The sequence below is a fragment of the Chionomys nivalis genome, chromosome 9 (assembly GCF_950005125.1).
Source record: "Chionomys nivalis chromosome 9, mChiNiv1.1, whole genome shotgun sequence".
In the NCBI taxonomy this organism is placed as follows: domain Eukaryota; kingdom Metazoa; phylum Chordata; class Mammalia; order Rodentia; family Cricetidae; genus Chionomys; species Chionomys nivalis.
Genome location: NC_080094.1, coordinates 52,103,888 through 52,174,166, shown reverse-complemented (window position 1 = coordinate 52,174,166; position 70,279 = coordinate 52,103,888). Strand labels below are relative to the sequence as shown.

The following is a 70,279-nucleotide window of genomic DNA, read 5'->3' as shown; positions in this document are numbered from 1 at the left end:
AGGAAGCAAGACAAGAATTCCTCACTGATAAAAGGTACCAAGTTACATGGCTAAACATAGATAAGAATTACGGGTTGATTTAAGGTATAAGAGCTAGTTAATATTAAGCCTGAGTTAATAGGCCAACCTGTTTATAATTAATATAAGCCTCTTTGGAACTAAACGGCTATGGAACAGGGTGGGTCAGAAATTTCTGTCTACATGTGTTCCCATCTCCGCCTATTCTGATTAACCCAATGCTAATCACTTAGATCATTCTGTTTTCCTCTTTTCTGTTTCTTTCCACTCATGCTCACAGTAACTAATATTATCAACATAGAGAGTATTATCAGTCTTCCTTTATTTCATAAAATGATTGGTGCTAAAGGCTGACTGATTTCTAATTTACTATTAATTCAATTCCACAGTGACTATTGTTATAGATAACATTCTACTCTCAGGGAAGTATTGAGGGTAGATCCCTGTGCCCCAAACAATCAACTATCAGAAGAAAATGACACCCCAGTCTTATTAAAACCTAGTTCCCCTAGGCATTACAAACACTTCCACTGAGAGAAGAAAGGTCATTGGAATTTTCAAAAGTTAAGAAAATCCAATCAATGTGCAAATTCCAATTAAAAAACATAAGTCACATGAAAAACAAGACAGCATATCACCCAAAGTTGCAAAACGACAGTAATGGCCCCAGTGAAAATGGTTTAAATGAAGTTCCAGGCAAAGAATTCTAAAGAATGATTATGAATATGTTCAAAGAAATAAAAGAGGACACAAGCTCTTGGATGAACTCCCAAGAGAACAAAACAACTGAATTAAATAAGGAAGTCAATATGGGATGTGAAAATGGAACAATAAAAAAACAGCAATACTCAATAAAAACCAAAAGGAACTGCTAAAGTCTAGGGGAAGAGATGCCCACCAAGGTATCGGAGATGTGCAGGACACCAAACAGACAGGGCCACAGAAGAAGCTCCCCACGTCCTATAATAGTTAAAACACCAAAGGCACACAATGAAGAAAACATTGAAAACTACAAGAGAGAAACACTCCATTGTATAAAAAGGCATGCCCATCAGAATAGCAGCTGATTTCTGAACAGGAATGTCAAAAGCTGGAGGAATTTTAAGGTGTGAGAGACAGGTACCAACACAGTCTGCTTTCCCTAACAAAATATCTCATAACTGAAGGAGAATTAAAATCTTTTCACGACCAAAAGAAACTACAGAAATCTGTAGCCACTAAACCAGGTATACAGAGGATATTAAAAGGATTTTCTCTTTTTAGACTGGAGAGAAAAATGACACACTCAAAAGCTCTGAGAATAAAAGATGCTGGCACAGTGGCTAGACAAATAAGGATCAAGTAAACACCAAACCCTGCAAGCTCAACAAAATGGCATCCCTCTCCATTCCTTAACTGGTTTACAATTTTTCCAACCTCCCTTAATCAGCTCCTCAGTTATACCCTCCATTATTTGCCTTTTCCTCGTTGTGGGGAGCAGATGAAATCCTAACTGAATGTGTATTGTCGAGATGAGCGAGGCTCTGTCAAGGACCCCAATGCCTCAGGCCCATGAGAATAGCAAAACCTTCCCCAGGTCAGGCACAGGGAAGCGGCCAAGCCTTCCACCGATCCATGTGAATGTTGACAGAGTGTGAGGAGAACATCAGCCCGCCCCTGCTTCCTCATCACACATGTTTAGAGCCTGAGATTGCTCCTCTACAGAGACCTCTCCCCAAGATGAGCCAGCCTCCCCCCACTTGGTACTATACATAAAACAAACACATTGGGTTGCTAGGTTTGGTAGTAGGTGCCCTCCATCAAAGCGAACACAGTTCACCTGATCCCAGCCTTTCTGTATGTGTGCCTATCATTTCTGAAGTATCTATCATTTGTTTTTCTTTATCCTCTCATCTACCCCATCGGTTTTCCAGGATCCTGTAGTGCAGGATGTGACACTTAGTGATCCCTACGTTTTTGAATGGCAAAGACATTGTCTTTGTATCCTCAGAAACCAAGGTGGTTGCCAGGGTGATAGTGAGTACTTATCCATTTGTCAAATGGACTGATAAAGGGATTCCTACCAGCTAGTTGGGATAGAGTTATTCATAGTCCTGTTTTCTAGAGAAAAAAAAACTATTTCCAGTACAAAACTACCGACCCTTGTTTACATACCACTCACTGACTAGTCCAGTGGTGGACAATGCTCCTACAGATATGCCTGTTTATATCTTCAGCAGAATTAGCTGAGGATGCAGCTCAGTGGTAGAGTGATTGTCTAGCAGGCGAGAGGCCCTGGGTTGAAAGTTCCCACAGAATTCCTAGATCTGCAAAAAAGCCCAAAATCTATAAATATTAACCTGAGGGTTGCACTCCTAAACTGAGAGCAAGGACAGACACAGAGAAGGCAGGTCTGAGGCGTAAAGCTGACCAGTGACTGGAGGCCTCTCCTCCTTGCTCCTGTGTTTTTCTTTTAGTCTTCAAAAAGAAGCTGTAGGGGATTGCAGGCTGGGGTAAGCAAAGGCCCTAGAGGAGGGTAGAAGGCTGGTTTGCCAGATTTCTTAATAGTCAGATGAAGTTCAGGTGTCCTGTCCTATACAGGAAGGCATCATTCACACAATAAAGATTGATTGCATATGTTTAATGAAATGGTGTTTTTAAATTTTAGCTGTGTGTGTGTTGCATGTGTGTATGGGCACGCCCGTATGTAATGCAGAGGCCAGAGGACAATGTTAGGTGTTCTGCTATTGTCCTATTTGCCGTTTCCTTGAGGCAGAGTTTTTCACTCACCTGGCAACCAACAAGCCCGTCCTGTCTCTGTCCCCACAATTCTGGGGCTGCAGCCATGTATGGTTGTGCCTTGTTCAATTTTTTCTAAAAATTGTCACGAGATTTGAACTGAGGTTCTCACCCTTGCACAGCAAGCGCCCTTCTTCACGCTGAGCTCATTGCCCAGGAGGGGACGTGAAACAAATCCAACCAAACTCAAGACTCCTTTACTTCAGTGCAATTTTTAAGAATCCAGTGGTGCAGGCCAGGCAGAGATATTTCTTCTAAGGTGAATGGTGAGTTTAATGTGCCTAGCCCCTCTCACCAACGAGAAAGAAACACAATGCCTACTGGGCTTATCTGGATTTTGAAGGCAGCACATTTTCACGTGGGTGTGTTACTCCAGCAATACACCAAGTGTCTCAGAAAGCTGCTGGGTTTGAGTAAGAGATTTTTTCATAGGTCCAGGCTGCTGTGCAGGATGCTAGGCCAATTGCACCATATTACTTATCAGGCTCTGGGAATTTGGGGGCAAAGTCCTTCTGTTATCTGCAGATAGCTATTCTCCCTTTGATAAACAATGCTCAGCCTGGTATTACACCTTACTTAGTGGAACTAAGTCAAACTGAGCATTTGACAACAAACCCATAAAATTATTATGTGGCACGAGCTATCAATCATGAGCTGGGTATTGCTCAATCCACCAAACCATAGTGATGGACCTGCAGAGCAGCAATGCCGTCTATATGTGATAGCGTTCAAGCGGGTTCTGGGGGCACAACTGAGCTACATGAAGAGGTTCCTACTACGTTATAATGCATTCAGCCCCAAGCGTGCACCTTAGGCCTTGTGGGATATGCTCTGTGATTGACTGACTGAGAAAGGAAAGACTAAGACCCAGTTTATGAAGGCTCTGAATGGCATTCAGGTTCTACCCAGAAGTGGATACATGTAACATTGCTGTGCCATTCTGGAGAGAATGTGAAGGCCACTGGGGAAGGGAAATCACAGTAGGCAGAATTTTTTGGGGGGGGGGTACACATTGTCACGATCATGCATTTTGTTTGGTATCAAAAAGACCAGATGTCTTTCTATACCGGTGCATGGACTATAGCTAGAGATTTGCGTGAATGGCCCGGACTTGGAAGTATGATTGGAAAACTGATGTGAAAAACATTTGGGGAAGGGCTATGCAGGGGTACTACTCCAAACAGGCAAGGATATGAAGCTAGTTTTGTGTTATATAAAAGCTCACTGAAAGGTGACTTCAGAAGAGGAGGAGTTTAACAATCAAGTGGATTGAATGACCTACTCTGTAGACAGTCAGTTTCTTTCCTTGGCCATCCTCGCCCAAGTGGCCGTGGTGTCAGAGATGGCTATGTATTGGCTAAATAATGAGGAGTTTTTTTTCACCAAGGCTGGCCTTGCTGTGGTGCTTGATGAGTGCCAAATTTGCCAGCAGCCGAGATTAACAAGGAGCCTTTGATATGGTGTCCTTCCTGGGGATGACCAGCCAGCGATCTGGGGATGACCAGCCAGTGATCTGGGGATGACCAGCTAGTGATCTGGGGATGACCAGTCAGCGATCTGGGGATGACCAGTCAATGATCTGGGGATGACCAGCCAGCGATCTGGGGATGACCAGCCAGCGATCTGGGGATGACCAGCCAGTGATCTGGGGATGACCAGCCAGCGATCTGGGGATGACCAGCCAGCGATCTGGGGATGACCAGCCAGCGATCTGGGGATGACCAGCTAGTGATCTGGGGATGACCAGCCAGAGATATGGGGATGACCAGCTAGTGATCTGGGGATGACCAGCCAGAGATATGGGGATGACCAGCTAGTGATCTGGGGATGACCAGCTAGTGATCTGGGGATGACCAGTCAGCGATCTGGGGATGACCAGCCAATGATCTGGGAATGACCAGCCAGAGATCTGGGGATGACCAGCTAGTGATCTGGAGATGACCAGCCAGTGATCTGGTGGCAGGTTAACAATCTACAAATTCAATGTAATCCCCATAAATACAACACAATTCTTTGCAGAAATTGAAAAATTAATCTTAAATTTCTTATGGAAGCACAAAAATCTAGGCTAGCTAAAACATTCTTGAACAATATGAGAAGTGCTGGAGGTACCACCATTCCTTATTTGAAGCTGTATTATAGAGCTATAGTGATAAAAACAGCATGGCATTAACATAAAAACAAATGCATTGATCGGTGGACTAGAAGGGAAATTCTGAACATCTCTGCCTGCCTCACACCACTGAACTCCTTGAAGTTTCATCAAGATAGAAAAATCCTTGAAGTTTAGTTAAATTTCTTTCCCATCATCTGATGCAAATATGCTTTACCAACAAGTCCAAAGTGATCGGTACTTCTTGTTCTCTTGGTCTAATAGGCCTAATGTCCTCAATACAATGGACCAGTGTGATTACTCGTGGAAGAGACAGGTACCAAGATTATTGCAAACTAAGTTATAACAATGAGACCAGAGGATTAATGAACTCTTGAAGTAGAAAAGAAAAGGTGTGGTGCTGGCCTTGCTAGCGGAAAGAAAATTGCCTCTGGTGGTTTTTGTGGGTCGGTATCAAGAAAAAAAAAAAACCACTTGGTCAGTCAATATTTGCATAAAAAGTGCCAGAAGATGTGTTAGCCTACTGAAGAAAGGAGGCCACATCTGGTCCAGCAGTTGCAATTGGAGTCACTGAGTAATTAAGTTTTGATTATCAATTCTCATTCTACATGATTCAGCCCTCCTGCACAGGACAAGTAGGAGACATGGTGGGAACTATCACCCCTGCATCTTTCAAGTCCTTGGCGGTGGTACAAATTTCTGTCACCATACAGGCTTTGCATCTTGGTTTTATTCACTATTTTCCCTGACAGGGGCAGCGCTCTTTGCCTGTATTTGGACTTTCCAACCACAGATAAGGTTATCAGTGTGGGGATTATCTGTCCCAATTGGGCATTCTGGGGTGCACTTAGGATAAGTTTATGGACTTACTGGGCCCACTGTGAGTCAGACTTTGGCTGAAGTCTATAAATGACCTGACTTCCACAAGCCTCTTTGACTTTGGGCACAATGCTTGCTGGGATCTTCGGAAATCAACATCAACAATTCAGAGGCAGCGTCTTGTGAACTAGAGAAGGTCTGATGACTTCCTTTTTTCTTTTTCTTTTTTTTTTTTAAGATTTATTTATTATGTATACAACATTCTGCCTCAATGTACTCCCACACGCCAGAGGAGGGCGCCAGATCTCAGTACAGATGGTTGTGAGCCACCATGTGGTTGCTGGGAATTGAACTCAGGACCTCTGGAAGAACAGCCAGTGCTCTTAACCTCTGAGCCATCTCTCCAGCCCCCGACTTCCTTTTTTCTAAGGTAAAGTTACCGTTGTAAAAATCTCTAGGTCCCTTAGGGAAAGAGAAAGAGTCGGAGGGAAACTTTCAAATATTGTAGGAGTTTCTACCTCAAGGGGTCCTGGTCTCCCATTCATTTGAGGGGGTGTCTTTAAACTGACTTGAGACAGGAAATGAATTGAGGGGACCTTGATTCTCTATTTTAGTAATTCAAAGTAACCTTTCTTTCTGTTGTCTGGAGTCCCTTCACTTGTAGAGACCAAGCAAACCCTTGGGAGATACCTTATTTCATTTCTGGGAACACAAAGATTAATTTAGCCAGTGCTAAAGTTTACTGTGCTGTCGATTATGGTAAGTACATCCAGTCTTTGGTAAACTGCCACGTGAACCTTGCTACTCCCTGGTCAGTGGAGATAGGAGGTAGAGTCAGAAGTGCTTGGCTAGTGAATCATAAGAGTAACTCTGGGACCTACCAACCAAGGACTCCCATCAATATAATCTTTAGATCATGCAAACCTTCTCCAACAAACAAGAAAAATATCTAATCACAATCTGGAAATAATACTCACTAAAGAATTTGCATATGACTCGTGCCCACAAAAGCCAGAGGATGTCAGATCTCCTGGAACTGGAATTACAGATGGTGTGAGCCACCTTGTGGGTGCTGAGAAAGAGATCCTGGGTCCTCTGGAAGACAGCCAGCGCTCTTGACCACTGAACCATCTCTCCAGCCCTCTTCCTCTTCCTTATATCTAGGGTGTTACTGGAAGGTGCTGCCTACATTAAATGCCAGATCTTCCTGCTTTAAATAATCTGGCCGAGAAAATCCCTCACAGGCGTGCCTAGCTTCTTACCTTTAAAAACTGTTGATTCCAGATCCAGTCAAGTTGAAAACCAAGATTAACCGTCAGACGCCCACCCCTTGACAACTTGACATCCAGTCATGTGTCTTTGTGTCATGACTGATTTCCAAAGGAAAACAGTGACAATGCCCTAATTCTGCCTATCAAATATAACTGTCCCTCATAAGACTACAAGCACATCATTCCTTCTCCTCCACAACAGGCGACAAACTCACTTAGGGAACGTTTGGTCTCTTAGTGCCCCATACCCTGGGTATGATGATATGCATTTGCAACACTAAACCACTGATATTATCTCAATGTTGCACTAAATGGTAAAGAAATAGGGGGCTGTAGAGATAGCTCAGCGGGTAAGAGCATTTGCTGCTCTTGAAGAGGAACTGGGTTCTGTCTTCAGCACCCACATCCACAATCACCTGTAACACCCACAGCTTCAGCGGATCCAACACACACACAGAGAGACACACACACAAATACACATAAGTAGGAATTTTAAAATAAGGTAATTTCTTTAAATGATAAATAGAGGAGGGCTGGAAAAAAATGATTTAATGGGTAAAGGCACTTGCCACCAAGAAAGATGACCTGAGTTCAAACACTAGGACCCATATGGGATTCCTTCAACTTGTGCTCTGTGATACGAGGACACACGAGAGACAGACAGACAGACAGACAGACACACACACACAAGAATGAATACAATGTGATAAAGTCTAAACAGAAAAGAAATAGAGGAAAGAAAATACAAATATAAGAGTACAGATGCGCAAACATGCCCTTTTAAATGGGACAGAGGCGCTCATGAAAATTCCAATCATTTCTGAAAGTGGCCACGTGGTCAGCTGGTGTGTGTAACTACCTCCCTCTGCCATCAGTTCCATAGTCCCTCTGTCCTCAGCAAGCACTGCAACCATAACCTAGCCAGTTGTTGCTTTTTACCTGGAGGAGTGATTGTTGCTTTTTACCTGGAGGAGTGATCTATACCTTAAGGTCTCAAAGATCTGGGCCATTTATCATGCTGTCTTTCTGGGTTGTAGCTTCCCGCCGACTTTAATCACAGACCTGCTAAAGGCCCTTCTGCGCTGCAGACGTAATCTTCCCTGCCTCCGCCATCGAGAAGGAATCCAATTATCCCTTATCAGTCTGGGCCAGTCACTCCTCCTAACACTGTTGTTACTTTCTTAGCCCACTGACTCAAGACCATCGGGAACCCAAAGTGGCTAAGTACGAGCCTTAACTTTCAGTTCACTGGGTGTCTACTGTTTCTCTTGGGAGAAGCATGCCCCCTTTTGGAGCTAAGACTTCTAGGCCAGCAGAGCATAAGCTCTCAGGAACAAGAAACAAAATCTGGCTGATGGCTCACTGGGGATAATGATGAGATGTACCGTTCCCATTTCCACATCTTGATCCCTGGATCTTTGAATCCTGGCAAAAGAAGAATCAGTAACATACCCTGGACACGGATTCAAAACATAAATGGTCTCTGAAGAACCCTTCATATAGATGTGTGTGTGTGCATTTATGTGGGAATAATTATGTAAATCCCAGGAAACTAGAAATGATTCCATGCAAAAGGGGAAAAGGCGCCTTCAGTGGAAGCGGAATGTGTGTGATATGAAAATGGAAAGAGCGTGAAGAGGCATAAGGAGCTGTGACAGGACATGGGAAAAGGACTCAGCCGGAAATAAAGATGCCTGGAAACACCACAAGAAAACACGACGCTTGATAAGCCAACAAAAATAAACTTAATAGTTTGAATGGAGGTAACTTACGTAGGTAGAACATGCTGATCCCAGATGTCAGGAGCTATTTAACAAAAGCCTGTGTCAGGGATGTGATACCTCCTGATGGGTTGTTTCTCAGTGAGTCCCGAGGGAGGGGCACAAAACACACCAGGGCTGCTGTTCGCTCACAGTACTAGATAGTAAGACCAGATTGATGAAGAAGCCCCATTCCTTGACCACAACACACAGAAAAAATCAAGCTAGAATGTGGCTGAAAAATGTCTTCCTTTCTGACTGTCTCTCATAGTACAGAAGGTGCTACACAGAATGCGGGGGCCGGGGGGAGATTGTTATTCACGGTCTTGGTTGTGGACACTGTGTGCAACAATACTGACCAGTCCAATAGCGGTAGGGGAGAGCCAACAGCCTTCTGATAGGATTTGTTGTTAACCGACAGGAAGGAATTCACATTCAAAAGCCTGTGGTTAGGGAAGCTATATTTCCCAATGGGGAAGTCCTGCAGCTCAACAGACACGATGTTCTCATCAAACTGCCATTCTAAGCAGAAGCAGCATTAAAGAACTGTTTGTGTCCGTAAGACGGTAGTTATCAGTTTTGGTCAGTGGATTTTCAGAGGTCAGTGGTGACTGAAGAAATACAGCCGATCAAAGTACTTTGAATAAATGAGACATCGATGTAGCCATGTACAAGACTCAGTGACTATCATAGAAAAGAGGGCAGAAAAAAGCCTAAGAGCTGGAGGAAGGGAGGCAGAGAGGATGCGGAGTGATGACTTCTGGTCATGATATGACTCACGGTCGTCACAAACACTCTTGGACTCAAGACAGTGAGGATTACGTAGACAAGATATGCGTGACATTAGGCTTGTCCGCTCAACACGAGGGAAGGAGCCGGGCGGTGGTGGCGCACGCCTTTAATCCCAGCACTCGGGAGGCAGAGGCAGGCGGATCTCTGTGAGTTCGAGACCAGCCTGGTCTACAAAGGGAGTTCCAGGACAGGCTCCAAAGCTACAGAGAAACCCTGTCTCGAAAAACCAAAAAAAAAAACACGAGGGAAGGAGAGAGACAGGAGTCCCACCCTTGCCTGAAACTTTCTTTACGGCAGCTGGTTGTTGCTAGGGAAAGGAGACACGTTTTCTTCAGGTATAGTCACTGGAAAGGTGCCCATAATCCTGTAAAGAAACCCTCGTGAAATTCACTGGGTCACAGAAGGAAAAACTGAGACCTGGAAGTAGGAGAGCACCTAGTTTGGAAGAGAAAGAGTATTGGTGGGAGAGGAGGGAGGCGGGGGAGGAGAAGAGGCCTGAATATGACCAAAATACATTATGCACATGTATGAAAATGTCATAATGACTTCCATCATTATATGTAATTAGTATAGGCTAGTAAGAACTTATCCCCAGTTCCCCCTGGAAAAGACACAGTTGTATAGTCAGCTAGGTGGCAGCAGCCTGGAATGCTGAGGTTCTCCCGCAGGTTAAATATGCTCGATTCAGTGCCCAGTGTACAGTTTCTCCTGTCACCGGGTTCGCTGGTCCAGGAGGGAGGTGTCGAGATGGAAAGGACACCTCATGTCCAGTGAGCTACCAGCCAAACGTTTGCTTCTTATTCCCTCTAGCTTGGGCTCTGCTGGCCTAGAGATCTTGGTTCCAGAAGAGGGAGTGAGTGCCCAGGAGCCCCAGGAGAAATCCCACTGAGCTGGAAGCTAAGACTTCTGAGTTCCCTACGCCCTGCAGTCAACAGGCTGAAAAGAAGGAACAGTACAACAGGAGGGGCAATTGACCCAGACCAAAGGGAAATGGGACTGTTTCTCCTCCGAGGAGGTAAGGAAGAGCATATCAAATGCAAGAGAGGAGCCTTGGGATTAACATCAATGCGAAGTTACTACATCTCAACCCAGGCGGGAACCAATCAGTCAATCCTGTCAACCCAGACCCTTCAAGAGTGTATGGGTCCCTCCTCCAGGGGAAGAACCAAGACCAGCTGAGGTGCTGGCTGAAGGTGGAGGAACTACAGAATGGGTTGTGGAAGACAGTTATAAACCCCAGGTAAGGAAGGTAGGGGCCTGCTACAGAAATGGGAATTGTTACTGCCATGAGTGTTTCTCTCCTAATTTTGTTAAGAATATGTTTAAATATATAGGCACATATATTAAGCAAACATTTGTGGGTTTTTCTCTTTCTATTCCTTTACCCTGTAATGTAATGACTGAGATAATATCAGTAATTGAATGTAATTAAATTTATATTGCCCTAGTTACACTGTAGGATACTAAAAGACCATGCATTTCTTAAGGCATCTTGCCACTTATTCTGAGAAAAGAATGACACATTTTTAGTGGTACATGAGATAATTATATCATTTTAGGCAGAATTAGGACCTTGTACTCATCTGAAAATGCACAGCTAAAGGAATGGTTTGATTGACCTAACGGTAGTGATATTTTATTTGTGTTTTAACAAATAAAGCTTGCCTGAAGATCAGAGTGCAGAGTTAAGCCACCAGAGGCCAGGGAGTGGCGGCACACACCTTTAATCCCTGGACTCAGGAAACGGTGGCCGAGGGGTCTCTGTTAGTTCAAGGTCATCCTGAGCTACACAAGATTGATCCAGTCTAAAAGAGAAACAGAGCCTACACAAAGGTGGTCCCAGCACTTAAGATCCCATGCCTTTAAAGCCAGTACTGGAGAGGTAGAGACAGCAGTGATAAGTCTGGGTGAATAGAGGAGTATAAGGTGGGAGGAGACAGGAGCTCAGAGCAGTCCCAGGATGTCGTCTGAACATTGGTAGGGTCAAAATGTCTCTCTAGTGACTGGCTACACGGCTTCTCTGATCCTCCAGCCTTCACCTGCCACTATTGGACTTTAGGTGTTATTTATTAAGACCAATTAGAATTTGGGCTACACCCAACTGAGAAGCACACTTCCAAAAAGCCCCTCCCCTAGTGGGCGGCACTTGCGGATGGTAATCGCCTAAAGAGAAGGAAGTCTGAGGGGAGCTGTTTGCTTGCCTGCCTTTCTTCACTTCCTGCGGGAGAGAGCCCTGGTCTCTATGACTGTCGTCCTTCTCCACTGACACCAGGGTCCAGTTTCTCCAGCATCCCATGTGGACTGGAGACCAGTAGCTCTGCAGGACGCTCCAGGCACCAGATTTGGAACTGCCGAATTACCTGGCTTGAGCAGCTCCCAGGTTCTAGCCATTGTCACACTGGACTGGACTGTGCAGACCCACTCAGCACATTGTAAGTTACTCTAGAAAACCTTCTCTTTTATATATACATTCTATCCGTTCTGTTCCTTAGAGAACCCTACTGCATGCAGTCTGCTTATCTCTTCTTTTCCCAGAAATCCTTGGCCCGTGGGGCTTCTTCAGTTGTCATTTTCCTTCTCTTTCCTAGCTCAGTGGGGCCTGCTCCAGGGAAAAGATAAAGAACATTACCAAATGGATCTTGAATTGAGTAACTAAATGGGTTATATTTCAACCCAGGTCCTGGGACCCCGGGAGGCTCACCAATCCCTTCCAGTTCTTCCTGTCCTTAATTGCTCTTCTGTCTTCTTGCCCCTTCTTCCATAACCATTTATAACAAGAAATCAAATTCTACCTTTCATTATTTATTATATTAGTCTGCTCCCAATCTTTCCAGTCCTTATTCTTAATGGAAGCAGCTGACTTTTTAAAAGAATTTTAGTCTTGTGTTTTCTGAGAGGATCTGGCCTTAAAAATTCTCCCTCGCCCCATCTAGACAGAACAAAAAAAAATCATCTGCCAGAAATTAGCCCTGAGTTTGTTTTCCAGCTGAGGCTAGCAGGAGATGGAGAAAGCAGGGGGACGAGGATCTGTTTCCCAGGCCACCGTGGAGAACGGCATCGAGAACCCAGGGCTGGAACTCATGGTAATTCACATTGTGGGCTGCGGTGTGGCTTTAGCGCCTTTCTTGGTCTGTTGCCTCTCTGACAGGGCTGCACGGCTCACCTCACCTTTACCTGTGTTTACAGGAAAGAGGGAATTCTGAGCAAAGCAGAAAGACCCAAGTGACAGAGGAACACAGCCGGAAGGATGGCCCGGGGTAAGGATGTTCCAGAGTCCAGTGTAGTTAGCCACCAAGGACCTGGGGGATGGGGAGGAGAAATGAGCAAAACAGATGAGAGCTATTCATTCTCAGACTGCCTAACTCACAGACAAGACCAGGACCACTGCACGGTCCCACATGAATGTGTTTGTATTGTGAAGAACTAACTGAAGCATCAGTTCACGACAATGACAAGCCCATCAGTGTCAGCCTAGGTGACTTAAAAAAAAACTAGCGACAACAGCAATGGTAACAGTAACACTGGCTAACATTTGTTGAGTATTATTAGGTGTAATTTTGTGTAATTAGTTTAATTTTCATAACAGGAAAGTACTAATTTTAATCCTTTTGTCTAAATTAGAGCATTGAGACTTAGGAACAAGCCTACTCATATCAATTAAAATAAAACAAAGCAAAATAAATCTCTCTGAGGCCAGGACTTGTGGTGCATGCTTTTAATCCCAGTACTTGGGAGGTAGAGGTAGACTGATTTCTCTGAGTTTGTGGCCAAAGTTCTAGACCTGCTAAGGCTGCATAGTGGGACCCTGTCCAAAACAAAACAAAAAGCCCATCTCTATGTGACCAAAAAACTTTTCTGGAATGCTCAGATTTAGGGGAGGAGAAAGAAAGTTACAGAAGCAGAGACAAAAGGCCATTTCTATGGAGGCTGAAGGAAGATGGAGATGTGGGTGGTAAGGGAAAAGCCCAATGTGTGAAGCCACAGTTCGCGGTGCTGTGCGCTCGGGCGCTGAGAAGGGAAGGGTGGCCAAGGATGTTTGACTCTGAACATGGACCTGCTGTCAGAGCTAAAGTCAAAGTTTGGGTAAAATTGCTCAAATGGCAGCTATGTTCTACAAATTTTTATATAAAATATCTATATCAATTTACACATATTTTATATTTCAGTGTGTTCTGTTTTTCTACTTTTTTGATATTTTGAGATAGGGTTTTCTGTTGGCTGACCTGGAACTCACTATGTAGACCTCAAACTCAGAGATCCTCCTGCCTCTACCCTCAGAGTACTGGACTTAAAGGTGTATGCCCCCACACCCAGCTGCTTTTCTACATATAAAAAATTCGCTTTTATTTTACGTTTATAAGTGTTTTGTCTGCCAGTATGTATGCCCATCACATGTGTGCAATGCCCAAGGCAGCCAGAGGAGGGCACTAAATTCCCCGCACCTGTGGATTTAGGATCCAAATCTGTGTCCTCTGGAAGAGCAGCTAGTGCTCTCTTCCCTCAACCTCCTGAGTGTGAGAATAGTCTGGGCAATATGGTAAGATCCACTTTAGTTTGTAGACTTTATAGTCTCTGTTGTATTTACTCAACTCTACCACTTTAGTGAGAAAGAAGCCACAGGTAACAATAAACAAATGGGCATGGACATGTTCTAAGAAAACTAGAGTGATATTTTATATATGTTTTAATAAATAAAGCTTGCCTGAAGACCAGAGCGCGAAGTTAGCCACACTAGTCAGCCATACAGGCCAGGCAGTGGTAACACACACCTTTAATTCCAACAGCCACACTAGTTAGCCACAGAGGCCAAGCAGTGGTGATGCACACCTTTAATCCCAGCACTAGAGAGGAATATAAGGCGGAAGGAGACAGGAGCTCGGGGTCTCAGTCTACAGTCACACCTTATTAAAACATAAATAAAATATAAAGTCTACAAACTAAAATGTTTACTGCTTTGTCCTTCACCAAAAAGTACTCCAACTGCCCATCTCACTTGGTAGGTAAGAAAATATATTTATAACATCCATGTCTAAACTGTGCTCAAAGAGAAAAAAATAATTATTTTCAGAAAGAGGATTTTACTATATTGTCTAGACAATTCTCACACTCAGTAAGACCAGAACTCACCCTCCTGCCTTAGCCTCCGATGAATGGGTTGACAGACATGCACCATTGTACCAGCAAGAGATTCCACTCTTATGCCTGCATAGAATCCCAGCCCACAGGAGGCTGAGGGAAGAGAGCAGTTGTAAATCCAACTCATCCTCTTGTTCCTTAATTATTCACATAGCACCTATAATCTTGCTTGCAAAAGAAATATACTCAAGGGCCCCGCCTGAAGTTGACATGGGGCATAGTCATGAGTTAGAATAGTTTCCCTGGGAAGACTCCACTGCCTATCAGAACAAATGCTACCTCCAACTTGGACAGAGGAGAGTTCTGGGAGGAAGAGGGTAGGTTGGAAAACCCACGATATACATTCTTCTTACCAGTCAGTCAGTCTGTCTGTCTGTATGAGGACATTCTTATTCTGTCGCTCAGGCTGGCCTCATGCTGCCTTTTCCTGACAGGTTTTCCCCAGACTTTCCAGTCCCTACTTGGCTTTCCACGTTGCTAATTAAGGTCTGTTTGTTTTGGAGACTCAGTTTCCTGTGTGGCTACATCATCCAGCTCTTGAGCTCAGAACCAGTTGTGTGTAGAACTTGGACTGTGGAAAAGTGGGAAAGTGGTTCTTTCCATGATGGCTTTGTGGTTAGGAAGACAGGGACAAAGTCTTCTGCCTGGGACTGATTTCTTAGAGTACATCTCCTCTTGTTTTGTAGTAGCTTTGTCCAACTGATATTTAATTGGGTGTAAAATAAGACTTTGACCTTTGAAAGACTCTGGTCCCCTGTGCTAGGCGAGCCTCACGCTTCGTTCACACCATCAGCTGATGTTGAGTTGACTCCTCCATTTCCTTCTCGTCTTTCCTCCTTCACGCCGGACTAGCAAAGACTCAGGCAGGGCCACACTGTCTTCTGTCACTGGAGCTGGATTCTCTGAAGGCTCCCTCAAGCTTCCCACACTAATGGCTAAACGAAGAGTTCCAGGTTCTAGCAGTTACCGAGGCTCCGTCTCTCTCAGCTGGGAGAGTTTCTACATCTTGCAAGTAGGTAACTAAGAAAATTCATGAGTGTCTTTGCCGCTGGATCTGGTGATCACTAAAGCCATGTTTAGCTAGTGTTTCTGACCATGCTCACCTGTTTCTTTTCCACGTATCACTCGGGGATGCAGGCAGTAAGTATGTGAGGAGGTTGTCTTTAGTCAATGCCCAGAAAGTCTCCCGTAACAGACACTTGGAGGCAGAGGCAGAGCATCCATGTTCACTCACCCGTGGTTAAACATCTCAGTTCAATTTCTAGTCATAGCACAGATATTAAGACTCAAACTGGACCATTGTGTAGTGTGAAGAGCTTGGTGATGTTACCGAGATGCTGGGCCAGGCAAGATTCAGAGTGCACAGACACTTGCCCCGTGCTTCTGTGAACTGCTTGATGAATTTAAAAGGTTGAAAAAAAAACCCTTTTCTTGTTTGCTTTGGAGCATTTCTCATTCATAGTCAATCCTCACTGTTTGGTTTGTTCATCTATTTGTTTCTTTTCCGAGGCAGGGTTTGTCCCTGTTGCCCTGGCTGTCCTGGAACTCACTCTGTAGACCAGTCCAGGTTCAAACTCACAGAGATTGCTGCCTCTGCTTGCTGAGTACTGGGATTAAAGGCGTACGCTACCACCTACCAGCTCCTTTGTTTTCTTTTTAGTACCAGAGGCTCAGTTCTAACCTGGTGTTCTAGTATTCCATTGTTCATGGGCTCCGCAGGGGGTTTTAAGCAATTTCTGGAGCAGGCACTGAAATGGTCCCCAAGAAATGGTGAAGAGCTGAGGGCAGAAGCCCTAAGCCTGTGATTTCTGTTTGCTCTTAGACCAGTACATGGACCATCCTATTTCACAGTGCCTTTGTTCAACTGCTATTTAATTGGGCATGGTCTTGAGCCATCTTCACCTTGTGTACTAGGAAACCAGGTGGCATATTTAAACTAGAATAACCACAGAGAGTTACTCATCAAGAGGCTGTTATATGCAAATAAAGCATAATGACACATATGTCTGAAAATACCATAATGAAACCCAATCCTGATAGGAGAAAATTAAGGAAAACAAAACCAAAAGAGTGGCTGGAGAGGTGACGCCGAGGGTAAGAGTGTGCGCTGCTCTTTCGGAGAACCCAAGCTCAGTTCCTAGCACCCACACCCGATGGCTCACGACTCTCTATGACACCAGCTCTTCTGGCCTCTGTGTGCACAACCCCCACCTCCACAAATATACACATAAGAGCAAATAAACAAAAAGAACATGGACTTTTGAAAATGGTATGAAGTGGAGCAGAACCATGGGGAAGGAGAGTACGAGACCTGAGGCTTGAAACAGTGAGCACAGTCTGTTCCTAGACCAGAGGGATACGGTGCGAGAACCTGGTAGGACAGTCAGATCAAAATCCCTCCCTGCTTATGTGTGGACCTCAGCCATTCTGTACCTAGATAATCTATGAGGTCCCATGGGCAGAACCCCACTAGATAAGCCAAAGAGTTTGTTGTCCAGTGATATAGTCCTCACAGACTGAACTTCCAGGCCCCTAGCAGGGTGTGAGGACCTGGAGGAGCAAACCAAAGACCGGGCGCTCGGGGAAGTCTAGGGTTAAAATTAAGGGCATTGCTTGATGTGCCTTGCGAATGATGTTCCTAAGGTAACAGCGCATTCAGGTACTGACATCGTAAACAAACTTCCTGCCCACCGCTTTCTCCACTAACGGACAGTGGCAGAGGTCTTGAGACCCCAGCATCCTCCCAAGGAAGTAGGCTTAGACAAGTCAGGGTTGATGAGGATAGTTTGCCTCCCTCTTTGACTTCCCGGTACCTGAGATGTATCTGAGAATGTACACCCTGATCAGTTAAGCCAGGGTTGGACTCCCTGCAGAAGGTAAGGGGATAGAGGCAGAAACGAAGAAGGAAGGATATAGGGGCAATGAGCATGATAGTTTCAATCTCAAGTTAGATGGGAGAGGCAACAATAACAAAGGAACCCAGAATTGTGTGCACCAAGACCCCAGACCTTTTAGGTAGTGGCTGGTTCCATCCCTGGCTGAGCACCACACCTTAACACCACAGACGCACTGGACACTTTGGGCTGGGCTCGATTTCTTTGTTGAAAGTGGAATTTTTTTTGCTCACATGGCTTCAACATTCTAAGGACCCTTAGGAATGGCAAAGGGAGATGACCCTGGGGTCAGGGAAGGTGCAGTCTTTAGATTCGGAAACCAGGCTACTGAGATTCGAGAGCTACTCCTTACGACCTCTGTGACCTTGGGAAATTTACTCAGCTTCCCCGGCTTTCAGATTGCAAGAATAACCTCAGGGGTCTTAGAGAAACCCTGTTAGGATTTGCAGAGTTCTTTGAGCCCATACACATGGAAAACACGACACAAAGAAATTTTGAATAGTTCTTGCTGGGCATCTTCTCTCAGACCTGCTGATGCAGAGACTCTTGAAGCTGGTTTGTTTTCTCTCCTATCTGCCAATGTACACACAACCACAAAGGCTTTGTGTGGTTTTGGGATGCTATGGTAGAATGACTTCTAAGAAGGACAGGCTGAATATGAAAGCTGAGCAACACCTGTCCCTAGGAAAAACACATGATTAGTGTCCACTTCTGTGGTAGAAAATTACCGAAGATGTAGTAGCTACTCTAGGTTGAGCAGTGCCATTCTGACCTATGTACAGACACAAGTTCTGAGGTGGCCTTTGGGGCCTGGTTGGAACACTATTGAACACACACCAGCTGAGCTCTTAACTCTGCCTTGGGTTATCTGAGGTCTGAGAACCTCACAAACAGGAGGAAGTAATTCTCAAGTTTTAACTTGGTTTCTCATCAGGAGGAAGCTGCAGCCTTTCACCAAGGCGAGACATTTCTTTAAAAGACATGCTGCGCTATTCAAGAAGATCCTGCTCGGTCTCTTGTGTTTAGGTGAGATCATGAGAATTCATGGAAGGGAGAACCACAAACATTTCTAGAACCGTTAACTTGTGTCAAGATTACATATGATATATATATGTATATATATTCATATATATATACACACAGATATATGAATATAGATAGATAGATAGATAGATAGATAGATAGATAGATAGATAGATAGATATTCTCTTTTTTAGCACTTAGGTTTGAATCAGGGTACAAGTCTGTAATCTTTATGAAAGATGCCCGTTATACATAACTTATTTACTGGTTTATAATTAAAATTAGCGCTATACATTATTTTTGAAAGTCAGAAAACCTTGTTTATGGTATGTTGTCAGTGACATGTGGGGCTTTGATTAGAAGCAGCTGGGACAATGAGATCAAAAATTATCCTTGGGGGTGAATCTGGGAGCACCTAGAAAAGCACCATGTAGCTCTTCCTCCTAGAGGCAGCCTCCTTTACATGGCTTTGCTCAAGAGCAAAGGTTCATCATTTGACATTTCAACATAGCTGGGGGATAAAAACCCAAGAGATGTCTGGTTTCCAAAGAGTCTAACAGTGGCTGTTGGCCAAATCTAAGGGAGAGAGTGAGGACAGCAGCTACAATAGAAGGCAGAGAGTCTTCGCCGGGAGCAGAGAGGCTCGGTGTTGTGGCTCCGTGGAAGCTCAGCCTTGCCGCCTCTCACTCTCCACTTTCTCTCTGTAGCGTATGCCGCCTACTTCCTGGCGGCTTGCATCCTGAACTTCCAGAGGGCACTGGCTTTATTCGTCCTCACCTGTCTTGTCATCTTCATCCTGGCTTGCCACTTTCTGAAGAAAAGCTTCGGTAAAAAATTAATGAGCTGTCTGAAGCCCTTGAAAAACAGCAGCCTGAGGCTTTGGGTGAAGTGGTAAGTGTGTCAATCACCTTTCTTTGCTGTTCACGGACATTTCGGAACAATGTGCAGGAGAGATGCTTCTGACTCCCAGTTTCAGAGGCTTAGCCTATACTCTCCTAGCCCCATCCATGTTGGCTGGTGATGGACAGAATGTCATGGTGGGAAGTGAACCGGTGAAGCCAAAGCTGCTCACACCGTGGAGGCCAGGAAGCAAGAGATCGGGAAGGCAAGGGACCTGGGACAAGGTGTAACCTATGAGGACATGTCCCCAATGACCAATTTCCTTCAATTGGGCCCCACCTCCTGCTTCGAGTAGTCCTTTTAATTGTGAATGTATCAATTAATGAACTCCCTGATGAGATGGGAGTCCTCTCGTTGCCTCCTTTCCCCTCTCTTCCTTTCTTTCTCTTTTTTTTCTTTTTGTGGGACAAAGTCTCTAGTCCAAGCTGGTCTCAGAACTCTTTGACTTTGAACCTCCAATCCTCCTGCCTCTACCTCTTGAACGCTAGGATTACAGGCATGCACTAACACACTCAGTTTATGGAGGGCTGGGGATTGAACCCAGGGCCTTGTGCATCCTAGGCAAGCCTTCTACCAACTGAGCATCATTGCCAGCTCATTGAACATTTTAACATTTTGACAGTTCCTTGAGAGGACTCCAGGCTCTCACCTACACAAAGACAAAACATAGAGACCACAGAGCCACGGGCCTTAGAGCCGCAAAGCCCAGTTTCTTACAGCCTTGGGTCAGTATTGCTGGTGCAGATGGGACTCCATCCAGATCAGGGAGGAGTTTCAGTCTGGAATCCCAGGGGCCTGTGACAAAGGGAGAAAGCCTGCACTTGTCTTTAATGGAGGGGTCAGAGCGGACGTTTGCAAGTGCGCTAAGCTACCAGACAAGTTGCTTCTCTCTTGCCTATGCGCCTATGCTCCATCCTCCTCCCTTCTAATCCTCCAGAGCCCCCTACCTGCTTTTTTTTTAAAAAAAAAAATATTTATTTATTTATTTATTTATTTATTTATTTATTATGTATACAATATTCTGTCTGTATGTATGTCTGCAGGCCAGAAGAGGGCACCAGACCTCATTACAGATGGTTGTGAGCCACCATGTGGTTGCTGGGAATTAAACTCAGAACCTTTGGAAGAACAGGCAATGCTCTTAGCCACTGAGCCATCTCTCCAGCCCCCGCTACCTGCTTTTGTAGTTTGCAACCTCTTTGCTCAGTGGTTCTCAACCTTGCTAACACTGTGACCTTGTGCTCCTTGTGCTGTGGTGACTCCCAACTGTGAAATTATTTTCCTTGCTACTTTGTAACTGTAATCTTGCTACTGTTAAGAGTCGCAATGTAAATATCTAATATATGACCCCAAAGGGGTCGTGACCCCCAGGTTGAGAACCATTGTCTTAGCATCTAGGCACAAACTTGATCATCAGCATAACTGACCTGGGTTCTGAAGTAGCTATAGCCAATCTGTCTATGCCATGTCCATGTGTGTTAACCGTTGGCCAGACTGTCCAGAAAGTTTCTCTTTTCCCTCTCTCCAACGAATGCACAGAAAATGGTGTTCAACGGTGATAATTTGGAGAAAGAACAGATAACCATTGAAGTTTTGTATCACTGATTTATTTGACAGCGTGTGGGAGGAGAAGCCAACATGGGTTTATTCATTAAATAAGCTTTTGGAAGCCAACTTTATTTACTTTGAGGGAGGTGTGTAGAAAAGAGCCATAGATTTCTGTCCGGTTCTAAACTTCTTTGCTGCACTGTGCTGGAGGTGTCTCAGTGGGTCATGTGCTTCTTTTTGTTTCTTTTCATCTGTGATCTCCTTTCTAATTCTCTTCCCTTAGGTTTGGGGAAATTTGTCTGTTACTTTGTTTGTTTCTGTGTTTGTTTGTCTTTGAGAAAGGAGATGTAATGTAAGCCAGGTTGGCTCCACACTAACCGTGAGGCTGAGGAGGACTTTAATCTCTTTCAGTTTTACTTTATGTGTATGAGTGTTTTGCCTGAATGCATACATATGCACCACGTGTGTGCCTGGTGACCACCGTGTTCAGATCCCTTGGGACTGGGGTTACAAATAGTTGGTGAGCCACAATGTGGGTGTGGGAATCGAACCTGAGTCCTCTGCAAGAGCAATTATTCTTGGCTGCTGAGCCAATTCTCCAATCCCAATCTTAAAACCTTAATCCTCCTGCCTCTACTCCCTAAGGCTTGCACTACCATGACTGGATCCTTATTTATTGTGGTTGGCTGGGGATCGGATCCAGAGTCTTGCATATTCTAGGCAAGTATTCTGCTAAGCTACATCCCAAGCCTTCAGTCTGTGTACTGAAATATGTTTAGTGCATGTAAAGCTCATACATTCATACATGGCTTATTTAATTCTCACCCTCGGAGTAGTTAGAAATTGAGTAGCCATCATATGGGACCAGTGCATTCTCTTTTTCTGTTTTCAGTGTTTTGATTTAATCATTGGAAGCATCTTCAGGGATGAGCTTTTATATTGAATTTTATTGATATGGCTATAAGAGAAAAGAGAAGTCATGTGATCTGTCTAATTAGATTAGACACTTACTTCCATAAATTAGGAGCGAGTAGAAGCTAGGGAACTACCAGATGATTCTCAAGATCTGTCTCTGTCTACTCAAGATCAAGAGTAAGCTGTTGAGTTATCTCACTGACCCTCAGACAAGCTTCCTGTCTGTCAGAGCGTTCTTGTTTGCTCGTTCACTGAGTTGGTGACATAGCTCTGGTATTCCACCTTCAGGGTGTTCATAGGCGCCTCTGTGGTTGGCCTTATCCTGTGGCTGGCTCTCGACACGGCTCAAAGGCCCGAGCAGCTGATCTCCTTTGCAGGAATCTGTATGTTCATCCTCATCCTCTTTTTCTGCTCCAAACACCACAGCGCGGTGAGTTGGGGGTCCTTGGGTGGGCATAGCAACAACAAGGGCTGGTAGAAATGACAAAAGGTTTCTGTCAGGTAGTCATGACAAAGACATAGAACCAAGTAAGAGCTCCTGGAATTTTCCTCTGACAGTCTTATTCCTAAGAGAAGTTGGGATACTTTTAGAGTCTCTAGGCCTGTCGATTGTTATTGTGGTATATATGGATCTAGCCAGCACTAGAGGAAAATAAAAGAAAATATAAAGAAGGAAATAAAGAAAAGAAAATATGACAGGGAATCAGGTGGTACTGTGCAATAATGACATTTGTGGAAGTTATTAGATACGTGTTTCATAAATATCATAATTTATTTTAAAAACCTGTATGGGCATACTGTCTCTTTGCACAATTGTCACCCCATTTTTTCCTACCAGTCTCCCTGTTCCCTATGCCATTGTTTTGGGGTACTATTTCTGTGATGAAACACCATGACCAAAAGCAGCTTGGGAAATAAAGGGTTAATTGGCTTACTCTTCCACATCACAGTTCATTGTTGAAGGAAGTCAGGACAGGAGTTCAAACAAGGCAGGAACCTGGAAGCAGGAGCTGATGCAGAGGCCATGGAGGGGTGTTGCTTACTGGCTTGCTCCTCATGCCTTGTTCAGTTTGCTTTCTTACAGAACCTAGAACCACCTGCCCAGGAATGGCACTACCCACAATGGGCTGTGCTCTTCCACATCAATTGTTGCTTAAGAAAATGCCCTACAGACTTTCTACAGCCCAGTCTTGTGGAGGCAATTTCACAGTTGAGGTTCCTTCCCCTTAGATGACATTAGTTTGTACCAGGTTGACATAAAGCTAGCCAGCACAGCCGTGTTACCCCAGACTGACTGTTAGCACCCTCACCTAGCTCCACTCACAGGACACAGTTGAACCAGGCAATGGACAAGTAAAGGTTTGGAACTCATGCTGGGCTATTTTCTTCCTCATCCCAGGTATGCTGGAGGACGGTGTTTTGGGGCCTGGGCCTTCAGTTCATCTTTGGAATTTTGGTCATCAGAACTGAACCCGGATTTAATGCATTTCAGTGGCTGGGAGATCAGATCCAGGTAGAGGGAATTGAATGTCAAAGTTTGATGCCTTTGGAACCCAGAGAATGTAGATTTGAGGGGAGCATGAGGCTGTCGGGCTCTGTCTTCATGGCGGTGTTGGGGAATCTGGTTGAGTAAAGAGAGAGCGTGATGGGGTCCAAGTGAGAATGCAAGTGAAGACTTGTTGAGTCTGTCATTTCATGACCAACTCTTAGGACATGGCCTGCCCACGGGGGGTCACACCTGAGGCAGATCACAGCATTCTCTGCATCCTGCCTGTCCTAACTCTCATCCCTCCTTCCTCCCACTTCAGATTTTCCTGGCTTATACTGTGGAAGGATCCAGTTTTGTTTTCGGTGATGCCCTGGTCCAAAATGTTTTTGCTTTTCAGGTAATACCTATTTTGTGTGCAGGAATGCAAATGCCAGTTAAAGGAGGGGGGTAAAGCAGAGGCTGAGACGTGTGTCCAGGAGATCAGATAGTCTCTTTCCCAATTTGACCCTAGAAGGGAGTCCACTCTTTTCCCATGAGCCTTACCAGGGATCATGTTGATTGAAAGGCAGGTTAGGGAGAAGTTCAGGAAATGGAATATCCTATGGTTTCGTACTGATAGATAGGCTTACAGGTTTGCAGTACAGTCTGAGTTTATTTCTAAGCCACCTTGTATTAGATGCCCTGGGAATGCCCAGAGCTTAATGTAGAGGCATAGAAGAGCTTGCTTGTGACACCATAGCACATGTAGTATAATCTCTCATCAGCTACCACCATTCTCTTTCCAGTCTTTGCCAATCATTATTTTCTTTGGATGCGTGATGTCTATTCTTTACTACCTGGGCCTCGTGCAATGGGTGGTTCAGAAGGTAAGTCCATGAAAGGATCTAAGTTCTGGTTAATATGTTTGTAACTTGTTCTGTCATTCCGCCACACTATTTCCCTAGCTCCCGGGTTCCTTATGAGGGAATGGAGTAGGGGAAAGGGCTTTGCTGGACATTAGCCAAGATTCCTCCTACTGTAGATGGATGATTTAGGAGTCTGGATTCTTCTAGATTGCCTGGTTTCTGCAAGTCACCATGGGCACCACTGCTGCCGAGACCCTGGCTGTGGCAGGAAACATCTTTGTGGGAATGGTGAGTACCTTGGGGCCTTCTGTTTTTCTTTCCTGTTGAGAACTGAGAACTTGGCAGAAAACAAATTCAGAAAAAAGAGGCTTTTCCCTTCTTCACTCCCCACCTCCTTCCTTTCTTTTTTTCTGAAATAGAATCTCAATGTAGCCCAGGCTGACCTCATAGTCACTGCATAGTTGAGGATGGCCTTGAATTCCTGATCCCCCCGCCACCTCCACCTCCCAGGTGCTGGGAGTATAAGCATGTCTCACCACACAGCTTGAAAGACACGCTAAGTCCAAGAAATAAGGATTGTGAAGCATTTGGTCCCTTATGGAAGAAACCTCAGAGGGTCAAGGAGAACTTAGTTCAGTACTTTCAGCCCTGATGCCTAATACACAGTCTGAACACACTCTCTAGAAGGTGCTGAGTCACCGATCCAGCTTCTTACACAGGAATATAAGTGAAAATCTTCATCCATAACTTATCCTGGGACTTCGGGAGCAAAGAAGGATGTTTGAGCTGCTTTCTGGTTTCTTGGTGTAACTCCCTGTGGTCGCTGTTTTCAGAGGTCTCTGAGGAGGCAATGGATTGTCTTGATCAGGACTGATAGGGCTCTTTTCCACAGGACTTTCTTAGTGCATCCATCCGTGTGGAATTTTAATAAGTCTTTCTCTGCACTATCAGCCCCTAATAACAACACAGAGACTTATTATTAATTATGAAAGCATAGCCTTAGCTTAGGCTTGTTTTTAACTAGCTCTTTTTTGTTTGTTTTGTTTTGTTTGCTTGTTTATTTTTGTTTTTTTAGATAGGGTTTCTCCAAGTAACAGCCTTAGCTGTCCTGGGACTAGCTCTTGTAGATTAGGGTGGCCTTGAACTCACCTGCTTACATGTTACTAGAGTGCTGGGATTAAAGGTGTGCACCAAACCGCCGGGCTCTTATCACTTAAATTAACCCATTTTTATTAATATATGTTTTGTCATGTACCACACAGCCTGCTTCTTCTGTGTCTCCTCGTGTCTCTCTCGCACCTATATTTTTCCTTCTTCCTCTCTCTCTCTGCCTGAAAGTTCCGCCTTATACCTCCTGCCTAGCTATTGACTGTTCAGCTCTTTATCAAATGAATCTCAGCAAATACATCTTCACACAATGTACAAATATCCCACAACATGAAATAAAAGTGGTGTTTGTGTGGAATAGGTGTCCTTCTCTATTACTGTGATAAAATATCCTGAAAAAAAAAAAACTCAGCATACTGAGAGAAATGACTTATTTCTGCCTGACGGTTTGAGAGGACAGATTTTGTTGGGAAGATCTTGGTGAGCGGAACTCGAGGCAGCTGATTACGTTGCATCCAGTTAGGAAGCAGAGGCTGATGTTTGTGCTCAACTAGCCTTCTTGTTCATGCCATCCAGAAGCCTAGGGAATGGTACTACCCACTGTTAGAGTGGGTCTTCCCACGTCGGTTAGCCCCATTAAAACAGTTTCTCACAGAATGACCCAATCAAGGTAATCCCCAAGGCATTCCTAGAAGAGCCTGGAAGAGCCTGGAAGAGTCTATCAATTGTTGATAACCAGTATTAGCCATTACAGGGCTAAAATACCCGCTGCTGACCAAATCAACATTAAGGACAATTGTTGTTCAAATGGGCAAGAAGCTAACATTGAGGTCTTTTTCCTCCAAACCCTTAGTCTGATTATCTGCTTTTGATACGTTTTCAGAGGACTTCTGATTCTTCTATCATAGCCTTCAATTTTTGCTCTAACTATTTACAATCAGCTTTACATTAATGGTCTTAGTGACTAGGTCCTTTGGCCGTCACTCATTAAAGGATAAATGACATCCTACATTGAGGCTAGGTGATTTCCTAGTTGAATCTTCCTAACTAATAGAAATTTCACAGACATTTAAAAATGTATTATATTTATTTAATGATGTGTGTGTGTGTGTGTGTGTGTGTGTGTGTGTGTGTGTGTGTAAGCATTCATGTTCCATGGAACTCATGCAAAGGTCAGAGGACAACTTGTGGCAATCATGTCGATTCTAGATATGGAACTCAGTTTCTCAGGATGAGCTTTCTTGGGGCCTGATATTATTATTTCATAAGGCATTGCTTAGGTAAGTTATTTTCAGTTCATTTATTGCATGCGTTGTAGACATCTACTGTGTGGTAAGTAACTGCACTGTATGCCATAATTCACCCAGTAACTGCAAGCATTTAGACATGGTAAACAAAATAAAGGAATACCGGTGTCTACAGTATCTTATAACACGTTCTAGAAACAGTGAAAACACAGCCAGCAAGAAGTTGGTTGGGCCGCTCTGAAGCCTCAGGGCACAGCTTTGGTCCACTGGCTGGAAGGGTGTGCACCGGATGGGTCCACTTCATGCCTGGGATGAGCACTTTGATACGCGGCGTCTGACTCTTGGTATGTGACTCTTTCTCTTTGGTTTCAGACGGAAGCACCTCTGCTCATCCGTCCCTACCTTGCAGACATGACCCTCTCTGAAATCCATGCAGTGATGACCGGAGGCTTTGCTACTATAGCAGGCACCGTGCTGGGAGCCTTCATATCCTTTGGGGTGAGGCACAGTTCCCTTAATCACTCCTGGTGCACCCCAGCTGAACCCTTGGGTCATGCTAATCCCCCACCTGGTCTTACAGATTGATGCATCCTCCTTGATTTCTGCCTCAGTGATGGCTGCCCCTTGTGCGCTTGCCTTGTCCAAACTAGTATATCCAGAAGTGGAAGAGTCCAAGTTCAAGAGCAAGGAGGGAGTGAAGCTGCCCCGTGGGTGAGTCAGGGCAAGTGTCTGATTTGGGAGATGGTAAGGTGGGCTACCTAGAGAGGTCCCGTGGTGGTAGAGACTTCAGTTTCCCCGAAGGAAGAATGCCATTCTGTGTCTCCCTTTGCTATCTTGACATCAGCTTATCATTTCTCTGTTGTTTCGATTTAACCTTCCCATCTGGCCTTAACCCCAGAGACAATCACTCCATGCCCTTGGCATCAGGCCAGAGTAATCTCCACTCTTGGAATCACTAAGGGACTGCATCATCTCTCACACCTCAGAGGCCATGTGCGTCTCTTCTCTGAGGAGCTGAGGTAGCATATACTTTATGCCCAATAACCACAGGGAAGAGAGGAATATCCTGGAAGCTGCGAGCAATGGAGCCACAGACGCCATAGGCCTTGTTGCTAACGTTGCAGCCAACTTGATTGCCTTTTTGGCTGTGTTGGCCTTCATCAATGCAACTCTTTCCTGGCTGGGGGAAATGGTGGACATACATGGACTCAATTTCCAGGTGAGCCTTATATGTGTTGGCCTTTTTTCCCCCTGACCCACGCAAGCTAAGAGAAAGCCAGAGCTGAAGAGGAAGGTGTAGGGACAGCAGGGCTAAGTCCCCAGCAAGGCTCCTGGCCTCTGACCCTTGTCTGCTCTTCTTCCCCTGGGGCATTTCCCTCTCACTCAGGTCATCTGTTCCTATGTCCTTCGGCCCATGGTTTTCATGATGGGTGTGGAGTGGGCAGACTGCCCACTGGTGGCTGAGATAGTGGGAGTCAAGTTCTTCATAAATGAATTTGTGGCCTATCAACAACTGTCTCAATACAAGAGCAAGCGTCTCTCTGGGGTGGAAGAGTGGATCAACGGCGAGAAACAGTGGATTTCTGTAAGTGATGATCCAGAGAAGTCACAGAGAGGTTTGGGTCACGCCCAGCAGTGTTCCACATAGACGTTGGAGGTGCCGGGTATTTCGCAGTGTCCCAGCTTAACCCCAAGACCAGCAGTCTCAGTACTGAGCCTCTATGTCATTTCTCCTCTGCATTCTGGCCCAAGTTTGATCTAGAAGATGACTGGTGCGTCCTTACACTGGGATGGTACAAGGAACACAAGGTTTGGACGTCCCGAGGTCCCTTGATGTGCACAGTCAAATTGTTGTGAATTGTCTTCTTCACACCTGCTTGGGTCCCTGGGTAATTTTCTCCCTCTGTTTAATAACAGCAGTGCTGGGCAAGGAGTCTTGTGGTATTACCATATCACGGCAGCTGTTGTAACTCGGGGGCCGTTGTTTTCTGAGCATCTTTTATGGTCCTTTAGAACACTACAAGAAAGAGCTGGTGTGCCCTGAAACTTCTACCATGGTTGTGAGACACAGCAAGACTGAATTTCTACTTGGTTTTTTTTTTTTCCTCCTAGGTGAAAGCTGAAATTATTGCAACATTTTCGCTCTGTGGATTCGCCAATCTTAGTTCCATCGGAATCACACTGGGAGGCCTGAGTGAGTTGTTAAATTCTCCCAGGTCCCCAGTAGGCCAGACAGATCCTAACCTTTGCCCCCTGCAAAGTCGAGGCGAAATAGAGAAGCTGACACAAGGCGAGCGGTCTCTTAGGCCACATGGAACTCAGAGCTGGTGCAATCAGACTGAACCCCCCAAATTCTTCCAGCTAAGGCACAAAAACGGTTTATTTTTATTTTCCTTACAAGGGAGAAGTTATTGAAATGACATTTCTATCTTTTTTTATTTTATTTATTTATTTATTTGTTTGTTTGTTTTTCGAGACAGTTTCTCTGTGACTTTGGAGCCTGTCCTGGAACTAGCTCTTGTAGACCAGGCTGGTCTCGAACTCACAGAGATTCACCTGCCTCTGCCTCCCAAGTGCTGGGATTAAAGGCGTGCGCCACCACCGCCCGGCGACATTTCTATCTTACCAACTGCCAAAGGTACTTTCTGAAATTAAACTACTCAATAGTTTTATTTTTTCACAAAAGCAATATTTGTATGGGAATCAAAAATAAAAAAAAGAAATGAAAGGAGACAAAAAATACCTAAATAAACTTAACAAGTGAGTATTATACATTGTCGGCTAAAAGCTGAGAGTCCTGGAGCATAGGGAGGGGAGAGGTTGCTGACCTTGGGTTGTGACAGGGTGTGGTCCTGGAGGGGAGGGTGAGGAGCGTCTATCAGAATCCCAAGCACTTGGGAGAGACAAGTTGGAAATGACTCTTAGAAGAAATAGAATATGTAAAATTATTAAAATAATAAATATTAAAATTTAATATTAAAATTATTAAATCCACTTCATTGCTAGCTGATTGGGTGAAGCAGTTCCCTTTTGGTTGATCTTCCCTCTTCTTCTAAACGCCTGTCCACACTGGTTAGTTCAGCCACTGTGATTGTGCTAGCTGTGATTCTGGAGGCCAGGATAAGATGGATGCTGCCCTCTCTGGTCCTCTGGCTCACAATGGCCCATCTAATTCCAGTCCAGACTTAAGAGTGTAGCTCTCAACTGGCAAATGCCAGGCATCCACCCACTCGGAACTGCTCAGAGCCTTGCTTAAGTCAGATATATCTTGCGTAGATTCCAGAACCACTGAGGTGAGGGCCAGATATACAGTCCTTGGCCCAGGAAAAGTATAAGTTGATAAACAACTAATATGTACACACCTCTTACGGCAGCTTTAGCAACCTTAGGTGGTTGGTACAAGGATGCTGTTCATCTGATGGGATGTGTTGTTTTTTTCCTTACATTCTTCTGAGTGGGGACCCATGGGCTACCCCTCCTTGCTGTATGGGAAAGGCATCCAATTACTTTCTTTTGTTGCCTACAGCATCGATGATTCCCCAGCGGAAGAGTGACTTGTGCAAGATTGTGGTCAGAGCCCTTTTCACGGGTGCTTGTGTTTCCTTTATCAGTGCCTGCATGGCAGGTAGGTGCCTAAGCGCTGTCTCTGGCAGAGATCACAACATAGTCTCTCAAAATAGTCGCTTAACCAACCACTCATCCCATAGACACCTAAGTTATAGTGTTACCAAATCCTAACCAAATGAGAAGGAACTTTGGGAGCCCTATGCCAAATCTTCCTCCTCCGTAATCTCATGTAATTCCTATCTCCTCCATTCAGGAATCCTCTACGTCCCCAGGGGAGCTGAAACTGACTGTGTCTCATTCCTAAGCACAAGTTTCACCAACAGAACCTACGAGACCTATGTGTGCTGCAGAGAGCTTTTCCACAGGTAGGCGAACACCATAGCTCCTGCTCCCTCCTCCTATCTCCTCTCTTCCTGTGAAGGAAACTTCTGGATTTGGGGAGATGAGAGGTCTTGAGTACAGTCCCGTGGAAGCTGTACGGAGTATATGAGACAGAACATGAAAGTTAGTGTGGCCTCCGTCTGTGTTCTTTTATTATCTTCAGTAGTGGCCCTACTGTGTGTGACAGGTTCTGTTTATCAGTGGTGTGTGGGGGAAGGGAAAGAAGTGTGACTCCTCTCTTAAGAAGTTACTGTATTTGTTGTGATTGAAATTAGATAGTTTCTAGGTGATGATTTTGCAATAGTCCTACTTGGTAAAACTAGAAGGGTTTTTTTTCAGATAGAAATGGACCGTTAGGCTTGGTGGCTCACACCTTTAATCCCAGTACTTGGGAGGCAGATGCAGGTGAATCTCTGCGAGTTTGAGGCCACCCTGGTCTACAGAGGGAGTTCCAGAAGGGTCAGGGTTGTTATACAGAGAACCCCTGTCTCAAAAAACCAAAACCAACAAACCAACCAACCAAACAAAAAACAAAAAGAAAGACCAAGAGATGACAAATTTAAAATTACAAGATGACCTCAGGTTTAGATAGTATAAAGATGATCTCATTTACTACATTTACTGCAGTCTAGAATTTGAAAAAGACCTGCCATTGAGACAAAGGAACTAGTTTTGGGGTGCATGAAAGGAAGGTGTGAGAAATTAGAATGTTTGACATTGTCAAAGCCGAAGCTGTGTGCTGGTAGAGGTCTGTAGGGAGTGGGGAGAACTTTAGGAAGCCAAGCCTCCTCCAGTCCTGGATACATTCATTCGGAGGTTCCTGTGTGATCACCATATGTAGTCGCTCACAAGTCAGCTGGAGTCTGGCGCTCAGGGAAGAAACCAGAGCTGGAGTCTGCTTGGGAGGCAATGTCTGCGAGTGATCTGATCACTGTGGGGTAGTCAGATGAGAGCTGCGTAACAGGTCAAGAAATAAAGTAGGGGCTGGAGAGATGGCTCAGTGGTTAAGAGCATTGCCTGCTCTTCCAAAGGTCCTGAGTTCAATTCCCAGCAACCACATGGTGGCTCAGAACCATCTGTAAAGAGGTCTGGCGCCCTCTTCTGGCCTTCAGGCATACACACAGACAGAATATTGTATACATAATAAATAAATAAATTAATTTAAAAAAAAGAAATAAAGTAAATGACTAGCCAGTGTTGTGTATTATTAAAGAGGAATTTCTATTATTAAGGATAGATTTTAACCTGGCGTGTATGTTCTCAGTGGATTTTCTAAGCCACGTTCTAAGAGTCATGAGCAACTAGAACCGGAAAGAAATGTTTCTGGGGCCAGAGGAGGTGGTTCAGCAGTTAGCGGGCTACTCTTGCTGAGGACCCCAGTTCTATTTCCAGCACACACATTGGGTAGTTTCCAGTCAGCTGCAACTCCAGCTCCAGAAGGGTCTCATGCTTCAGTCCTCTGCAGGCACCTGCTCCCATGCACATACCCACACCCGCAGGTGCCTGCTCCCTGGCATGTACCCACACCCGCAGGTGCCTGCTCCCATGCACATACCCACACCCGCAGGTGCCTGCTCCCTGGCATGTACCCACACCCGCAGGCACCTGCTCCCTGGCATGTACCCACACCCACACACAGGATTTGAAAAAACTAGCTAACTACATATATATTTCACATATATATATATATACCTATACATGTGTATGTACATATGTATGTAGTGATAATAATTGAAGAAAAAGAGGATATTCACTTGAGAGTGGAGGAGAATATGGGTGTGGCTTGAGGGAGTGTAGCTGGGAGAGGTTGGAGGAGGAAAGGGAGGAAGTGATGTAATTCTATTTCAATTTGAATAAAATAAAAATCAAAGAAATTTAAAAGAAAAATATCTTTGCCTAATTAAGTTATACCAATTAAATGTAAGCAGTTTTTCTTTCTCAAGAGGAAAGTGGCCTTAGGTTATCAGTTTTTTATTAAATTCAACTCTAGATCACTGATAAGGGATTGATTCTGTCTCAGCTGTTTGGAAATGCTATTTCTAACTGGACTGAGGTTGGGAGCTGGGCACAGGGCAGACACTGACAGGGTTCTGCGCTAGCATTAACTAAAGCACGAGTGGGAAAATACATTTAAGTGGCTATCATTTCCTGGTTGTGGCTGACAGACCCGCTCACAGGTTTGGAGTTCTGTTCTCAGCTACTTGGTAAAACTTGTTGATAGAGGGCGCTGCCTTGTTTGTGTCTGACGCATGCGCATCCCCCTGGCTTTATCGTTTCAGTACGTGGCTGAACGGCACCAATACGCCTTCTTTCTCGGGTCCCTGGGAAGACAAGGAGTTCAGCGCCATGAGTCTCGCTAAGTGCTGTGACCTCTATAGCAACCCTGTCTGTGTATGAGCCAGGGGGAGGGGCATTTCCATGACAGTTCTTATAGAATGGGCTTGTGTTACAGACACATACTTACGCTTCGAATTCTACAAGGCCCACACTAAAATCCACAAAGTCAAAGTTCTGGGCTCACTGTGGCCCTGTATAAAAATCAGCACCCACCTTTCCACTGGAGTGCCACATACCAGAAAGAAATCGCCTCATAAGCCAACCCCCCCCTGACAAATTATGGTAAGAATGCAGCTAAGGGGGGGGGGGGAATATTGTAAATGTGGTAAGAGCCAAGATCCGGGTTCAATCCCTGGCTCGGCCTGGGTGGGGGGAGTGCGGGAATCAAACGTAGATTTAATTCTGGAATGGTGGCCCACCCATGTAATCTCATAACTAAGTCCACAGCTAAGGAGGATTGCCTCAGCCTGGGTTACGAGTGAGGAGACAGTTTCAAAAACACCAAAACCCAAAAGCGTTTCATAAAAGTGCTGTAGTCTACGGAGAAACCCTGTCTCGAAAATCCAAAAAAAAAAAAAAGTGCTATAGTCTATGATGTGACCTTGGGCAGAGATGGAGGTGCCGAGCTAGGTTTCTAAAGTTCTATGTGAAGCACATATAAATGTTTAATGATAACTTTTCTGTGTTGTCAGATATTTGTAAACTTGAAAAACTCCTTGCCATCTTCATATGGCAGCAGAAATGGTCCCTGTACATAAAATGTTTTTTTTTTTAAATAAAGAATTTATTTTATTTTTAAATTAGACATGTGTGTCTGTGTGTTTGTGTGTCAGGGCCAGAGGTGGCCAGAGGTGTGGGACCACCTGGAGCTGGAGTTACAGGTAGCTGTGCCACCCCATGTGGGTAGCTGGAAATGAGCTCAGGTCCTCTGGGGGAACATTACACAACTTACCCGCTGAGCCATCTCTCTGTTGTAATAAGAGCGGCAGGGCTGTGTCTCTGGCACCCGGCCGCCCGCATGGCTTATGCCCCAAAATAATTACATGGAAACTGTATTCTTTTAAACACTGCTTGGCCCATTAGTTCTAGCCTCTTATTGGCTAGCTCTTACATATTGATCTAACCCATTTTTGATATTCTGTGTAGCCCCATGAGGTGGCTTACCAGGGAGATCTTAACCTGCGTCTGTCTGGAGTGGGAGAATCATGGCGACTCCCTGACTTGGCTTCTTTCTCCCAGCATCCTGTTCTGTCTACTCCACCTACCTAATTTTCTGTCCTATTAAAGGGCTAAGGCAGTTTCTTTATTTAACCAATGAAATTAACAGATTAATACAAGACCCACCTCCATCATTTCCCCTTTTTTTGTTTAAACAAAAAAGAAAGACTTTAACTTTAACATAGTAAAATTACATATAACAAAACAGTTATCAAGCAAGAATTACAGTTACAATATTTATATCTATTTTATCTTTTATCATTACTAAGGAAAACTATAACTATAACTAACCATTCTTTAACTCCATCAAAGACTCCAGAAGGATATAATATTACCTAAGCAAACAAGAGATCCAAAAACTCTAGAAATGACAGAGACATCTCGCTGCCTGGACAGTCACCCAAAGTTCTTTTGTACTGTTGGGGCATCCATCTTTAGCCTTTAGGTCCATAGTATCCAGCAGACATTTTTCATGAAGCAGGAAATTTTAAAGACAGTTTAGTCACTATCTGCTGTGTCCTGCAGAATGTCTCGTAGACTCTTTTATAAATCAGGAACCCCGAAAGATCATCTCACCTTTAGGCAAGTTTAGCAGTCCTCTCTCTGTGGGTTCTCTGTGTCCAGTTTATGCATCAGTCCAGGCAAGAGTAGTTTCTTGCCCAAATGGCTAACCAACTCCATAAGAAGCCTCTTTGATGCCCATCTTTTTTTTGAAGTAGATTGGTGCTGCCAGGAGCAGACGTATCTCACTATAACAGTCCTAAGTTATTAAAACATTTAAATGCCATATTCTGTAGCCTTTGAAAGATATGAAGAATGTCTATCTAATTGAAATATATCTATGCTCATCTAGAAAATCTAACTAACACGACTACAAGCTTTACTATTATCGATGATTATCCATTAGCAACCTATATTTCCTAATTATATATTACATTTTAAATGAACTATATAATCACAATACAGTAATCAAGATCAGAAATACATATAACAAAATTGACCTTAAAATCCATACCAATGTAAGAAATAATTAAACGGAAACTGTATTCTTTTAAACACTGCTTGGCCCATTAGTTCTAGCCTCTTATTGGCTAGCTCTTACATATTGATCTAACCCATTTTTGATATTCTGTGTAGCCCCATGAGGTGGCTCACCAGGGAGATCTTAACCTACATCTGTCTGGAGTGGGAGAATCATGGCGACTCCCTGACTCGGCTTCTTTCTCCCAGCATCCTGTTCTGTCTACTCCTCCTACCTAATTTTCTGTCCTATTAAAGGGCTAAGGTAGTTTCTTTATTTAACCAATAAAATTAACAGATTAATACAAGACCCACCTCCATCATCTCTCTAGCCCTCTCTGTCTAAAACTCTAAGGATGATGCATTTTTAAAGGCCTTTCCTTCGTTTGCCATTCCCCTTTAGTGCCAGCTGGATGTGCCTCAGGTTTGCAAAGGATCCAGTAAAATAGCTTTGGACCAGCAAGATGGCTTATGCTGTGAAAACGCTTGCCTGTTGTCCCGAGTCAGACCCTGCGAGGACTCCTCCTAGCAGAAATGGATAAGGAGCACTTAACCAGCGCTGCTTAACAGTTACCGAGCCGGGCGGTGGTGGCGCACGCCTTTGATCCCAGCACTCGGGAGGCAGAGGCAGGCGGATCTCTGGGAGTTCGAGGCCAGCCTAGTCTACCCTAGCTACAGAGAAACCCTGTCTCGAAAAACAAACAAACAAAAACAAAAAAACAGTTACTGAAACCTACGTAAAGCTGAAAAGAGAGACCTGATTCCAAAAAAATGTCCTCTGGCCTCTGTGCTCCTTCCGTGGCACGTGTGTGATCTCTCTTACACACACCATATACACGATAATACATAAAACATTGTAAAATGAGAAACAAAGAGTCTTGACATCACGGCTGGTGCAGAAGGCTCAGCCTTTTTGACTTTGTCTCATAGAGTTTGGAGCGTATGCCAGAGTCAGCTGGCAGGAAAGATGGCAGTTCCTGCCAAGATGGCTAGTGTTGAGCTGGATTTCTACAAGCAGATGCTCACACATAACAGAAGAGCAAGCGTTGGGAGATTTGCAGGGAGCCATTTTCCCCGCAGCTGATCGGATTCTAGAAAAAGCAGAAGTCACACAGTTTTTTTCAAGGCTCAAAATTCTCTTTGTCCCCGTCTCAAGGCTGGCATCGGTTGCATCCGCCACCAGGTTACCCTTGAGAATAAGAATCCTTGCCATGTATTTGAAGCAAGAAGCAACACAGAATACTGAAGCAACTTTTAACAAGCACAGAGAACTGGGATTTTTGCTGAAATCATATTTCCTCTTGTCAAGAGCTGTTGCTCCCTCAAGAGAGGTAAACATTATGTCTGTGGAGCTGAGCGCCTCATGAAAAACAATTGGCAAAGATAGCTGCTCCCTTTCCATAGCAACAGGACTTGGATTTGAATTATTCATCAAGTGAAAGATATTTCCTTATGGCTAAGCAAACTCAAAGGATAATGTAGCAAATTTCCCAAAGAAAATATCATTATTCTTATATTTGACGTTCGAGTTCCTCTCTGCTTGGTTTCAGAGGCGAATCTAGGAGCCCTGTGATTGGGTAAACTATCCTTCAGCCACAGGGCTGTCATTTATAAAACAAAACTAATATCAAGTTACTTCCTTCATGGCTTTCAGAGACCAGTCAAATATTTAAAAGGTTTAAAGATGGATAGATAACGTAAGGAATCGCTAGTAGCCACTCACTGTTGCCTAGTTGCATGCTACCTGGATGGGATCACCATCAGCTGGAGACGCTGAAACTGCTTGCTGTGTGGCTGGCCCACCCTGACCATGGCCTGCACATTGCTGAACTACTCAGATCTCATCGGATGCATATCGGACTGCCATTTCAGCACGATGGTGTTTACCAAGGCTGAGACAAGGTAGGAGTTGCTCCAGCCGGTCAAGTCATGCTTGCAACAGTCTTACCATAAAACTCAACAATTATTATAATGCTAATACTTACTATTTAATAAATACTTGATGAATGCCAGGGACTAGGTATTACTCGGTCGTGAATCCCCACACCTCTGTGTTGTCTCTTACAACCATAAATTCAAAGTCAGTGCTTCCAGGAAGGAAGACTGAAGCTCCTGGTCACTGGCTGCAATGGCTTTCAGAGGCGTTGGCTTCCTCAGAAGCCCTTGGAGGCATGACAGACCTCAGAACTCTCTGAGGCACTTTGGAAGAGCAAGTCACTCATTTTGTCTGTGGTAAAGTGATGGCCTTCTTGGGACCACACCACTTCACCTTGGTTTTCACTTCTTTTCTGCTTCCCCCCTTCATGTTTTCTTTTTTCAAATAATAGCCAATAAAACACTGTCATAAAAAAGTGAATTATTGCTGGGCAGTGGTGACACATGCCTTTAAATCCCAGCACTTGGGAGAAAGAGACAGGGAGATCTTTGTGAGTTCAAGGCCAGCCTGGTCTACAAGGGCTAGTTCCCAGACAGACAGAGCTACACAGAGAAACCCTGTCTTGAAAAAAAACAAACAAACAAAAACCAAAACCGAAAAACAGAATTATTGTGTGAATTAAATTCTGATTTTTTTGGATGGGGATTGGGTATCCTAGACGAAAAGGACATGGATGCCAGAAGTGGTCTTTGGGAACAGATGCTCAGAGTAGTGTGTTTGGGTTGAATAGCTCAGCCACACCTGTCTAAGGTATCAGGAATTGTTTTCACAATGATGGTATAGAAAAAGTTCAGGCCACACCCTGATCACTACAGCTTTGAGATGAAAAGCAGGTACAAGAGGAGAGACTGGGAAGGTGAGGCTTGAGACCGAAGGGAATGCTGGATTTGCTTGGCTCTGAAGATGATGAGGATGTTTTGAACAACATATTAACACTCTGCAGAAAGAAAATGGTATAAAAGCCTAAGAGCTTCCATACACGGCTCAGTTACCTCTTGCCACAGCAGATTAGACGTTTGAAAATCTAAGATTTAGGACCCAGAGCGGCTGCCCAGATATCAAAGGCAAATCTTCAGTGGTTCTTTCTTTCTAGTCTCTTCTAGGTAGAAAATGTGAGAGACTTTAAAACCTGAACAAGAAATATTCAGGTGCATCAGCCTCAGGATCTTAAGATTCCAAAGTTGTCCTCCTGTGTTCCTGGCTGGCAGAAGCAGTTAAGTCTTGACAAAGCAGAGCACGCTCCCCTTGACTGAAGAACATACAGGAACCGAGTGAAGGAGGAAAAGTGAGAAGCCTCTTCTCAACAGGACCCGCCTCCAGTATCTCGCCTCTGGGTGACAGCCAGGTCGGAGCTCAGCATGGAGTTCAGCATGGCCCAAGAACGAGAGCACTTTCTGCTCTAGAGAGAACTAAGATGGGGGCTGGAGAGATGGCTCAGAGGTTAAGAGCACTGACTGCTCTTCCAGGGTTCAATTCCCAGCAACCACATGATGGCTCACAGCCATCTGTGGTGAGATCTGGCGCCCTCTTCTGGTGTATGAGAAGCAGAATGTTATACACATAATAAAAAAAAAAAAAAAAAAAAGATGCATTTGACGAGCAGGGCCTGGGCAAGATCTGGGGATCAGGATAAGGTGAGGCTAGGTCTCAAAGGTGTGAAGACTGGGGAGAGGGACGGTGTGTCACACAAGATTTGTTTGGAGCAGGGTTCTCTGAGATGAGCGCATCTGCACATGATCTTTCGGCCATCCACTCTGAAAACCTGTCCTAAGATTTTTCTTGGTTTTGTTTTGTTTTAACGATCATATTTAACCAGTTGCTAGAACTGATCCCATTTTTCTCCTTCTGCCAATGCTTTAGTATTGTACTTCATAATCTCCTGCCTGGACAACTGTCACCGTCTTCTAACTGGTCTCAAATCTCACTTTATACTAATGTCACTCCTTTGTACCCAAATCCTCCATGGGCCATTTTAACCATGGAGAAAATTCCTCAGTATGCGTCAGCTCTCTCTACAATCTGTTCCTATAGATGCCAGTTTAGCGAGTTAAAAATGCAGAATGCTCAGTTAACTTTGAATTTTAGTTAAGCCAAAAAGCGTTAGTGTAAGTAGTTTTGCATGCGGTGTTTGGGACACCGTTCAACAGATAAAGTATTCACCATTTGTGTGAAATTCAGATTTAACCGACTGTCTTGTTTCTCTTCCAGCAAATCCTCGTGGCCTTTCCTCCCCCTCTGGTGCAGGGACTCAGCGTTTCCTTTGCCCCAGTCACCCCAGTCTCTTCTAGGTCTCCTGCTGCTCTCTGCTCTTGCCCTGAGGTGCCTAAAGCAAAGCCTTGGAATCAGTTCCTGAGCCTGCACCACCCTCTCCTGGCCTCCACCAGTCACACACATGGAGCACAGACACATACAGGCACCCCTTACACACACACACACACACACACACACACATTTTAAAAAAAGGTTTTGAAGCTAAAGAAATAAATGGGGAAGAGTTAGAATTCTTTACAGCTAAAAACAAGGAGTGAGTGCAGCAGGAATGGTGGAACTAGGGAATCAGCGATCGCTGCTTTTCACAGAGGCGGTTTATTCAGGTGAAGCGGTCAATGGCGGGTTTTGTCACACCTGGCGGGTTGGTCAGGTCTTTGGAGAATGTTCTCACTGGCCACCAATCAATTACAAAGATACTGATGACCTTATGGTTGATGCTGCCAGCTGGTTATGGTTCATGTCATCCCTGGAGGAAGGGCTCAACACTGTGTGTCTGTCTCAACCCAGAGCTTTACCCAGGAGCATCGCTGAGGTTTTCCTGTCAGGATAGAAGAACCCTAGTCTGGCGGGGAAGCTATGGTGGGTGCCCTCTGCATACACTACCAACATCCACGCATGGACTGGAGGAAGGCCTTACCAGTCCTCAGAGCCTCACCCCTGACTTTGGCAAGGTGGGTTGGGGGAACCTTGTTTTTCCATGGGTCTGCGGCTAGGGTCCTTGACATGCTAGCTCATTTCAACAACACATAGCCTGCCAGGCCTTCACATACACAGAGATTTTTTTTCCAATGCCCCACACAGGACAGACGTGTAAAAGCATGGCAGCATGAGAGAATGAGGTGCACACTGTTGCTCTAGCAAGAGTAAGTGTGTGTGTGTGTGTTCTGGTGACTTATACCACAGATCTTCTGGATAGTTTTAGGACTGTGTCATGAAAGGCTGGTGTGAAATGTTAAGGTGTTTAGGTTTTACTTACACACATACACACTCACTCACTCACATATTTTTAGGAACAGGGTTTCTCTGTATAGCCTTGGCTGTCTGTCCTGGAACTTGCTCTGTAGACCATGTTGGCTTCGAACTCAGAGATTCTCTGCCTCTCAGGTGCTGGAGTAAAAGGCAGGGGCCACTACCACCTGTAATTCTGAAAAGTTGCACTGTTACCAGATTTTCTTTATGGAAAGGTCATCTTAGCTACAGGCTGCTGAATTGGAGGTAACTGAGGCTAGAAGCTGTGGTTTGGGGAAGTGGCTACTTCCTTGGGCGAGAAATAGTGCGGTAGAGATGCTTGAGGCGAAAAGCATCTCTATTTACAACTTTCCTTGACCCACTTAGTGGTTCCTGACTTTAACTCCCCCAAGAGTTCACACTGATTGATCTGCCCCCTGCCTGAGTCTGAGGGACTTCCCTCTCTAAACTGCTCTTAGCAGGTTGATGGTGAGAAAGCAGAAAGAGGAGAAAACCAGGAAGTTCAGCCAGGAAAGACATTCAAACCCAGTTAAAGCTGTGAACAAGGTACCTGAGACGAAGGAACCACAGTACTTAAAGAAATGAATGCAATTGAAGAGAGGCCTTGCCCTCTGCACTGAGACAACAGGAAAGGCCTGCTGAGGGCCAAGGCCTCCCCACCAACGGCTTTAGTGTATATCAGTGAAAATTCATTTGAAAGAAAATTCTTAATCAAAGAGTATCCCTGCAAGGGTTTCCTAATTCAAAACAGCTTCCTAGGGAAGAGTGCTCACTGTTCAGGTACACAGGGTCACTGTGTGGTGGAGGAGGCCAGGCTAGGTCTTGAGCTGACGGCAGAACTTGATGTCAGTCACTGTTTGTGTGGTACTAGTTTTTCAGACAAGAGTTCTAGCTTCATGGAGGCCTGTACCAAGGGCCAGGACTTCCCAAGCCCATTGGAGCCCGGATGATGTCACCAGGAATCCTGAATGGTGGACATGGTGCTGCAGCACTTGATGTCGTCTGTGTGTCTCCCACCCCACTCCCTCCTTCTAGGTTTCAATCCTTGGTTGACTGATTCTCTGCTATTTCTCCACTCCTTCCTTTGGGAATGGGGATGTTTATTCTGTGGCATTTGGGGAGGGCTGTTGTTTAGGTTGTTTTGTGAGACAGGGTTTCTCTGTATAGTCCTGGCTGTCCTGAACTCACTTTGTAGACTAGGCTGGCCTTGCCATCTGACTGCTGGGATTAAAGGTGTGCACCACCACATCCAGTCATATTCTGTGCCATTTTATGTTAGAATTGAGTAATTTGGTTTTTAATTTAAAGGTACCATAGTTAAGAGATCATAAAAGATCACTTTGAGTCTCAGAAGAGATTTTGGACCTTTAGACAGTGTTGGAGTTTTAAGACCTTAAAGATTTCGGAACTGGATTCGAATAGATTTTACATCGTGAGATGATCATGAACTTGTGCAGGCCAGGGCTAGGAAGCTATGGGGAAATGTGGACTGTCTTCTGGCAGGCTCATTTCTAGCTGATGCTGATTCAGAAGGTTGTGAAGCCTTTGGGACATGGGGCCTAGGTGGCTAATTTAGGGCCACAGGAGAGGGACAGCTTTGGCCCCTGCTCCAGCCTGAGCTCCTAGTTTCTCTGAAAGCATTAATCTGTGAGCAAGTCACCTCCCCTCCCACTACAGACAGGGCTGTCCTTGCTACCGTGAGTGCGGCCATGCTTTTCCTATCATGAGACCCCTGTCAGGTACCTTGTCCCATCACAAAGAGAATGAGTCCTTATAAAAAGATATAAATGTCATGAGAGGCAATGGAAAATGGGAGAAACTGTCACAGACTGGAAGAGACTGGCGGAAGGGACCACTAAGTCTGTGTAAAACTCCTCGAGCAGAGAGCTAAGGTAAGTGGAAGCGTCACTAATGTTCACATAAGGTCTGTGACTTAAATGATAGTGTTATACTAAGGCTGATCTGTTCTTGAGGATGGTGATGATGGTGATGATTATGGTGATGATGTTCCTTTGCTTATATAAGATGCTGGCACAGACAAAGCTACGCGAAAGATAAGTAGGAACGACAAACTGTTTCTGTAACATTTCCTTAAGCTTGAAATCAGTTAAAAATAAACTGACTTTTGATTGTTTGAGTCAAAGTCTCCTACGTAGCCTGTGCTGGCTTCAAACAAGCTCTTCCTGCCTCGGCTTCTAGAGTGATGGGGTTATCATCACTGGCTTCATGAAACCATATCTGGCTTCGAAGATCAATCTTAAAGTCACAACAAGTTAAACAATTAGTACTATGTACTTCATTATGGGGGTGAAAGCACAGCACTGCCTAGGAGGAGTGTGTGTGTGCGTGCGTGTGTGCACGCACATGGATGTACAATTATGTGTGCCTGTATGTGCATTTGTGGAGGCAAAAGGAGGTCCGGTGAGACTGCTCTACCTCTCTGCCCCATTTCCTTAAGACGTGACCACTCACTGAACCTGGGCCTCCCATTAGAGCACCGAGCACTCTTATCCACTGAGATACCTCTCTGCCCAGGGAGATCTTTTAAAATCATAATTAGAGGGGCCTGAAGAGTTGGCTCAGTGTTTAAGAGCATTGGTTACTCTTGCAAAGGACTCAGGCATGATTCCCAGCACTCGTGTGTGTGTGTGTGTGTGTGTGTGTGACAACCTTCCTCTCTGTACCTCCAGTTCCAGGGCACAGACATGCTGTGATGCACAGACATACACACAGGCAAAACACTCACACACACAATCTTTTAGCTCTAGTACAAAGGAAATATTGAATATAAAGAATATAACACATGGATAAACACATATCTAATACCATAAGAGGTATCTTGTTGCTGGACTCTCATTTATAGTGATATTTTATTTATGTTTTAATATAAAAAGCTTGCTTAAAGGCCGGGCGATGGTGGCGCACGCCTTTAATCCCAGCACTTGGGAGGTAGAGGGAGGCGGATCTCTGTGAGTTTGAGACCAGCCTGGTCTACAGAGCTAGTTCCAGGACAGGCTCCAAAGCCACAGAGAAACCCTGTCTCGAAAAACCAAAAAAAAAAAAAAAAAAAAAAAAAAAAAAAAAAAAAAAAAGCTTGTTTGAATATCAGGGGGCAAAACTAAGTCACTAGAAACCAGGCAGGATTTGGAAGACAGAGGCAGATGGATCTCTGTGAGTTCAATAATCTTAACTTCTTCTCTGAACCAGGTAATCCTTTGTAATTGTAGTCCAGGTTCTAAAACAGTTTTAACCAATTTTACACAGTCTTTAGGAATAATTTTCCTACACACTGACCACAATTTTAACCTTTGCTTCACAAAAGGTGAATGCATGCCATGTGAGATTATTGCTTCCTTGAATCTCCTTAAAGCTAAGAGTGGCACAGGAGTCCAGTAGCTGTAACAGAGCCTCTTCCATCTGGTAATTCCTGTGATGTTACTGGATATATTAAGGTTGGTTCTTTGAAAACCTTAGGCTGTTCCTCTCTAACCGCATAATGCTATTCTGAAATTGAATCTCCATTGATTTTCTGTCTATATTTAAATATCTCTGTGTTCTGATTTTATTGTTTTTCTAAGGCCTGTATCTTAGCACTTGGATTAATCAACTTTTTTTTTTTTTTGGTTTTTCGAGACAGGGTTTCTCTGTGGTTTTGGAGCCTGTCCTGAAACTAGCTCTTGTAGACCAGGTTGGTCTCGAATTAATCAACTTTTTTAGTGATAAAACAAGAATGATAAAGCTGATAATGTTTACAATGACATTACATAAATCCATCTAAATTAGATATCATCTCATTTAATTGTTCCATTTTCATGCTGACTAGCATATTATTACATAGAGGCCCAAATCCCTCTCAATGTAATGGTTTTCTCTTTTTTTTTTTTTTAGTGTGGGAAAAACTTTTTAAAATAAATTCTCCCTTTTAAGAGGATTTAAGGGGATTTAAGACAATTCCCAATTGTCTTATCAAATCTGTGGACAATGTTGATGAAGATGTGAGGCTGATTGCTGCTGCATAGAACAGTAAAAGCCTGACTGGATTTCAAGGAGGCTTCCTAGTTTGGCAGCAACGCAAGAAGGGGTTCAAGGAGAGTCAAGCAAGAGAGAAAACCTAGCCAGTAGGGTGGTGACTCCGGCCGCATGTGTAGTTCTGGACAATCTGGTGGCTGCAAAGCCACAGGCAAAGGCTTTTTCATGAATTCACACCCCAAACTTTGTGCATCAGATGTATCACGAATTATAAAAACACAGAGACAGATATTGGGGTTCAAGTTGAAGATCAGAAAAGCAAAACAGCCAAGCCACTAGAGAAGTCTTACCTCTACCAAGGCTAGGTGACTGCAGACTGAGCCCTGAGCCTCTGTCTCCTCCCATTTTAGACTCCCTTTTAGTACTGGGATTAAAGGTGTGAGCCACCACTACCTGGATCTGTTTCTTCATTGATCTTATGTAGTCAAGGGTGGCCTTGAACTAACAGAGATTCATTTACTTCTGTCTCCCAAATCCTGAGATTAAAGGTGTGTGCCACCACTGCCTGGCCTCTAGTGGCTTAGTTTTGCCCTCTGATCTTCAGGCAAGCTTTATTTATTAAAACTTAAATAAAATATTACTATACTCATTCTATCAGCGTACCAATTCAAACAAAAGGGAAAAGGAGGGTATTGTATGAGACCGAGAGATGCATAAAATTTCAAAGGCTTAGAAGAATCTCAAGGGACATAACTAAATTAATTGAATAATTTTGAATTGTTTTTAATTTTGACTCTGTGGGACAATTATAGGATTTTCATATATAATAGGAGAAATGACTGTTTTGGATATTGAACGATATTAAGGAATTAAAGATAAGATAATCACATTGTGATTATGCAGAAAACTGTTTGCATCTCTCTCTCTCTCTCTCTCTCTCTCTCTCTCTCTCTCTCTCTCTCTCTCTCTCTGTTTTGCGACAAGATCCCATTATGTAAGTTGTCAGGGTCCAAACCCCAACATAAACTATCTCTCTGGACCGGTGTGGAGGCGGGAATAATGAGACACAGTTCACACAACAATATCAGAAGGGAGTCTCAGGGTTCATTCAAATCCTGAAGATCACCTGCGTTTATTCTCCAAACATCTTTTATCTCCCAAGGTAAACTGAGCCCCTCAGTTCGTTAGCACTCTGTTTCCAGGGTAGCAGGACTGAAGTCACGTCTGCAGCTCTGTCACTAGCTTGGAATTAGCACCTCTTCCCAGGTGATCTCCATAATTACAAAGAAGGAGCAGCACAACAACATCAGCACAGCCTGAGCTCAGGAGACAGCCGGTCTGAAGATGCTTTTAGCTCGCTGCTGATACAATGCAGAAATGTGTGGCCTGTCTAACATTGCCCCACAGGAGGTTGACCTTGATCCATCCAGTAGTCCTTCTGCATTGGCTTCCGGGTGCTGGGGTCACAGGCAAGTGCCTCCACACCCCACTTATTTAGAATGTTTTTTGAGTTGCATACTGAATTATTTAGAGGTGACAGGTCTGACATGATGTCCGAGATTTGCTTTAAAATTCTTTAGCCACATAACATAGAAAGCAGAAGAACACGATGAGACAAACACATGGGAGATGGACACTGGGAGTCTCCTTTTGCATTTGTTTGCAAAGTTTTACAATAAAAAAAAATCTTAAACGAGCCAGGCAGTGGTGGCACATGCCTTTAATCCCAGCCCTCAGTAGGCAGAGTCAGGTGGATCCCTGTGAGGACAACCTGGTCTATAGAGCAAGTTCTAGGACAACCAGGTCGACACAGAGAAACCCTGTTTTGAAAAACAAAACAAACCTGAACAGATTCTTAAATGGTTTTAAAAAGAATTATACTATAGCAATACGGCTTAACTCTTAGGAATAAAGAGAACCATTAGAGGTAAAATAATACAGAAAGAACTGGTGAGCAAGGCAACCACCATCCCTTGGGTTGAGACAGAGTACCCAAGAAAGTAACCAATTTGGAAGAGCATCCTTCTTACTGATAATTAACTCTTCCGGCAGAATGAGGGACTGGCCCTCTCCGCAGAGTGATGAAGTCTGTCCCATTGCTGCCTGTGGAGCTGGCAAGTAGGAAAGTGCAGGCTGGGGTTCTGGGGAGCAGCTTGCAGAGGTGCTGAAGGAGCCCATAGGAGACATACCCTTGGGATGCTGCTGAAACTTCACGGCAGACAGCGCCACCTAGTGTGCCTTGACCGAAAGGAAGGAGGAAGGGAGGGAGGAAAGTCTCCAGGGTCTTCTAAGATGGTCCTTCCGGAGGACCTAGAGTGCCATGTGATTCAGATCACGCATACCTATTCTGACACTGTCAGAACTAACTACAGCAGAGGGGTCTTCTTTGGTCAACAGTCACAGAGCTGAGAAACAGGCAGTGTTGGCGAGGCATACGAACTGCACAGCCCCTTCCAACCCCCAGCACATGTTCTCCTAGGAACACACAGCTCTCTCTTTCCTCAGCCTGAGCATCAGCACTGCTGCTTCTGACACCAAACATCCCCACAAGTCACATTGGACTTTTGCCAAATGAAAAATGCATCCAACACTCAAGTAGCTAAGGTGTCAAGTGGGGGACGATAGTGTGTCCTGATGAAGAAATGATTCTCTGAGATGGAAGCGGCTGCATTGGCCTCAGGGAAAGGCACGGCAGTCTGGTGAGCACAAGGCAGGTCCTTCACAACCCTTCCTCACAGGCAGGGAACTCTCTAGGACTTCAGAGAAAATAGGTAAGAGGTTTTTATACATGACATCTTTGGTTTTTCAGTCTTTTTGGATTTTCAGGGGCATAGAGGTGAGAGGAAGGATGTTAATGACTATATAATACATAGATGTTTCCAGAATAAAGCACCATTCATTGATGGTTGAAATCACTACAGACAGACAGACAGACACACACACACACACACACGTACAGTTCATCTCTTCCATGAACCTTCTCCAAGACCAAATCTTCCTTTTTTCTCATGAGGTTCCCAATATGTAACACCCCCAACATCACACCCAGATAACCACTCACTCTTTCCTTGCTTAAAATGCATTTTAAATCACAGAACTAGGAGTGGCCGGTGTCCGAGTTAGTGGTGGTTGAACGAGATCATTCTTTTGTCTCAACTGCCTGTTTCCAAACCTCTAAAATGACAAATAGGTTCAAAATGCGTAAACCCACAAGGACCAAGACACTGGGTAAAATGACAACAGTGACCACATTTTGGCAGCTACAGAGCAGATGCATGAGTGGGAACTGACTTAGCAGAGTGTTAACCACTAAACTACCAGGGAGGGAAGCTCAGAGCAAGCCTGTTCCCTAGACCCCAGACAAGCTTAAATGAATGAGGTACAAGGAGTCTCTGAAAGGAGAAAAGCGCCTGAGACAAGAGCATAAGGCACAGCCCAGTGCGGCGTTGCTGTGTTCACAGTGAGGTTTCACTGAAAGGCAGGATAAAACATAGACATCTGCCCTTCCCCCCCTACTCTGCTCTGAGAATGCTGCCAGCCTGGCCAACCTCTTCAAACCACACATGACTGCAGCATCCCCACTGGGAAACTTGTTGGCTTGAAACAGGAGAATCCTTCTGCCCATCAACCCTGACCAGCCCAGCCCCCAATCCTGCATCATCCCAGCTGTGGGTCTCATTGGTCTTCTCACAATTTTTATTTTATTATACTAAGACTACTCAAGGTGAAATGTATTCACACAGTCTTTAAAAATTTTTAAGACCGTTTCGTATGTAAACACAATGAATTTTAGTCGTTTCAATCTCTATTCCTCTCTCCCATCAGCTGCCTCCCTCTCTAGCTGAACCTTTCCTCTCAGTAAGTCTCTATCTTACTTTCACGTCTTTCTGTGCATGACCCACTAAGTTGTTATTATTATTGTTATTGCCTGGGCACAGGTGGGAGGTTATTTACTGGAACAAGGGCAACTTATCAGTGGTGATGCCCCAGAATAAAATGACACCCCTCCCCCAAGAGCCAATATCTGCTGATGGTCTATGAGGACCAGAGACTCATGATCAAATATTGAGGGCTTTGACCTTGTGCAGGTAACCACACCTGCAATGAGGTCATGAGCACAATGGCTATGCCATGCTATTTAGTTTAGGGCCAAGCACTGCATCATCACATATCTTAGGCATGCATGTTGGTGAGTTCTTTCTGCATCTTAGCTGTCATCCACTGCAACAAGGAACTTCACTGATGAAGACTGGATGGGACACTAATATTATGTATAAACATAAGTATTTAGAAGGCTTTTTGGCAGGATAAGCATTTAGTGAAACAATGATAGCCAGCTTCCTTTAGGGCTGATGACTTCCTTAGCCACAAGATTGTCACCAATTTTATCGAACCAGACACAATTTCTTCTCTGCGGGGCAGGTCTCAAATCCAATCAGAAAGCAATTGGTTACTCCCCAAACAGCCATACCACTATTATACTAGAGGGCACATTTTGCCTGCATGTTATTCATTACTACGGTTTACAGGATTCACAGGTGGGTGAGACTATTGATCAGTTTTATTCATTAGCAGCCAATACATTTTTATTGTGCAATGCTGTATAGCAGACCCCTGGAATTTATTTGTCTTGCTTAATTGATGCAGCTAACTGATAGTCTTCGCTCTTAAACACACAGTCAAAGATCACCTACCAGACAGTTGAGGAATACCTCCAAAGATTGGCAATAAAACACCATATAAAGACCTAAGATCTATTATTGAAATCACGGGAAGATTCAGGGCTTCCTTCCCTTGAAAGAAAGGAGGCTTTGAGAAAGAGCATGCAGAAGAAATAAGAATGCTGTAAAAATGAAAAGATGTCATAGCAGAGATAAAAATTCAACCAAAGGGAGCAGTCTGTGGGTACAGCTCACTGGCAGGATATGTGCCTTGTATTCAATGCTCTGGCTCAGTCTATAACACCAAAAAGTAAACAAATGAACAAACCGACCAACCAACCAGCCAACCACCCCAACTAACTAAACAATAACAACATCCTCGCTTAAAAAGCAGAAGGTAGATAGGCAGGGAGACTTTGAAGCTTTGAGACTGTCCATGCCCACAGTTTACACTTCATATTTATAATACTTTATTTTTTCCATTTCATCACTAAGATGCGTGAGCAGGAAACTTTCCCAGAGGGGCAAAGGAAAAATTCTTTACTCCGGAAATTAATTATTTCAACCTAAAACAATTCACTGAAATTGAGCACTGAACTGTTCAGTTAACCATCAAGTACTAGTTATTCCCAAGTTGGAACACTGGTATCAAGACCCTTGCTTGCTGTGACCATAATCCCTACCCACCATCCTTACCCAATCCTGATCAGGTCTGAGCTTGTTTAGACCGCTCAGATTTCAGAACTTCATAAACATCTCAACTTTCCCCTTCCTCTAAGAGACTGCCAAGAAGTATGAGACCCGGTAGGCAGAAGGGAATGTTGAGTTTCTGTAGAGACAATGGGCCACCAGGGGGCAGGAGTGCACCAAAAGCGCCAATTAAAGCCTGGGTTACCCTTTCCTACTCTGGCTTAGCTGGGAGTTCTAACTAGAGGGTGGGGTGCGGGTGGGGCTTTAGAGAACCAATTCTGAAGTGTGATTGTTGTGGTGGACATAAATTCTTATTTTTTTTTAATTTATGTGTATGAGTGTTTTGCCTACGTGTGTATGTGTACACCATGTTAGTGTCTGGTGTCCTCAGAGGCAGGAAGGGCTCAATGGATACCCAGGAACTGGAGTTACAGAAGGTTGTGACCCATCATGTGGGTGCTGGGAACTAAACCCCAGCCCTCTGCGCTGTTCTTAACCACTGAGCCATCTCTCTAGCTTCTGACGGAATTTCTTCTCTTTCTATTTATTTTTATTTTAATAACTTTTGTTAATTCTTTGAGAATTTTATACTCTGTGTGTTTTTCAAGCATTTCTTTAAATTTTGAGATAATTTTTTTTTTTTTAGGATTTTCGAGACAGGGTTTCTCCGTAGCTTTTTGGTTCCTGTCCTGGAACTAGCTCTTCTAGACCAGGCTGGCCTCGAACTCACAGAGATCCGCCTGCCTCTGCTTCCCGAGTGCTGGGATTAAAGGCGTGCGCCACCACCGCCCGGCAATTTTGAGATAATTAAGAAAAGTTTTTGTACCCCAATAAACCTCTCTGCTGACATAATAATCCAAATCAGACCAAATCAGACCGAATTAGAAAAAGCCCAGGTTTATTGGATGCCAGTGCTCTCAGGTGACCTTCCAGCCCCTCAGAGAGGAGATGGGAAAGGAAGACCAGAAAACCATGTGTTTGTTTTTAATAACCTGTGGGAGTAGTCTTGAGCCTCTCTGGTGGGGGGGAGGGGGTCACCGTTTGGCGGGCTTTCTGGGAGGTGGGGTCTGGACTGAGGCAACTCCCAAGGGGAGGGGCTGGGGTGGAGCTTTCCACCCAAACAATTGCATCATTTTTCCTTTCCCCTTCCTACCTCCAACCTTCCCATACACACCCCTCCTTGTTCTTTTTCAAATTCATGGTCTCCCTTTTACATTATGCAATCCCTTTTATATTATTTAATTCATATATATATATACATATATATATATACTTAAACACATAAATATAACGGCTATGTCTGCATACTGTTACTTGCATTATGTTTTCAGGGCCGGCCATTTAGTACTGGATAACCAATTGTGTGCTCTCCCCGGGAAGACTATTCATTCATTCTCAGCATGTCTTAGCTGACTAGTTCTTTGTGTAGGTTGAGGTCTCTGGGCTTCCCCTACGTTTTCACTCACTGCCCTGGCTGAGATGATTTGAAGGTGAGGCTCTTGATGAGCCTACAAGTAGTTCTTGTGTCCTGGGCATTCTAGAGACCATGTCTGTGTTCTGTAATGGAGCGTCCCGAGAGCCCGTGTTCAAAGAAACCCGGCAGAAATTATGCAGTCAATACAATGTAGTTTCAGACACATTGTGTCACTTCCGTATTCTGTTGCAGATATCAGTGAACCATAGCCGGAAGTCAAGTCAAATCCTGCCTGCCCTGCCCCCCTCATGCCCCCACCAGCTCCTAGCCTGCTAACCTCTTCCTGACATTGTTTTGCCAAGGCCCCTTCCTTGTCTCAGCTCTCTCAAGATTCCTACTTTTGGTTTCTCACTAACGGATGTTTTGAGGAAGAGCCCTCTAAGACTTTTCTGAGGCAAAATAGATGAGTTTCATTTTGTGAGGCGCTAGACGCTTAGCTGTTGTGGATATCCAATAAGCCTTTTTCTTTTTCTTTCCACGGGAAACAAGTCTTTATTTCAGCAATCAATAGACAAGCACAGCTTTGAAAGTTGTTTCATATTTCAAGTTTGGAGGAATAGCTTATGAAATTTATGAAACTCACCAGCCCTCTTCATGTAGACATATAGAAATGTCTGTTGTTCTTGCTAAGAGGATATAACTTTCCAGTTTCCTCCATAAATTCACCCCAGCTTCTTATGCACCTTCAGTGAACACTGAAAGAGGCAGTTTTCTTTCAGTATAAAATGTCTCTGGCACTTTTATCTGCCAGTGACATTGCTTTAGGAGTTAATGAATAGTAACAAATTGGCCACTGCTGGACTCTTTTTTTTTTTCCTAGTTCATTTTCTCTTTAGCGAAAAGAACTTTGTTTTACCTTGGGCATTTGACCCAAACCCTGAAGACTGTTGATATTAAAATAGAAAGCCATTTCCATTTTAATCGGGGATTGGATTATTCCCTTTGGTCTGAAACTCTTCAACTCCGATGTGATCAATTGCCTCAACTCCTCAAAGGATTTTGAACTTAGGGAAAGTCTCAGTTCTTGCTGATGCTGAATTTTCAGTGGCTTGATGTGGTTCAGGTAAAAATGTGCCTCTTCCAAAGGATAGACAATGCATCTGGCTTCAGGCCCATGATGTCAGTGAGCAGTCACTGGCGGTACTGAGGAACACACCTGGCTGCAGGCCCATGATGTCAGTGAGCAGTCACTGGCGGTACTGAGGAACACACCCAGGCCCGGATCTCCTGACCTCTGGTATGGCTGGCAGGACAGCTCCTGGTTCACCACAGAGAGCTGTCAGAGGACATGGCAAGGAGGCAGCCTTTTAGAGGAAAGTCTTTTGGATTCAGGGCACACATGATGCTTCATCTGTCACCAGGACTGATTTTCAATGGTGTCACTTTCTACAGTTGGTCTACTCCTTGACTGGAGTCATCTGGATCCATATCTTTGTAGTCTGCCCCAGAATGCCTCCTAGGGAGACCATAAGCTGGTCCCTGGTGCTCTTCCTGTTGTGTTGAAAAATCCCTGACTGTCCAAAACATCTAGGGAGCCATTGGCACGGCAACTTTTAACTCCCTTGGAGGAGAGTCCTTTAGTGTTTGTGGGTCCCTCGAGAAGCACAGCAACTCTTCCAGAACATCCGTATGGAACACTAATTTGGTTGTGAGCACTGGAAATCCATCTCTCAGGTGGTAATGTACTTGGATGTGGAAAACCAAACAGAGTGCCAATGCCCACACATCCTCCTTGCTGAAGCCACAGAGTGCCAGTGCCCACACATCCCCCTTGCTGAAACCAGAGCAGACTGTGTCCACCTTATCCCAGGTACTATTATTCCCCTCTTGTCAGCGACTCTGTGCCTTGCTGCTGAGTGGCAGGTGACCCAATAATGTTTCTTAAAAACTATTATCAGAGGGCTGGAGAGATGGCTCAGTGGTTAAGAGCACTGGCTGCTCTTCCAGAGGTCCTGAGTTCAATTCCCAGCAACCACATGGTGGCTCTCAGTCATCTGTAACGAGATCTGGCGCCCTCTTCTGGCATGCGGGCATACATGGAGGCAGAATGTTGTATACATAATAAATAAATAAATAAAAATCTTAAAAAAAAAACTATTATCAGAGATGCAACTATTGTCAAGAGTGCCAGAGAAGGTCCCTAGGATATCTGGAAGGAAATAAGACACCCAAGCCAAGGGGATGTACAACATCTGGCAAATGATGGATTAGAAGACAGATGTTAACTATTCTAGTCACTCTTGGTTTCTGGAAAAAGACACTAATGTAGCACGAAGAATAAAAACCCAGAGACAGATGTTGGAACTCAATGTGAAGGTCAGAAAAGCAAAGCAACCAAGCCACTAGAGAGCTCTTACCTCTATGAAATCTTTCTCTCTTTCTCTTTCTATGAAAGAGAGCAAGTTCCTGTCTCATCCCTCCTTACATTCCTCTCTAGTGCTGGGATAAAACATTATGACCAAAAACAACTAAATGAAGAAACCTCACAGCTTATAAAAGTCCATCACTGAGGGAAGGAAGGGCAGGAACTCAAACAGGGTTGCAACTTGGAGGCAGAAGCTGATGCAGAGGCCATGGCGTACTGACACTTGTGGCTTGTTCCTCCTGGCATGCTCAGCCTGCTTTCTTATAGAACCCAGGAGCAGCAGTACTGCCCACAAAGAGCTGCACCCTCTTACATTGGTCATCAGTCATGAACGCACACAACAGCCTTGCCTACATGCCAATCTGGTAGGTGTGTTTTCTCAGTTGAAGTTCCCTCTTCCTAAATGAGTTTAGTTAGTGTCAAGTTGATGGTAAAATAACCCAGTACAGGCTACAATCCAGGAACTGTAAAGATCTGTTTGATCTGGGTCCGTCATAATGGAGGAGGGGGGACCAAAATACCACCCTTTCCTAATGCCAGGACAGGAGTCAGACTCTCAGGAAAAGACTGATGATAATTGTCCTCAGCTGAGGTCTTGGCTGAGCCCTTGTGCTTGATAGAGCCCTACCCCTCCTGGACCAAAGATAACAGGAGGTTAACAAGGCCTGCAGCAGACTGTAGCTTACTGTCTGTTGTGGAACAGACAGCTTTGCTTTTGTTGTAGTAGAGTAACATAGCAATTTATAAAGGAGCTAATTCAACCTCTAGTCAGTGGGCTAGAGTGTGAGTCTGTAAGAGAGCCCTGGGTGACCGACAATTGGCCAGTGGGGTAACTCTAGAGAGAAGGATAATGAAGCCGTTTCCTCTGAGCGCATTCAAGCAGCCATCCTGACCCTAGGAAACCCGACAACAACAAAAGAAGATGTGTATGTGTGTGTCCATAAAAGTAGATCCGGGGATCGTGACTGAAGCCAAAGCAAAGCCAGCGCCCACACCAGTAACTGGCCCATAGCACATGAGTGTGTTTCCAGAGTTTCATGTAAATAGAAAGATATTTTGTTATGTTTATGTTCCATCTGGAACATAACCTGGGTGATGTGGTTTCTAGGGCAGGTAGGCACAGAAAGTCTGTGCCTGCTTTCTTATAGAACTCAGGCCTTGTTTTTGTGATCTGGTAAATAACATAAATCTCTTTCATTAGTTAATCTGGGATATTTTTACACTCAAATTTCTCAGTCCCCCAAACTCTTTGCTGTGTTGATATAGTTTTCAAAACCATTCAGAACCTTTTTCTATGAGGGAAACTCATTCCTGCCGGCGGTCAGCTCACATCAGTTTTTCTGAAGACTGGTCACCCGAATTGTCAAATTTCAAACTCAGGTACCTCCCCTGCCAACTAAAATACTTGGTGCTCCTGTTTCTGGGGTTGTTCTGTTAGCAGAGTATCCAGGGCTCTTTAATTTGTGGTGATAACCATCCTGATCCTATGTATCTTTTTTTCTTCCTTTGTAGAAAGTAGTCCCTTCACTTTTGCTGAGCATCCACATAAGCTGGACCTATACTGCCTGGAGCCCATGTTTTGGTGAATTTGCTCTCATTGAAAGAAGTATGAGGGATCTGTGTGTGCTGGGAGATAAGATTCTCTTGTTAAGTATGGGCGAAGGCAAGAGAACCAGGTAAAGATTCACTAATACAGCCCCAACCTGGTATCCTGTGTGGCTAGTCAGATGTCTAATACAGCTCTGCTCCTAACCCTAACCTGACCCTCCATACACCAGCTGTGGAAGCCCATGCAAGAGTTTCCTTTCTGCTCTTAAATCTTAAGAAGCATTTTGGCCTTTTGTGGATGAACAGGTAAGAGCTTAAGAACCCGAGGGCAAGCCGGGCGGTGGTGGCGCACGCCTTTAATCCCAGCACTCGGGAGGCAGAGGTAGGCGGATCTCTGTGAGTTCGAGGCCAGCCTGGTCTACAAGAGCTAGTTCCAGGACAGGAAACAAAAGCTATGGAGAAACCCTATCTCGAAAAATCAAAAAAACAAAAAAACAAAAAAAAAACAAAAAACAAACAAACAAACAAACAAAAGAACCCGAGGGCAATTTCCCATCATATATCTGAAACTCAAGTTTCCTAGTCATGTTATTCTGATCCAGTCCATTTATCTTTGGAACACCAAGTATCAGTGCTTATTCCCAAAGGCACCTAGTGTCCTAGGTAACATATGGGTATATTTCCTGCTTGCTAGGAATGCTGTTATGTCTAGGAGCCTTCTAGTAAGATGATGTCTTAGGGTTTCAAATGCTGTGAAGAGACACTGTGACCACAGAAACTTTTATAAAGGAAAACATTTAATTGGATGGCTTATGGTTTCAGAGGTTCAGTCCATCTGAACCTGCCATCATGGCAGGACATGGTGGCATGCAGGCAGATGTGCTGGAGAGGGAGTTAGAGTTAATACATTTTGATCAGTGAGTAACAGGAAGTAAACCGAACTATGCATAGCTTGAGCATAGGAGACCTCAAAGCCCATCACACAGTGACATAAGGCCTCCAGCAAGGCCACACCTCCTAACAGTGCCACTCCTCTGAGCTTATGGGGGCCAATTACATTCAGACTACTACAGACGGGGTTTTGTTTTTGGTCAAGCTGAACTGACCTCCAGCAGTCCTCCTGTGTTTGCCCCCCAAGGGTTGAGTTAAGAACATGCACCCCTATTCCCTGGCTTCTTTAAGTGCTAATCTTGGGCTGGGTCAGGTCTGCCTGTCTATCTACACATTTTGGGTAGCTTAAAGAGTCTAATAATTTCATTGCAGATGAGAATATTAGCTTTTGGGGGCAAAAGTTTCTCTTTTGTTTTGTATTAGCTCTCTCAGAGATTCCAGTGGGCTAGGATTGCTCTAAATCACCTGAAACATGTGTGTCTTTTGAAAGATTTCAGCATATTCACTTTGGATTAGAGGCCTTAGAGCTTCATTGAAGCAAAAGTGACCTTTCTTGGGTGGCTGCAGGCTAGACCAGTGCCCCTTATCTGTAGCCTTTTCATTGTGTGGTCTCCCGAGGCTTCCCTGAGGTTCAAATGCTGGTTCCATAGGACCCATGTAGTCACTGGGCACAGCAAAAGATGCTGTTCCCTTGGCAGCAGTGTTTATCAGATAACATTATCACCTCCTTCCTTCCACCAGTTAGTGTATGCTCTACCGGGGGGATGAGAATGAGCAAACCTCTCCGTGCACGGTTATTAGTTAGGTCAATATTCCCCACGGTGTGAAGGCAGACTTCATTCTTGCTTGATACATCACATTAGGAACGGTATGCCACACTTAGATGTAGCTGCAGGGAACTTCAAGAGGCCTTAGAGAAATTATATCATTTCACATTAATTAAACAAAACGCATTTTATCGGTTTCTTCTTTCGTGTTTACTGAATGGAGTCCCAACTTATTTTCAGAAGTCATCCCACATATAATCTCGAGTAGCACAGCAGCTGCACCAAATTGGACTTCTAGCACAATAAACCAAACCTTATCACATCTGAGACAGTGAACTAATAGCTAGGAAACAGAGGGTCACAAGGAGGGATGCCCCTCCAGTTTTGACTTTTATCTCTTGCCCAAAATGTCAGCATAATTAACCAAGCTACTTGTAGAAGAATTGTACTCCCCTTCCTGGGTAACATGTCACAAATGAGATTGTTGAAAGTGGCTGAAGATCGTGCCTTAAGTACAACCCTTAGTGACCTGTGTATAAATAAGGACCTGTTGGTCAGTATTTCATCACTACAGCACACCAGCTAAATCGGTGCTGTATAACCCTTTGAAGTCTCATAGTCACAGATATTCTGAGGATATGGAAAAGTGGGATGGCAGGACACGATTTCCCTGATATGGGAACAACTTAGTTGCCAATGAAGTAGCTTAAGAGCCCGCATATCACTGTGTAGCTACTGCCCAGGCAATTAGGAGTGTTCCTCTCCCGGCCTCCACGCTTGGCTCCCTTTAGTGGACCAGGTCTTTCTGCTTAGTCGACAGGCTCACGAATTTTTTTCTACTGACTCATCTGGAATCTTTTTCTGTGGCGGATGTCAAGGACCTGAGCAGAGGCCCCAGGAGGCTCCAAGGGACTCCTCAAGCTGCAGTGCTGGCAGCGGGCACTGCTGAGTCTCCCTTTCTGCTGCCAGCGACACACTGACCTTGGCACAGTGTCTTCCCCCGGCTGCTGCCTTTAAATGAATGCCAGTGCTCTGAGCTCTTGGCTTATCAAAATAGCTCATCTTAGAAGCAGAGGAGTCCAAATTCAACTCAGAACAAAGCCAGGCAGCTGCCACACCTCACTCTATGTTCATGTCACCTCATGATAAAAATGTTGGAGCCTTCCTAACGTGTTACCCTGTTCATCTTGATAATAAATTAGCCTTTCCAAGGAAAACCTTCATCATTTCCCATAGTCAGAAGCTATAGAAAAGTAGCTCTGAACTCTACCTTAAAAAAAAAACACACACAGGACATGCTAAAAAAGCACATTAAAAACCTTACAATTTCAGGCAATGTGTCGTAAGATTAATTTTTAGTGCTAACCGCAGGGAGGCCCAGAGCCCTGTTGAACCCGGGGCTGTGCCACGCCCACCCGTCCTTCCCCTACAGCAGCTGAAGTCCTGGGAATTAAACATCTCTGGCTTTGGTGGTGTATCAACAGCTGTGCACATGTAAAAATAAACATCTCTCTCTGAAATAGGAGATCAGACAGGAAAGGGATATCAGCGCGTTTCTAGAAACCATGTGGTCTGTCCACAGGCCCAGAGTCGCATCTTCAGTGTGTGTGGAGTGAAGAAAGGAGGGAGCTGTATGCAGCCCTCCCCACTGACACAGCCGTACCCTGCGGGGATGTGGAGACAGGAAGACAGGTCTACACCAGAAGGTGATGCTTCCCGAATTAGCGTTGTTAAAGCTTGCTTCCTTGGTTTCCTTATTCCCAAGGCTGTCGGTCACTCATTAGAGCAGCTTCATCCCCGAGTCCGGAACTGCTTTAGCATGGATAGGTGCAGATGTTCTAATATTATCTAGAAGACTTCTTGATACAAACTCAGTCTCTAATTAGTGATCCCAGAAGACTCATGGGAGTCAAGGGGATAGGCTTGCTGAGAGTGTAGTTCAGAGGCAGAGCACTTGCCTGGCACCCACAGGGCTGTGAGTTCAATCCCCAGCACTGCAAGATAAAAATGTTTCCTCTCACAAATGCTGGACTAACTTGATTTCACAGATAAAACAGGGTAACTGGTAAGATAAATTTCAATTAAAGTCAATCATTTTGTTCTTCCACAGTTTAGCAAAGCTAGAGGAAGAAAGAAACAGAGATTAAGTCATTCCTTGTAGGTGAACATGGAACCGAGGATTGGTCCTTAAGACGTCAAGGTGGTCTTGATTGGCATTTTTCGAGTTATAGTGGACTAAGGGCGAGAGGGAATCAAGAGAGGTAGGAAGGGTAGGTGCTCAAGGGGCAGGTAGTGGAAAAGCTAGTTTGGACTTTTGCTATCCCACCTGAGGTGTTTAGCCTGGGTTTGCAACGTTTGCATTCTAGAAATCGCTGCATTTTAACCTAGGTATTAATTAAGCTACCATTGGGAGCCGTTCTCAAGGACAGATTAACTGAGTCAAAGATTGCTATGCTTTTTGTTTAAAAAAAAATCGTAGCACAGCTAAAGGAGCTAAGCATAAATAGTTTCCAGAATGATCCATAAGTTCAAAGAACTTGAACTTTATTAGTTCAAAAAATAAACACCTAGGCATAATGAATTATGCTTCATACTATTTTGAGTATTATTATTTTATTATATTGTTTATTCTAGTATTAGCTTATGTACTTCATTGTTATCTACACCAAGGTTAGGATGAAATACCAACAACTATAGTAATAATTTTATAATAATAAAAATAATTATTATTTGAGTCACAATCTAGTTACATAACCCAGTTTGACCTTGAACACACGGCAATCCTCCTGCCTCTGGCTTTCAAGTACTGGAATTACATACATGTGTGCCAACATACTCAGTTCAGAAATGGATTTTCCAAATTCATCCTATGATTCTTTTTTTAACAAAATTTTTTATCTAATTTTTGTTGTTGTTGCAAACTCCATATTTTATTCTTCACTTTATAGACCAAAGTAGTAAATGGATATCAATGGTAATTGAAAGGTGGTTATAGAAAATGATCGAAATATTGCTACTTTATGTCACTGCTTCTTTCCCCCCTTGAACTTGATCTTTGAGGGCTGGGCTCGCAGCTCTGGGAGCTTTAGTAACGCTGTCAGATACAAAGGCCAGGTTTTTCCTGTTGATGTTTTAATAGCATTAGACCAATGTCTGTTAATCTCAAATGAGCCTTGGCTTATCTTCCCCAGAGCGCCTACTTGAGAGTCTCAGAGTTGTTTTTCTTCCTCAATGGGAGAATAACAAGAAGAATGAACCGCCATTACCTTTTGATGGGTGACTTTATGCGTCAACACGGCAAGGCTGCCTGCCGTGCACAGCAGGTCAGATAACCTGTGTTGATGTTACAGCATGCAGGAGGGCGGGCATTTTTAAGAGTGTCTAGCATTTAAATCCGGAGAGACTTCAACCAATCAGTGGAGGACTAATGAGTCATGCCTGACAGTGTCTGAAGGAGAAAGAATTCTCAAGACTGTAGCAAGGAAACCCTTGCCAGAGCAACCTGTGAGTTTTGTAGTAAAGACTGGCAAACCCTTAACCTGCATTTCCGGGTTACGAAGCTGCCATACAAATGTTAGCTTTGCCAGACCCAGCAGCTAGCTGCTGGAGTCAATTCCTAAAATACCTCAGTCTCATTTCTCTGGAGAGCCATGACTAAAGCAAACATCCTAACATTACCACTCTGCCCTTAACTTTAAACCTACTTTCTTTGACATAAAGTTTCTATGAATCAAATACGTGCATCATAAAAAGTTCTCTGCGTCATCGTGGGTTTCCTTCGCTCTAACAGGTTTCTATTGTTTATTACTGCTCATGTCACAGCCTTATTATTCCTTTTTTCTTTTGGAGAAAAAAATCCCATTACATTTCATAGAAAGTGTTGCTAAAATACAAATACAAAGTCCCAAATAAATGAGCAGTTACAAAACAAAATTGTGAATACAAAGTGGTTCTTACATGTTCTTTCAGGATACAGTTTGCTGCAAGCTTGGAGAAAGAGGAAGAAGAAGGTTATTTGAGTGAATTTAAGAGAAGAAAAACCCTGCATGATTGACAATGGGGAAGACGGCAGAATACACGCTAGGTGGTCATAGTGAGAACTAAGATGTCCATAGGATTTCCCCTAGAGGGCTGGTAGCGTGGAGAGCTGCTGAGTGCTCTGAATTCTCTTGCGGTCCTTTGCTACCTGTAGCCTTTGCTATGACTTTCCTAGGACCGCCGTGGGGTCCTTTCCTATAGGAGTCTTGTGTGAGTCTAAGTAAGTCAAGAGGCAAGTAGGTGCTCCTTTGAGATTTGGTGCTATGAACGCACAGAAATACGATTTAGTTCACAAGGAATGAAAAGAATCCACTCAGTTCTTCAGTGGGTGAAACAGTAGTTTACAAGAATTAACAACTTTTTTTTTCTTGTACAAGTCACATGTGCAACACCTTGCTCAGGTTTCTTGGAAGTAGGGGAGGAAGGGAAGGAGACTAATAGGGCTGGGGAGACGGTAGGAAAAGTGCTTGCTGTGCAAACGTGATGATTTGAGTTTGGACCCCCAGCACCTATGCACAAAGTAAGGCGTGGGCATTGCTTGCCTATAGTCCCAGCTCTGAGGAGGCAGGGTCCGGAGGGCTTGCAGACCAGGTAGTCACACCAAATTGGTGAGTTCTGTGTTCAATGGGAGACCTTATCTCAAAAAACAAGACAGAAAGCAATCGAGGAGGTTGACATCAGACACACACACGCACACACCCACAATCGCACACACATAAAACCAACCAACCAGAAGAAAAAAGACCCGGTGCCCACAATGAAGTTACCAAGGGACTGATATTTTGTTTTTCTTGAGACAGGATCTCACTTGTACAGCCCTGGCTGGACTTGGGCTCTCTATGTAGACCAGGCTGATCAAACTTATAGAAATCCAATCCTCTGTCTCCTGAGTGCTAGGAAGTTGTTGGATTCTGGATATGGTTTAAAAGCTGGGTGGTGGTGGCACATACCTTTAATCTTAGCACTCGGGAGGCAGAGGCAGGCGGATCTCTGTGAGTTCAAGACTAGCCTAGTCTACAGGAGCTAGTTCCAGGACATGCTACAAAGCTATAGAGAAATCTCTCTCGAAAAACCAAAAATAAAAATTAAATAAATAAAAGTAGACAGATTCTCTGGGCATTTGGTGTGAGGTATGAAAATGAGAGGAATTAAGAATGAATCTAGTGTCTGCTTGTCCCCTTGAAAGGATAGGATTGCCTCAGCTCAGAAGGTCAGTACACGTTTTCAAGTCGTATACACAGGAGTACTAGGATGGTCGTGTAAGAGGGAAGGCCATGTGCCTGGATTTTGCATCAGGGAAGAGAGAAGCAAGAACAGTGGAGTGGTGGGGGTGGAGCTCTGAGCGTAGAGGCTCAGAAGAGCATGTGACCTCCAGGCAGGGATCCTTAGAAGAGCCTTTCTAACAAGGCTGTGGAAACACAGCAGTTGGTAGAGGAGGAAGTTTGGCCAAGAGTGCTTTTCTTTGTTTACTTGTTATAGTGGGAAAGTAATAACATCCGTATATCTGGAATGGAAATGACTAATAGAAAAAACAAAACAGAGAAGGGATTGCTGGGGGCAGCTTTTGTTTTAGGATGTCTCATAAAGCTATTGTAAGTTTGTCCCATTCTAGGCTAGATGCAATGCCCAGAGTTCTGGTTATGGCTCAAGGAAAGTGTTTTTGAGATCCTTATGGAAGCTACAATCCTTGCATCCCTAAGCACAGGATGTGTGGATGATGATGCTGGTCTTAGTGTCTCAGAATTGACTGGAGGGGATGTTTTTCTGGGGATTCAAACAAAACCCAATCGAGCAACATCTATTTATTTATTTATTTATATTTATTTACTTATTGTTTTTTTTTTTTTTTTTAAAGCAGGGTTTCTCTGTGTGGGCCTTGGCTGTCCTAAAACTTGCACTGTAGACCAGGCTGGCTCCAAACTCACAGAGCTCTTCCTACCTCTACCTCCAGAGTGCTGAGATTAAAGGCGTATGCCACCATAACTGTCTCACGACTTTTATTTGTAATATGGGCAAAAAATAGATTTCAGCATTTGTGATCATTGGAAGAGGGGGAAAATCCTTTTTACCATGGAAGTGAATTTTTTTTTTTGTAGAACATTAAGTCTGCTTAAAAAATTGCACAGGGGGATTTCGCTTAGCATTTTAAAAGGTTGTAGGTATTGCTGGGCATAGTGACACAAGTTTGTAATCCCAGTATTTAAGAAATGGAGGCCGAACCAGGCGGTGGTGGTTTATGCCTTTAATCCCAGCACTCAGGATGCAGAGGCAGGTGGATTTCTGTGAGTTCAAGGTCAGCCCAGTCTTCAAAGGGAGTTCTGGGACAGCACCACTATACAGAGAACTCCTATCTTGAAAAACAAAACAAGACAAACAGCAAACAAAAAAGAAACAGGGGCAGGATAGTTCAGATAAGGCCAGCCTGGGCTACACAGAGAGACCTCATCTCAAAAGAAAAACAAGGCAGGCTTATTATGTGTATATGTGTGTCCATGCTTGCCACAGCGCATGTGTGGGAGTCAGAGGACAACTCTAAGGGGTCAATTCTTTCCTCTACCACCAGATCTGGGAAAGAATTCAGGTCACCAGACTTGCATGGAATGCGATTTTACTTGCTGAGTCGTTTTGCTGGCCTTGGATTTTAAATAAGCAAGGAAAAAAAAATGTCTTCACTCTGGTATGGTCTACAAACATTAATGATTGATGCCGAACACTGCAAGGAAATAGGGCTCACCTAGGATTGTGTGATGTGCTTAAATCACCAAATTACACCACGGAGCAGGGAGAACTCCCTAGAGAGTGGGCGTTCAGTCACATAAGCCAGTGAAATAACACCATTTCTTTGAAGTCGTCTTTTAAAATATTAAAACCCACATGAATTTTACAGCCTATACTTTAAATAAATGCCTTACAGTTTCTTTTGGACTGAATAGACGGCTCTGTGGTTAAGAGAGGACCTGAGCTGGCTCCCAGGACACCCACTGTGTGTTACTCAAAGCTGCCAGTAACTCTACCTGAGGCTCTCTGCTCTGCCTTTCTGTCTCTGTTTCTGTCTCTCTTGCATACATTTATACAAACATGCACATAAATAAAAAGAAATCTTTAAATATTTTAGTTTTTGGATTTTATAATGTTGGTGGTTTAACCGAGGCCCTTATTCTGTTGAACACAGCACATCTCACCCCTGAGCTGCATGCCCAGATAACGCTTTACATGATGGTGGGGGTATTCTATTGTCTTACTGCTTCATCCAAAAATGGCTTTTCTGTCCATCTCAGGAAAGTAGGCTGAACTCCAGACAGAAGACATATAGTTGATTCCTTATCGAGGTAATGTCTCTTCACTTTTGGAGCAGCTTTAGACTCAGTGTACCCAGAACCCATGCACAAAGAAAAATAGTAAGAGGATGGTCACAATTTTCATCTCTGTGTTAATCCTTCATGTACAGCTGAGGGGGACCTGAACGAGTCAGGCTTGATAGTCCAAGAATGGGACTGTGGACATGATATGGTGAAGTTGGGGTCAGCACATGAGGGAATGGGAGTGAGGTTCACAGGTCCCAAGAACAGTGCCATTGACTATGGAGGTTCACACGGGAGGTGGCCATTTGGGGTTACATGGTATACAACCAGATTAATGTCCATGGGTGATCTGACAGTTGTCGGCAAAGCCCCAAATATGTGTCACTTTATGGAAACCATTCTTCAGTTCCCTCTTTATAATTAATGCTTATGCTATTTGCTTGGAGAATATACAAATCTGTTTCTTTTGGGAATCTTAGCTGTTATAGATCTACGAGACAGACAGGATTTTGGTGGGGGATAACACTGATTAATTGATGTTTATAGTCCTATTATCAAACAGAGTTCATCTATTGATGCTAACCTCTAATGAGATCTACACGTTTCTATATCCAAGGTATCTGTCCACACAGGCATGAACTGTAGAACACTGGTATCGGCTCTGAAGCAGATGATTTAAATTGAGCGTATATGTTTCTTGGAAAGACATTTATAGATTTCTATTAGATTCTTTCTTGATAGTTACTCTTGGCATGTCATTACAGTGAGTGTAAATCACTTTTGATTGAGGGTAGATAGATTTCTGATAAACTGTGTGGTAATGTGGATTTTTGAGAGAACGGGGCACATTATACCCACAGTGAGGATCAGAGATCAATGAGTTAACGTAGCAAGTCCTCAGCTCATTTCCTCCATTTTTTATACAGTTCAGGACCCACCTCTCACGCCTGAGAATGGCCACACCCATAGTGGGAGGGGTCTTCCCACTTCCATTATGTAATTAAGATAATCCCCACAGGCACACGCCAAGGTGCATCCTGTACAATACCATCCATCACAGTGTCTTTACTTCTCATCCTGACATCTTGCCCGCGGGTTTATTTCTCTGTGCAAGGTATTGAAACCAGAGTCTTGCACATGCTAAGAAAGTGTCTACCTGGAGAGCTGGCTTAATGGTGAGAACATTTGCTGCTCTTGCAGATGGCCCACGTTCAGTTCTCAGCCTCCAAATCAGGCACCCCCCAACCACCCGTTACCCAGCTCCAGAGACTCCAGCATCCTCTTCTGACCCTCATAGGTACCCACATGCACAAGCACACACACATACATCAAAATAATCAAACGTTTTAAATTAAAATACTCCAGTGTGTGTGTGTGAATGTGTGGCATGTATGTGGGGGTTTATTTTATTTGAATCCTCAAGTTTTGTGGCCAAGGGGAGTACTTCACTGCACTCAAGCAGGTCTTCACCTTGGGAGCTTTCTGGAGATTATAAGGAGACACATACCAACATCTTAGAAAATCCTACAAAGGTATCAAGGGAACTACATCCATTTTGTCCTTTATGATGACATTCATGGCTATCTGTCTAAAGAATTCCACACAGGTAGGGGTTGAAGTAGATAGAACATTCTGCCGTCTCCTGAAGTGGTCCGAACATGACAGGCATAGAATGAAATAGGCAAAACCCTTCTGATATTTCCAGAAAGGAAGAGAGCCATCCGAGAACGCCACCTGCAGATTGTTGGACAACAGGCTGTGAGGGGATGAATCTGCCCTGGACAGCACAGAGCAGGAGGCTACACTTAGGGTCTAATACCTGGTGGGCCCATTTGGGATTTGAAGAAACCAAATCCACAAAATTACGCCCAAAGGCTAAATCTCTGAACAACATCAAGGTTTCTTAGACCCTCATAAGTCTGCAGTCTGTTCTTCCATTCAACTCTATGATCGCAACGGTGTAATATGACATGTCAGCCTCTGGCGAAACTCCATAGTTCTTGTTCAACATGAACTCCCTCCCGGCCTCTGAACTAGAAAATACCAAATGCTTCTGTTATACTCCTTTTGGAAAACACTGAACAGTCTTGTAATTGAGCATTCGTGCAGTAGTGCCAATAACCAAAGGCATGACCGAATCCATACTTAAAATAGCGAACTTTTCATGGGCAGGACCAGAACAGCATTTCAGAAAGGGAGGATCATGCTGGAAGAAACACAGTTCTGAAACGGAAAGAGCACGCATGCACAGGAGCATTCTGCCGGGAGTCTGGGCGGAAGAGAGTCATTGTATTCATTTGTATTCATAAGCAAGCCGGGCCTTTCCTCCTAGGACCGACTGTAGGCCTTCCTCTAATCAGGGATTAGAATTGCCGGCTCTTATTGTTGACAAACCTATCCTGTCTACCAATTCCCCTGACAATCGGCCTGCTTAACAGACGATGGCCTTGGTATCAAGGATCCTGATTCAGTACAGAACATAACTGCAATAAATTCAGCATGTGACAAGGTCCTCTTCTGTGAAGAAGAGTGGAAGGTTAGGCCAATCGCCTGGAAGGACTTGTGTCCCAGGATGACAGGAATGAACACGAATTAAAACTCTGATGCTGTATTTATGGACGTATAGTGATTCTTGGGGCCACTGACAGTGAAGTTGGTCTAGCAAAGGAACAGAAGATTGGATAATACAGAAGGATTGAGATGATGGTAGGTGACCACCCAACATGTCTGCCAGTCTCCAGGGAATACCCTAAGGGACGCTGGGTAGCAGCTGGTGAAGAGGTGGGTGGTGCATGGGTATGTGTAGTTTTAACAGCAGGTAAAGAGAGGAACTTTACAAATCAGGGGTCAGTCTGTCCTGGGCATTGGCAGTGGGATCTCCCACTTCTCCGAGGAGCCACAGGTTAAGAAAGGGAGGCTAAGGAAATCTAAACTTAATTTTAATTCCCTTTAACACATTCCCACAATAACCAATAGAGCACAAAATACTTTACTCCCTAGAATGGCTGGTAGGTAATTGATTTGATTTTTAATTTTTAAGGGTTTATTTATTTCATTATAATATATGTATGAGTGTTTGGCCTGCTTGCATGTGTGTACCATGTATGTGCCTAGTTTCTGCACTAGGTCAGAAGAGGACATCAGAGCCCTTGGAACTGGAGTTACAGATGGTTGTGAGTTGTCATGTAGGTGCTGGAAATTGAACCCAGATCTTCTGCAAGAGCAGCCAGTGCTCTTAACTGTGGAGACAACTCTCCAACCCCAGTGAGGGGTATTTGGAAGGGCAGGAAAGGAGGGGTGACCCAGTATGTCCATGCTGGTAGGAAATGTCAGGAAGGCCCTCTCTTCACAGCGCTTGGTGTGGGAAGTGCTTTTGTCTATGGGAGAAAGAAGGCGGAGTCAGGGAGAAGCCATGGAGCCGCCAGCTGGAACCTTACCAGTAGGCCAAAAATATAAAATATAAAATAAAAAATATAAAATAATGGAAATGTAAGATGTAAGAGCTAGCTAGCAATATGCTTAAGTGATTGGCCAGGTAGTGATTTAAATAATACTGTTTCTGTGTGATTATTTTGGGAGTCTGGGCAGCTAGGAAACTGTCGGGGGGGGTGGGCATAGGCTCCAACATAGAAAACTATTTTCCCTAACTGGACCGGTACGGAGGCGCAAGAAATAACCAGACACAGTTCACACAGTCATCACAGAAGGGCATCTCAGGCTTTATCCATCCTGAAGATCTACCTGCGTTTATTACACAAAACACCTTTTATCCCACAGGTAAACCAAGCTGGAAGCAAAACACCTGTAATTTAGTCATCAGCTTCGGCAAACACCTCTCCCCAGGTAATCTACATTTTTAACAAAGGAGAAGGGAGAAATACATCCTGGCCTTTGTCAGGTGGCTGTCTTGCTGTCTTACTTGTTTGGCGGGGTTGCAGCTGCTTAGTGGCCAGTGAGCCTGCCTGTAAATTATCTTATATGAAATATGGGCCCACAGGAAACGAACAAGTGGTCTCCACTAACAAGTGCTTGTGCTGAGTCCTTGGCATCCAGCACTCCATGCAGCAGCCACATGATGCCGTTTATAAAAATCCCCTGGAGCTGGAGAGACGGCACAATGAATGAATGAAGTACTTGTCACACAAGCATGAAGAACTGATTTGAGGTTCTCTATGTCCATTTAGAAGCTGGGAACAACAGCATGCACCTCTACTCCTGGTGCTCAAGGGGCAGAGGCGAGGAGCATCCTGGGGTCTCTCTGGCCAGCAGTGTAGCTGAGTTTGTGAGCTCTGGGTTCTGTGAGAGATTCCGCCCAGAAAAATATGGGCTGGGGAGAAAGCTCAGTGGATAAAAGCCCTTGCTGTGCAAACAGGAGGACCTGGGCTCAGATTCCTACAATCCGTGTGAGAAGCTGGACATGGCTGGGTACTCCTGTAACTCCAAACTGGAGAGATGGCAGCAAAGGGATAGAGAGACGAGAAGCCCTAGAGCTTTCTAACTGTCAACCTTGCCCCCAAAGGAAGAACTCCAGGTTCGGGAAAGAACCTGTCTCAAGGGAATAAAGCAGAGAGCAAAGAAGAGGTTACAGGATGTGCCTCTATGTCTTCACATACAAGCGTATGGCACACCCACCGACATGGGCACAAGCACGAACATACACCCACACACACATACACATATATAGTACTGGGAAAGTGCATCCAGAAAGACATCCAGTGTTCTCTTTTGGACTCTGTGTGCAAGCACCTCACACTCCATATACATACATCACACACGAATAAAAAAAGATGAAGTTGAGAGTGATTGAGTAATACATTCTGTTGGCTTATGACCACCATACCTGTACATAAGTGTACAGATACATACATACATACATATGCACACACACAAGCTTGTTGTGTTGGAGGCATAGCAGCCTGAGATGCGTTGTGAACCCCAGGACAAGTGTCACGTGACTGTGCATTGAAGTTTGGGCCACAGGGCATTGTTAGAGAAGAAACTTTGAAGCAGAACCATGCAGTACTCAGCAAGCTAGAGACCGTCAAACACAGACTCTGCAAGAAACTTAGACCTCAAGCAGCAGACCAAATATTCAGGACGGTACAGAAATAGAGTCAGTATTTGCAAACCAGCTCCTGAAAGATGGCCCAGAGGTACAAGCAACACCCAAGACTCAGTCTGTGAAGCCCTGCACGTAGGCCCAGACAGGATCTGGACCTGATTTCCTCAAGGAAGACATGAGAGTGGGATACATGTGTTATGACCAGCACCTGTGTGTTAGTTAGTTCTATTGCTGTGATGAAGCACCGACAAAAAGCCAGTTGGGGAGGAAGGAGTTTATTTGGCTTACACTTCTGCACTGTAGTCCGTCATTAAAGGAGGTCAGCATAGGAACTCAAACAGGGCAGGAACCTGGAGGCAGGACCTGTTGCAGAGGCCATGGAGGGGTGCTGCTTACTGGCTCGCTCCCCAAGGCTTGCTCAGCCTGCTTTCTTATAGAACCAAGGATCACCAGGTAGAAAGTTGGCATAAAGCTAACCAGGACAACCTGTGACCCAACATCACAAGGGATCCCTGGGGCAGGAACACTGAGAGACTGAACCCACCAAACAGGCCCAACAGTGTGTATACGCTACAGCTCCACCCTGCTCTCTCCCGTTCACACTTGCTCCTCCTTTATTGAATATCCAGTGTCAGCTCAGCCGACCAACTCTGTCTTGGTTGCCCCTCTCTCCTTCCTTTCTCTTCTTTCTCTCTATTCTTTTCTTTATCAGTTTCCCTTCCCAAAGATGCAGGCTGACCTGATTTTTGGGGTCTCAGTATTTCTGCCTTCTGAATTCTGGGACTGTTCATGGGATCTGGCTGCATTTCTCTGCTTTTTTTCTCATTCTGTCAAGCTGCTTCTTCTTCCCTCCTCTTCTTGCCCCCTCTGTTTCCCTTCTCTACTTTATACCAGTCCAACACAAACCACTGGTTCTACCTTTTCGGTTCCCTTTATCACATTCCCACAATAACCAATATAGCACAAAGTACTTTACTCCCTACAATGGTTGGTAGTTACAGAGTGATTGCCTTTTATATGAATACTACTGTACTTTTAAAAGAGATTTATTTTTATTTATTTGTACATGTCTATGTAGGTATGTGCCACTTGTGAATGGGTACCCAAGGAGGCCAGAAGATGTCAGGTCTCCTGGAGCTGGAGTTACAGGCAGCTGGG

At 44.3% G+C, this 70,279-nt stretch overlaps 1 protein-coding gene and 1 pseudogene across 1 annotated transcript; one reads left to right on the top strand and one right to left on the bottom strand.

Annotated features, from left to right (window-relative positions):
• Positions 1-11,787: 11,787 nt before the first annotated feature.
• Positions 11,788-33,204, top strand: Slc28a2 (solute carrier family 28 member 2). Its single transcript, XM_057781115.1, has 18 exons — positions 11,788-11,983; positions 12,538-12,634; positions 12,738-12,808; positions 18,516-18,607; positions 19,312-19,495; positions 22,256-22,397; positions 23,367-23,480; positions 23,776-23,853; positions 24,242-24,322; positions 24,509-24,589; positions 27,028-27,153; positions 27,236-27,366; positions 27,706-27,874; positions 28,043-28,240; positions 28,768-28,849; positions 30,182-30,280; positions 30,476-30,587; positions 32,883-33,204. The coding sequence occupies exons 2-18, from the start codon at positions 12,554-12,556 to the stop codon at positions 32,998-33,000; spliced, it is 1,959 nt and encodes a 652-aa protein (XP_057637098.1). The 5' UTR covers positions 11,788-11,983; positions 12,538-12,553; the 3' UTR covers positions 33,001-33,204.
• Positions 33,205-42,300: 9,096 nt separating this feature from the next.
• On the bottom strand, positions 42,301-68,133 carry LOC130880989 (thymidylate synthase-like; annotated as a pseudogene).
• Between the last annotated feature and the right edge of the window lie 2,146 nt (positions 68,134-70,279).

Coding starts and splice junctions, on each gene's coding strand:
- Slc28a2 (XM_057781115.1), top strand. CDS start 12,554: ATGGAGAAAGCAGGGGGACGAGGATCTGTTTCCCAGGCCACCGTGGAG. Junction 12,635..12,737: donor ACCCAGGGCTGGAACTCATG/GTAATTCACATT, acceptor CTGTGTTTACAG/GAAAGAGGGAATTCTGAGCA. Junction 27,367..27,705: donor GGAGTGAAGCTGCCCCGTGG/GTGAGTCAGGGC, acceptor CAATAACCACAG/GGAAGAGAGGAATATCCTGG.